This window comes from Podarcis cretensis (assembly GCF_951804945.1).
Source record: "Podarcis cretensis genome assembly, chromosome: 2".
NCBI classification, from domain to species: domain Eukaryota; kingdom Metazoa; phylum Chordata; class Lepidosauria; order Squamata; family Lacertidae; genus Podarcis; species Podarcis cretensis.
The window spans coordinates 59,813,245-59,885,333 of record NC_137171.1 but is presented as its reverse complement, the minus strand read 5'-3'; the positions used below and the strand labels follow the sequence as shown (position 1 = coordinate 59,885,333).

The window sequence follows — 72,089 nt, the reverse complement described above, 5'->3', positions numbered from 1 at the left end:
GCTCTTAACCTGAAGCACTATTTCTGGGTTAGCGGAGTCTGTAACCTGAAGCATATGTAACCTTAAGCGTATGTAACCTGAGGTACCACTGTACTGTAACAGAACTTTCGCCCATTGAAATAAATGGGTTTGAAAAGTGCTTAACTTTATATTGGTATCATTGGTATGTAATAGAATTCTAAATATTTCTTTACTAAAAATATATATATGCCTGGTTGTGTTGTTTCTTTTGGATGGCTTCATGTTCAATCTGATCTTTTTTTTTTCTCTTTCTCTAAAAAATAACTAGGCTGGGATCTTTAAAAAAAACACAATGTGGGTACTTGAAAGTGTGCCTGTGCGAGCATATGAATTCTTCTGATTAAATCTGCCTCCTGTAGTCCCTCACACCAGATCAGATATGTCAGGATGTCACTCTGGGGTCCTCTTAAAAAGAATCCTTTCCTTTGGATACAAGCAGTTATCATTTCTTGCCAAGGATATTCCTCTGGCGTGTGAGAGGTCCTATGGGGTGATTTGATCATTCAGGATGTAGGTAGCTGGGCGTGTGATGTGTGTGTAGACCAAATGATGACTTTTGGTTTTGATTTTAACGTCACAGTAAGTTTAGGATTGGGATGCGGGTGGCGCTGGCTGTGGTCTAAACCACTGAGCCTAGGGCTTGCCAATTGGAAGGTTGGCGGTTCGAATCCCCATGACGGGGTGAGCTCCCATTGCTCGGTCCCAGCTCCTGCCAACCTAACAGTTTGAAAGCACATCCAAGTGCAAGTAGATAAATAGGTACCACTCTGGCGGGAAGGTAAATGGTGTTTCCGTGCGCTGCTCTGGTTCGGCAGAAGTGGCTTAGTCATGCTGGCCACATGACCTTGAGAAACTGCGGACAAATGTCGGCTCCCTCAGCCAGTAAAGCGAGATGAGCGCTGCAACGCCAGAGTCGTTCGCGGCTGGACTTAACGGCTGGACTTAACTGTCAGCGGTCTTTTACCTTTAAGTTTAGGATCAAACCTTTTTGTGTTTCCTTTTCTTTTCCGCAAAACTACAACATACAAAATTGTGTAAGCTACAACAATTTTAGATACACTGCTCAGTTTGGGTGTGTGGTTCTTTCTTGCGTGTACATTGCTGTCTGGACAAGGGCTGCTGCGCACATGGCTGCACAGTGGTTCAGCTTGGCTGGCAGCAATCTCCATGCTCTCAGGCTCCTCCATTGCACTTTGCAGAGTAGCAATGACAGCTTGCTATTTGCAGAGCTTGTTTTACACTAACAAGACACCATAGTACATTCTGCACCTCGCGTATCCTGACACCATGACTGGCACTGTTATTACCATAGATCTCATTGCACAGTACAATGGGGTAAGCACGGACACACACATGTCTAAATGAAGAGAGGCTTGTCTCAGGCACACTCACTAAGTCAGGGCACACTATCTCCCAATTGGCCAACCCTGGCACTTAAAACAGTGTTTTTTGGCTTCCTGACATAGGGGACCCCACTTCCACCTCCTAAAGCAAGCTGGGTTGGCCTCTCTGTTTATTTTCTGGCTCTGCTGTGAAGAGAGAGGTCAAAACCTGCAGACTCCTCTCAACCTCTTCAGAGCTTTCCTGTGGCATGGTTAACTCATGGAGTTTAACCAGGCTATTAAGACACAGCAGGTGAAAAGGAGCCCTAGCATGAAGAGTGTGCTGTGCTTGGTTTCCCAGGTATCTGACTTTACAGGAAGCAGGCTATTTTGTCTCCTACAGCAGTAATCAATGAGAAGCTGACAATTTATCTCTCCCCTCCCAGCAAAGTCCCAAGATGTCATAGTTTAATGTTTTTAAACTATGGTAGGACTATGTCGAAAATCAAGGCTACAGATGCAGAGTTTGGTTGAACAAACTCTCAAAGATACATTTGCTATCAGATCCCATATTCTTCTTTTTCCACTTTGATCTTTGTACCAGAATCTCTATGGCTCCCTCTGTTTATAACAGACTCCCCATCTGTGGCTTCTAAATCACCTTTATTTTCAACATCAAGCCATCTGAAAAGACAGGATGATGAGATGGGAAAAGCAAGTTGACTGTAACAATAACTGTTATGCAAGTGCATCTTTTCATCTTTTCATGACCCAGCTATATTTGTCCAAATCCCTCTTATACCCAACTGTTGAAGTTACCAAAGACCTAACCTCCTTGGCTGTTCTTTAGGTCACCCTATCAAGTAAGCTTCTGAAAAACTCCCTTGGACCACCTTAACTTCAGCTTTCCTCAGATTTTATGAGCCAAGCTGAATTGTGTTTCTGGGTCTGCAAAATCCAGATGGGTATTATGCAGCTTTCAGGATAGGACTGGGCAACCTGCAACCTTCCTGATGTTGCTGGACTTTTGCTCTTTTCATCCTTTATCATTGACCATGTTAGCTGGGGCTGATGAGAGTTGGCATCCAAGAACATCTAGAGGCCCAAAGGTTCTACCCCTGCCTTAGGATATATTTTAGTAAAAAAGGTGGGAGGGAAGACTGATGTCAATACATGAATGACTTCATGAAGAAGGAAGTGTGGCTGAAAAGACACCTCCGCAATTGGTGTAAATCTGAGAGGAGAAACAAGACAAAATTACTAGTTTAGGAGAATGAAGCAATTACCAGTTTAAGATAATTGTCTTGGGAACAAACTGCCTACCCTCAAAACCAGCCCTGTAAACATAGATGTTAGAGGAGAAACAAACATCTCTCAGTTTCCTCAGGCAAGAGATACTGAGAAACTTTTGATGGACTGCAAGACTATAATTCAAGATGTTATTAACTTGGGAAGCAACTACATGGCATGTGTGAGATGGAACTCACACAAATGCTAGCACTACTGTGAGGAAGGCACAAGATGGCAGACAGAATGAACCCCCTACTCTCCCTCCTTTTGTGTGTTGGTGTGATGGGTGCAAATCTGTCTGTTTCATTTTCTCTCCATTTCTCATTCTCCTGTTCTCCACATTTCTCATTTTCAGATTTCCTCATCTGTTTGTGATTAAAAAAATAAAATACTCATGAACCACTTAGAGGTTCTATTTAGAGTCAGGCAGTATATACATTTTGCTAAATAATGATAAAAAATGAAGACCCGCTGGCTTTTTAGTACAAATTTCTCCTGATACACATTTTCACAAAGCTTGTTTTCTCTAATATAATGCAATTTTGTATGCCAGTTTCATGAATGTATTATTTTAATGCACTTTACCTAAGGATATGCAATTTTGTGCATGGAGAAGTCCGCTGCAAAATTCAGAGAAGTGCAAATTTCCAAGGATGGCTATGTTTCAGTTGGTGTGTTGTTTCAGAAAGTGCAAATTAGGTAGGTTTGCATTTAAATGTGAACTGAATCAAATTCCTCCCCATACCTAGAGTTTATATAGAGGTAGAATCCATGTGTGCCAGATTTGGATTTTGCCCTCTGCTTTTGCCTTCTGCAGAGAGCATATACACATACAACTTGTGCATGCATAAGCTTGCCATGCAGTCAATAAATCTGCATTTCAATGGTTTCGTGGCAGCATCTACAAATTGCACACACATGCAATCTGTGTGCATCATCCCATGGATGTTTAGAGTGGTGGTTGGGCAATGAGAATGATCCTGATTACTCTTCTCATATTTATTCTACTACTTTTCAGGACACCGGGATAAGGCTTGTGTCACTACTGGAGAGGCTAAAAAACAGAGCTAGTCTGATTGAAGTGGGTGCATCCAACTTTAGTCATAGTCAGAGCTATGGACATGAAAAATTTAGGTCCATTAATTTCAGTGGGTCTACTCTGAGTAGAACCTAGTTGGAGACATCCCAGGGTGTTTTCACATGGCAGGTTTCAACTGAGGTTTGCTTAAATTGCTCCATAATGTTGAACCCTACCTTTGCCACAAAGCATGACCGATGGGTCTCCCAAACTCTATCCAACATTAACAACCTTTTCACATGGCACAGTCAGTGGGAAGGACTTCCAAGGCCTCATTTTAACACCTCATTGTGTGAAAATGCTCTGAGCTACTCATATCTGATCTGGCTCAGCTCCCCTTGACCTTAGGCAAGAAATGCCGCTAAAGACCTAAAGATCAAAATGCTCTGGCTTAACTAGTCCAGGGAAATTTGTAGATTACTTAATTAAAACACATTTTTGACTTACTCAAAACATTTAAATCCTGAAACTTCTTTGTCGGTAAATGTAGGGTCTGAGGTTATCCCTGATTTATTTATAAATGCCCTTTTTCTGATAATAGTTGATGGTGTTTGTAAATAGGTATAATTTTCCATCACGAGTAATTTTTCCTCTATTCTCATTTGTTTGAAACTGAAGAAAGCTAAAAGCTTTCTTATCATTCAGTTTGAGTCAATGTTAATTTTTGTTCTATAAGCCACATTCCAAATGAAGGCCAGATTTCACGATGGCATCAGAGCTGAAGCAGCAATAAATCCACTGGAGACTAAACAGATTTTCCTAATGTCAGTGTGATTTTCCTATCACAGAGGAAATTTGAACAGATAGGAGGCCTTTAATAAAATGTGGCGTATTGCAAGTTGTATACTGGATGCTGAAGCCCTCTGAACACAAGACATAGAGCAAAGAGTATGGACATATTGGCAACACAGCCAGAGTGATTCCATGCGCAAAATTAACACACTTCCATTAATTTTTTCGGCCTAAGTGCTCAGGCCCTGTGAAGTCATCAACTGCCAACATTACTAGAGGATTATTCATTTAGATGTCACAGAATGCATAGAGTTATCTAATACAATATTGACAGCCCACATGGGCTAATCATCATTTCCCCTATCCCATATGAACTCAGCTCTCTCATTGAACTAATGCCTGCTGGGAAGGAGAAGGCAAAGAGCTTTATGTGGTTGTACTAGTTCCTTCCTTCAGCTCAAGGGCTATCAAGGCATTCAGCTGTGGAAGGAATATGGCACTGCTGCTGAACCAATTATAATTTCTCAGCTAGGGAGGGAAGAGCCATTACTACAAAGAAGCAAAGCATTAGATGTCTGAGGCCTACAGAAGACAAGACAACTAACGCCCCCTGCCTGAGTTGCCTTTGCACATGGATCCTTTATTACTGCTTTCATTTTCTGTGCAATTTCACTCAATAAGCTGTTGTGCGCACACAGAGGAGTACTTCAGAAACACTGCCATTTCAGTACTGAAAGGCCATGCAGAGCGATGTGGATAAATACTTGATCCAAGGAGAAATGGGACTCAACTCCCAGCTAAGCCATGGAGCTTAGTGAGTGACTTTGAGCTAATCATCCTCTTGTAACCTGACCTACCTCACAGAGTTGTTGTGAGGATAAAATGCATTAACCTAATGTGTACCACTGGTGTAGCCTGGCAGGGGCACAGGGGCGGTTGCCCTGGGTGCAAAAATTTTAGGGGTTCAACATTTCAACACCTGGTGCTGCCTCAATACAGCTGTGTGCTTTCATTGCTGGGCCTCACTGAAAACAGCTTCTCCATGTGAACCAGGAAGTGACCTCTCCTGACAACGGAACGACTCTTCTTTGCTTATCGCTGCAGCTGCAATCTCCTGGGTGACGCGGATGCCATTAGGCAGTTGAATACTCGTGCGTATCCATTTCCCTCTATCTCACCCCCACCCCACGCGACCCTAGATGCTGGCAACCCATGCTACACCACTGTTGTGCACCATTCTTGAAGGAATGGCAGAATGCAAATCTAGGACACAAATATGGTGCCTTTATTTTTGCAAAACAATCATTTTGCAAAAATAAAGGCATAAAGGCACCCAGAGTTCATGCTGGAGCTAGTCTAGAACTCAGAAAGCCTTGATTCCCAGTTCTCTCACCACACATGGCTTTCTTCCAGTGACAAAAGAAAAGAAAACGAGCTACTGGCATTTTGTGAGCTAGCTTACAGTGGAAAAATGGTTTCTCGGAACTGACTGAATGTCAAGCGACATCACTGAAACAACAGCTTCTATTTGTTTCTCGAGTAAAAATAATGGACATGGCTCCCAAAATGAAGGGGTGAGATGGAGTTGACAGCTTCTGGATGGTGGCTTTGTCAGTTTTACAACTACAGTGCTCAACTGAGTCTCTCTCTTTTTTCATTTTTCTGGCTTAATGTGAAACATTCCTTGTTGAGGAAATAACAGATCCAAGGAATAGCAACCACATTTAAAACACTCTGCAGATGGGAATTGCCTGAAAAGGAAAATCCACAAGAGAATGAAATATTTGCTTTGCAGTAAACGAGAGGAACTTATTTATGAAATTGCTAGGAGCCTCAGATCTAATCTGCCATGGGGTGGGTGGAGGAAGCAAAAAGCCACTTATAATAAATATTACAGCCAGCCAATTAACTGGTGGTTCTTGGGCTTCATACAATAAGGTATATTCTTTAAACTGAGTAATTTAAAGTTTATAGCTAGATCATATCTCTTCTTCTATGTTTAGGTAAAGGTAAAGGGACCCCTGACAATGAAGTCCAGTTGTGAACGACTCTGGGGTTGCGGCGCTCATCTAGCTGTATTGGCTGAGGGAGCCGGCGTACAGCTTCTGGGTCATGTGGCCAGCATGACTAAGCCACTTCTGGCGAACCAGAGCAGCGCACAGAAACACTGTTTACCTTCCTGCTGCAGTGGTACCTATTTATCTACCTCCACTTTGTGCTTTCGAACTGCTAGGTTGGCAGGAGCAGGGACCGAGCAACGGGAGCTCATCCTGTCGCAGAGATTCGAACTGCCGACTTTCTGATCGGCAAACCCTAGGCTCTATGTTTACAAGGTATCTAATTTAGAATACATTTAAATAAAATAATGGAAGTGCGGCAGGGGGATCAAGGCTTTCCCCTCAGGAACCTGATAGCAGTTTCAATTAGAAGCATGGTAAATGAATCATTTTAAAATAAGCAGCATTTCTGGAACAGGCCCACCATGACCCCGATCCACTCAAAAAATACATTTGTTCATACATTTATATACCACCTTTTCCTCCAAAGCACTCAAGTTGTTGCAATGGTTCTCTCCTCCTCATTTTATCATCAAAGCTACCTTTGTGACGTAGGTTAGGCTGAGAGATAGTGGCTGGTCCAAAGTGTTGGTGTGATGGGTGAGCTTCGTGGCTGAGTGGGGATCCACACCCCAGTCTCTGAAGGTCACAAGGCTTCTTTTTCAGTGGGAACTTGCTAGAACTCAGTTCTGGCACCATGCATGCGATGCTACATGGCACAGAGGGAGAGCTGAAGCCAAGAGATGGTGGCTTGTCTAAGGTCACCTACTGACTCCCTGACAGCAACAATAGTTAGTTGGGGGGGGGGGGGCTTCCCACTGTGTGACTCAGTCTCTTCAGACTCTTTTCTGAGGCAGTAGATTGGTAGAAATGGTGGACTGTGAGCAGCAGAAGAGAAAGGATGTATGAGCAGAAACATTATACTCATCTCCAAAATGGTTTCATTCTGCCAAAACCTCAGGCAGGATTCAAAATTCCTGCAGCAATCCATTATGTGCTTGAGTATTACCAATTCCTTTTGTGCATGATCCAGAAGATTTGGAGTAGGGGAGACACTGCTGCCCATCACACTGTGTGGAGAGATAAACCCACCCCCTGGTTGGCATTAGACGTGCTCTTGCCTGTCACGAGAAAGACTTCAAACAGCTCCTATCTCTTGGCTTCAACTCTCCCACTGCACCTTGCAGCATCGCATGCAGCAGCTGTCCAAGTGGATCTGCATTGTGAGAAAGGAGTAGCCTGAGATCCAGTGAAGGGATCTTGTGCCAACTGAGTGCTGCTCTGTGGAAGCCCAGTTCCCCCTTGATACTGCAGATCCATGCCGCTCATGATGCCCACTGACCCTCTGGAGAGGTTTTTTGACTGAAGAATTTAGGAGGGGAACAGAAAGATAGGTCATGAAAGTTGCAGCCACTGAGCCCTATCCATTGTTTATATTAGTGACCCTAATTCTATCCTCACAGCAAACCTGTGAATGAGTTAGGTTATAGATAGTGATTGTCCCAGGGTCACAGCAGGAGCTTCATGGCTGAGGGAGGATTTGAACCAAGGTCACACCTAACATTTTCCCTCTTGCAACACACTGACTTTCATAATACTGAGATGGCAATACTGGTATGCCTTCCAAGGCTGTTGAAAGAAACATAGTAAGTCAACCACTGTCTTGTGGGACACCTTCAGGAGAAGAAAAGGCTAAGGAGTAAACCCTACACAAATCGGAAGTGGGGTCCCTAAGACTGTTGAATGGTGTCTTGTACACCTCCTTCTGGCAGCTCCTGCAGCCAAGCTGGTGCCAAATGTATTGCTCTGCTTTCCTTTGGACCACATCAGAGAGGCCAAAAAGGGTGTCTTGCTGTCTGGGCAGCCCACGACCTCCATACACACTGTCCAGGTTTGTGCCCCAAGGAGGTCACTTTTGTGCTGCTAATGCAGCAAAAACAACACAGGAAGCAGCAGCTGCAAGTTACTGGTCTCTGCAGGCACTGTGATTCTCCAATGGTTTGACTTCACCCCTGAAGGCACACTCCATTGTCTCTCAAGACAAACGGATGCCAACAACAACCCATAAAATCAGCAAGTAGATGAATGGAAACAAAACAAGCACTGAGCATATCATGAAACAGTGGCATCCAGAAATCTGGAATGATTTTCAAAAATTCTTTTTCTGCACACTGTTACTTCAGAACAAAACTTCAGAACACCTGCCAGATTCAATCAAACGTTACCATCTAATCAAATTTTGAATGCAGCATCTAAGGCCTACGTGTTTGCCAACTTTCAAAGTAGTTTTCAGGATGTGATTGCGGCAGAGTAGGGGGTGGAGAGAGCTTGAAATTGACAGAATTTAAGTTAAGATGCAACTGCTAAAGTCTGTATATTATGCAGAAAGAGAAGCTTTGCCAAAAGAAATTGCTCAAGGCCATATTCAGAGTTTTGCCACCACCCACACCTGGTGCTAAAAGTACAATTGCTGTTTTGGTGTTCATGACTTTGAGGTTGCTAGAAAAGCATTCAGTTCAAAGAACTCATAAAGTGATTTATCAATAAGTTGGGGAGGTTAGATTTTTAAATTTAAAAAAACCCAATTCACATTGTTTTGATGGTTACAAATTTTATAACGTTAAGCTCACATGATTCTGTACAGCAGACACATGATTTGTGAAAGACATCGTCAGCATCCGGCCTGACGCAGAGATGGAATCTGCCATAAGTCATTATAAATATTGCTTGTTGCTCTTATACTAGGTATAAATCCTGGCTTCCATTCATCATGCACTCCTCATTAATAAATCACCAGGCAGCAACTAATCTGATCTGTTACTCTTCACTTCTAACCATCAAGATTCCATGCAGGAGGGTAGCAGGGTCTGTGAATAAACTTTCCACTCTGTCTTTCTGCTGCAACAATAAACTTTGCGAGGTCCCAAGTGCATCAATCATTTGAGTTTAGGAGAAATGTATTTATTTAAAATAACTCTTCCACTGTAAAAAAGAAAACAAAAAAGTGCTAACTTATAAAGGCGCAGAGCACATGAGACATAGATCAATACCCATAAGGGGGACATCAGAATTCGCTTGCCAGGCCTTTACGAATGAAGGCAATAGAATTACTCCTGTGGCTTAATTAAATGACATTATGAAAACACATAGGTGAATCTGCATGTTATGCTTAATGGTTTACCATTTTGCTCCTTCCTCAGTGTGAATAGGAGCAACATACCACAATCTCTTCCTTGGCACTGTATCCAACCTGGGGAATCGTCGCTTGTTGGACCATAGCGATTTGTACAAGGCTGTGACTCAAATGCCCTCTAAATATTGTTTCATCCTAGAAGCATATCGACACCGTTATATTGTTGTTCCTAGCTTTAAACTCCAGGGTAGTTTTCAAATGTCTAGTCTCAGGTAGATATCAAACTAACTGGATCTTTAAAAGAACATGGCAAAAGGGGGCAGCTCTTTACACAAGGCCATGCATTTTCCAGTCTGAAATGTTTCAGATTTCCCAACTGATCCTGTTTCCTGTCTTTGTCACCCATCTGAAGATACTGAGGTGATTCCTGTGCCCAGCAGTGCTGAAAGCACAGTGGTAGAGCAGTGGGTTGGATCTATCTGAGTAGACCAACTAAAATCCATGGACATGAGATTTAAATTCATTATTTTCAATGGGTCTGACTCTGTGACAGAGACACAGCTCCATGTATTTGGATCTCAGGGAATCTTGGGTAGTGACTGAAAGGTCTAAACTATTTGGCAATATAACAGTTTCAGTTAAACACTAGAGGCTATTCACATTGGGCTTTATGGATTGGGAAAGGCAGGCTCATGAAGGGACAGGCTCCCAGGAGGACAAGATGGCCTTCAGGGAAAAGACAACATCATCAGGCAATTGCTTAACAAAACAGCCATTCTGGTACTTCATCAACAGTTGGCTACTGCAAAAGAGAGGTATGCTTGGTCAGAGTGAGACAGGCCCAAGACAGGGCTGCAGTAACTTCTATAATTTGTGGAACCTTTAGCAATAACTTAAGCTTCTGTCATTTCCAAGGATCATCTTCCTGTCATATCCCCAAAGGTGAAACCCACAAATATGCTGGTGCAATTCCATATCTAAGCCATTTAACCTAGCCTTATGCCTTTAGGTGTTATTTAAACATGCCTCTGTTCCAAACAAATACATCAACCTGTTTTTTAAAGGCACTAAAAAAATTCTGTTTTATTTTTCACAGCTCTTTGTTATTAGCAATGTGTTCTTTGTTTTGGAAAATCTCCTGATCCAACTGGAGACTCATAATATTTTGCAGGCACTAAGTGTTCTGCACAATATATCTTTCAGCAACGGTGTCTTAAAGAAATGCATGTCTGTACAATAAAATGCTACTGTCCATTCTGAAAATAGATATCCAGGCAGTTGTGTAGGAGGGGTTGTTTGTAAGATGAATCCAAAGGGTACTTCTCAAATGCTTTGTCAATATATTTTGAATTTAGCCAGACTTCAAGCTATGTCCCAGGGCCAAAATATGGTTTTGCAGTGGCAAAAAGCTCATGGACCAGGAAGCTCAGAAGTAGGAGAAATGGATCCTTGTCATTGGCTAGGGCATCCCATGTGGTTCAAGCCATGCTCCAGGGCTGTGTAGAGGCACCAGCCATCCATCTATTTCCTGAAAGGGAAAAGCCAATCCTATTCCCAGGCAGGTGGGTGGGATCAGGAGTTCCTGCCAGCTGCTTTCTAAGTTGCTGAATTGTTCATCTTGGAAACATCTCACAAATCATGGAAAATGCCATTATGATAAAAGAAAATCCAAGACAATGCTAAGAGGCTCTCATTAGCGTAAGGAAATTTGAGGGAACACAACCAGTTCATCATCAGTTTACTCTGCTGCTGCCAAGGGAATATAGCACCTAATATAAATGCTGCGTGATGACTAACAATTCCAATCTATCCAGCTATAATAAAGAGAACTATAGTCACGCCAGGAACTCTGATGTTGATTTTCCATATTTGTTTCCTTTACTTCAAGTTCAGCTCACAGTGTGCTGTCAATTGTGTGCATAATTCAGCATCCTATTTCTTTCTTTTTTTATCTTAGGGTGATTTTGCAGTGAGGGAGGAAATTGGCCTGGAAAAGAGAGCTGCTTACTCTATTGCCCCTTGCAATAGCTTTAATGGGAGGTGAGGAGATGGAGGAGTCCCCCCCCCCAACACAAACCTCATACTCCGGGCCACAGAGGCACCAGCTTGTGAAGGCAGTTGGAGGGGGGGCAGTGTCGTGTGCATGATGTCACACGTGTGACGTGCAAGAAGCTGGAGTTTCATATGCCCCACCCAATGGAGAAGCTCTTGCATGGGTTCAGGCACCACTACCACCAACTTTTACTTGCAGCCGGCTATAGCACAATCCAGGAAAAGCTTTCCAGTTCTGCTGAATTTGTAACCTGAGTCTCAATGAGCAATAAAACAAGGATTGTAGCTTTGGTGTTTAAAGATATGTCTAGCCACTGAGATCAGCACCCCTAAGCACAGTGACTGTGGGAATGACCCCTTGTTACAAGCAGGGGATGAATCAACTTCTACAGAAAACCACAGAATTTATTTCACAATCTTCCCTTAGGCCCAAGCTAGATGTGACTTCGAATCCCTCTAAATGACATGGAGGGAGATTTCATCCCAACCTAAATAGCAGATTCAGACCAGCTATTGTCATTCGAAACACAGCAGGGGTGGAAATGTGCGCATTAAATGTACCGAGAAATTTAACTAGTCCTGTCTAATTTGGACTCTGGAATCTTTAATGGAACTGAACAGAACTCACCATCTTTCCACACAAAACCCCACTCCTGGTTATCCCTTCATCTCAACAGTATAATTTAAGGCCGCAGGAAGCAATTTTGTTGCAGCTATTGTAAAACAAAAATCCTTCCTGATCCAGTGCGAATCATCCAGAGACCTACCAGCACATCACCCATATCGCCCCACCCCTTGATCAAATAGCATCTTACAATATTATTTAAAACCAACACAATCTCATGCCAGTTATTTATGTCCCCTTTTTGTGTCCTGCCTTTCAACCAACAGTACTGAAAGTGACTTCATACTTATTTTCTCTCTAGGAATTTATTCTGCAAGCCATTTTCTGTGGTATGTAAAACACAAGAGCAGTCAATTACAACATTCCTAGAGTGTACATGTTTAGACATGGGGAGGGATGTTTGTCCAGCCAGCAGGTAAACTTCCTGTTTCTCTCTGGGCTGGGACAGACTTCCTCCACATGTGACTAGAGGTGGATGTGGCCACACCTGTGCAGGTAATGATAAAAGCATGGGCAGAGGCAGCCATCTCTCTCTGCCATCTTCATCTTCGAACAAGCATCATCTCTCCTGAGTGAAAGATGCCCTCTTGGCTCCCAGCCAAGAGAGGAGAAAGGGACTATCTTCTTATAAGATAGAATCCAAATGTATATTACTTCACTAAGTTTAAGTCTGCCTTCTGGGATCTGATTGTGAACAGAATGTGAGTAAACTCTTTTTATACTTTTGTAAAGGACTGTGTCGTGTCTTCTATTTTAAGAGGGAATAAGGGGAAATTACCAGAATGATTATTATAGAGGCTTAAGCGAGCCTGAGCACACGCTGCCGTTGCAAACTTAAAATAAAGGGGAATGTTTTACTCTGCTGATATTTGGGAACTTGTTAACACAAGTTGGATAAGGATATAATCAGACAATATATCCTCTCCTGCATCCCTGAAAATTCCCACATTTTCCTGTTCCCAATGGAAAATGGGACAAAGAGGCTAGCGACTCTGTGACGGCTAAACACCACAGTGCTCATTGTTTGCATGAACTGAAACACTATACGGTTGGTTCAGCCTTCATCTTAGCCTTCTCCCATTTTCACACCGCCATCCCCACTTTGCTGTCCAACCTAAAAGGTACACGCCTCCAGTCATTTATACGATGATATGATTGGTCATTTATAGCAACTACATAATAATGACTGTTGCTTGTCTGTGCATGTGATATATGTGATATAATGTTTCTCAGTACAGTGGTACCTCGGGTTACAAACACTTCAGGTTATAGACTCCTGAAATAGTACCTCGGGTTAAGAACTTTACCTCAGGATGAGAACAGAAATCGCGTGGTGGCTGCAGCGGGAGGCACCATTAACAAAAGTAGTGCTTCAGGTTAAGAATAGTTTCAGATTAAGAACGGACCTCTGGAACGAATTAAGTTCGTAACCAGAGGTACCACTGTAATAGCATGTGGGTGGTTTCACCTTTGCCTTTCTCATTGTCTGTTTGAAAGATCTCGGGAGTTGTGTCTCTGTCGTGGCCCTTCCTTTTCTTTTTCCTACTGCTGACTATTTTACCCTGGGTGGCCTCCGAATACAAATGAATGCTCCCACTGTTACACATTTAACAACAAAGTGTTGAGAAGGCTCCTAATGAGATGCACGCACATGTCAATAGTGCATCTGCTAGAGAGGTTGCTGCGCGGTTTCCTTCGGCCGACCACCCAAACATCAGCCCATGGGTCAAATCAACTGCAAGCCCTCTTTGTAAACTAGGAAAACAATGTTCCACTTTTTCCACACGGCTGAGAAAACGCACACTTTACAATCGAAGTCCCCTATGTATGGAATTTCTCTTGGAACAGGACACTGTGCTAGTTTTTTCCCCTGTAGTTAAATTCATTTGCAGAACAGCAGTGAAAAGTTTAAGGGAGGAGATCATCTGTAATAAAAAGAGTTCATTTAATGCTGTTTTAAAGATGGTTGTTTTTAGATCGGGGTTTTTTTGGGGGGGGTTGCTAAGAAAGCTCATTGTTGGAAATGTTTCCTTTTGATAGCCCTTTCAACTATCCCATTCAGTAGCCTAGAGGTCGTACATATTGCCCCCACCCCTCATCCTTACCTCTGGTAACAATATTCTGATAACTGATGATCCACCATTGGATCCTGGTGTACTGGCTGAAAATCGCGTATTAAAAGATATACATTAGATATATCAGTGGGCACATAATGTCGCTGATGGAGGAGAAATTCACTTCAGTTTGCATTTAAAGGCAAACATACCTAATTCACACCTTTCTGAAACAATATGTGAACCACAACACAGCCATTCTTCTTCAAAATTCTCACTTCTCTGAACTTATTTTAATTTTTAACACTTTGAAATAGGAACGTTCAATTTGGCATTTAAACCATGCCAATTATAATGTTTCAGAGATGATAAGGCAGCACCCCACAATCTCCTGCAATGAGTGACACTCCAGTTCCCAGGAACATCCAAATCAGGGTTGAGGAACTTAATGACCAAGGTAGCTGGGGCTGATGGGAGTTGGAGTTCAACAACATCTGAAGGGCCATTCCTGATCTAGGGTTGCTTTAAACAAGAATGATAATAATAATTTATTGAATTTTGCTTTGTTGACATTATATTAGTACCAAAGAAAAACACAAAAAATCTGAAAAAATAAAAGCTGCAATGGAGAGGAATTGTGAAAGAAAATAGGTAGGAGTGGGTCAGCATTCATGGATTTTGCTAAATTTCCATTTACAGAGCAGCAGAACCCCTGGGGATGCTGGCAGGAGGCTAATCGAAAGAGCTACAAAACAGCAAACGAGGTTATAAGAGAGTGGCATGGGGTGTGTGGAGAGAAACATGGGTGAAGCCAAGATGTTGGGGGATTATCAAGGCATCTCCTCTCTTGTTAGTTCCCTGCAGGCTTATTATCTGCATTAATAGACAGGTATTAGAATGTGTACAAGAGGCCAGTTCTGCAGAAGGGGAGGTTCAAGTGTTGATGCATCCAGCTAATGGGCTCTAAAATATGCCTTAAGCGTGATGTTGAGGTCTGAGTATCCAGCATCTCTGCCTCTGGGGCAGCTGGTCCCACTGACAGAGGCCGAGGAAGGGGGGCGGTGGGGGCGGTCCGCACCATGTGTCACCACTGAGGGAGTGACAAAATGCTGGGCGGCACTCACCGCAGGCCTGCAGTGTGCCCAAGCCATGCATCTCCCCTGGGACTGATGTGGTGGCTTGGGCACTCGCAGGCTCCTCACTGCCCCAAACGGTCCGCTTGCCACCTCTCCTTCAGCTGTAGGGCGTCTAAGTGAGAGGAGGCAGACAGACTCCTCAGAGGCCCCATGGAGCGTGCTGCCCGGCTGATCCCAGGCGCCCAATCAGCTTGCTCTGCCACTGCCTGCTGACCCCTCTTCACCTGGTTCAGAGAGTCAGGCTTGGAGCTACTGCTCAGGGTGCAAGTTATGAATGGTTCTGTCTAGGTGCAGTTAGGAGTCAGTAGCCCAGACTCACAAATGTCTCTGGACAAATCTAGTCTCTTGTTAGGAAAAAGTGGGTGGGAGATTGCTTCACTGAAGACGCTTTAGCTACAGTTGACATTTTGTGCTTCTCTTGAGAGCATAAAGGTTTCCAGCTTTTTAATTTTTTTTTTTATGGAGGAGCATGTGCCAAGAACAAAGTATTTCACAGGCATGGAGCCTAGGGTAGTGCTGAACTTGGCAAGGAATGATCCTCAATAAATCTCTGGAATCCTCTCATAGAGAACACAATAGCAGAAGCTGTTTTGATCTGAGTGAATTACATTTTTTCCCCTGTTGGTCAATGTTTTAAACAAATGGAGCTTCCTCCCGGTTTTCAACAGACGGCTTATAATGAATGTTGGTGGAGAGTCCATCACATAAAGAAAGGCGAATGCTAAACAGAGAGGAGAGGAGAGGAGGAGAAGAAGGGCAGAGCCATGGCAAAGCCAGTGCAGGGCACTGATGTGTTTGTACCACAACAATCTCACCACCACTACACCCCTGGATCCCAATATGCTGCTGTGACTCAACCAGATGGAGGTCAGAAGGGCAGTGCAGTCCTACTCTGTGGTACATTAACATATGATGAGGTGGTTCATTCTTAGGTGCCACCAGTTTTTACCATGTTTCTTTGCTCCCCTCTGCTATGTAAACAATGTCATGTGGAAGCACTCCACATGGCCAAATGATTTGCATAATTTATTTACACTTGTTTTGGTTTTTTAAAAAAAAATAAAATAAAATTGCACAATTGCACAGTTTGAGATTTTCAAAACTGTGTATCTAGGTGGACTACTAGCACCATAGATAGCATTATCTATGTGGTGGTGCTAAAAGGATATGACTGCTACTCTTACTCAGCTATGAGTGATTGCCAAAGAAGAAGAAGACTGCTACTCTACCATACAAATGATGTAACCACTCAGGTGAATGTCAGTGGATAGCATGGGTCACATGGGTCATGTCCACCCTTTAGCAAGGGAGAGGATCTGCTTCCATACTGCTGCAAATGGGAGTGGATGTGACCCCTTGTATCATCTTCCCAAGTGGTAAGATGAATACCCTCACACATCAGGGTTAAGAGGAGTGGTAAGACGTATAGTTAAAAAGGCAACAGTGCTGACCCAGAGAGTTTTGCCATATTAGGGAGCATGAATTTTATGAGCCATGAATTTGATCATAACTAATTCTACATGAACAAAAAGTGGAGATGCTATCGGCTACTGATGCCTCATAGAGTAAGGAAGCTCATAAGCATGGATACAAAAATGGAAAGTAAAAAACAGAGTTCTTCCAGTTTGCCAGATGGACACAAGTCACAAATGTGATGCTGATACAAAACTGCCAGGTCCCATAATGGATTTTGTTAATATACGTAGGCAATGAGCCACAGACATAATAGTGGCACTCTGAATAGACCCGACAGGTTAGGCTGTAATCCTATACCTTGGAGTAAGTCCTATTGAACTTAGTGGAATTTGTGGTTCGAATCCCTGCGGGGTGAGTTCCTGTTGCTTGGTCCCAGCTCCTGCCCACCTAGCAGTTCAAAAGCACGTCAAGTGCAAGTAGATAAATAGGTACCGCTCTGGTGGGAAGGTAAACGATGTTTCCGTGCGCTGCTCTGTTTCACCAGAAGTGGCTTAGTCATGCTGGCCACATGACCCAGAAGCTGTACACCGGCTCCCTCGGTCAATAAAGCGAGATGAGCGCCGCAACCCCCGAGTCATCCGTGACTGGACCTAACAGTCAGGGGTCCCTTTACCTAGACATGCATAGGATTGTCTTTTCAGTTTATTGCAGGTGAGTAAAAATGACTTTCAGATTTGTGACACATTTGCTTAGAACCAAATAGGATTTGAAATTTCACCGTAATAATTTAAGGTTGCCTTCTCCTGAGCTGGCAGTACAATAGATGTTTAAGACTAGTTTTGAAATATGTGAATAATCCTTCCTTTTTCAAAAGTTCCTCTTTCATTTCCTTGTTTGCCTTTAGAACATCTGTGAACTTGGTTTTGCTGTGCTTGATTTTTGTTTGTGAAGTCTGGCTGGACCTTGTCTCCATTCACCCCTAATCCAGAACACAGAACATTGCAGACTTTGAGAATTCTCCTTTTGGAGAGCAGCCCTCTCTGTCAAACTATGCTGTTCTGGCATAGTTCTTCTGCTCTTAAATGTATATTTCTCCTATGAGAATTTGGCCTGCTTGTTTTTCTTCGGAAGCACTCGGTTCTTATTTTAAGCCATTGAAGCATTTTCTTTCACGCCCATTGTTTATCGGAATCCCTCTAGCACTTAATAGTGCTGTGCTTCAGTGCACCATTGCTTTTTGTTCCAAACCACAGTATTGCACATGCTATTATCCCCATTCCTGGGGATATGAGGAAAAGAAGTAACTCTAAGAGGTCAGAAGTATTCTCTTGAAGGAAATGCTTCAACTTCTCCTGTGTAAACATTAGGTCTGCTTATACAGTGAGAAGAACCAAGTAGTGCCACTCAGGCTTCAGATGAGGTCATTTATATTTGAATATTCCCCTGTGGAAGAAAAACAACAGCCTGGCCTACTCTGTGACACTCCTTCCTCTCCTAGTTTATGGTAGGGGGCAAGGGTTTCCCTTCCCATTGAGTAAGACCACAATTTAAAAGTCACCTTCACCACCCCAGAAATGGAAATTCTTGGAAGGCATCACCACTTGATCCTGTTCAACTGTTGTTGATTTAAAAGAGGATCCTTTAAAAGAGGATTGGACAAATTTGTGGAGGATAAGGCTATCAAGAACTATGTTCTGCCTCTTCAGCCACAGGTAACAATGCTCCTGAATACCAGTTGCTGGAAACCACAGGAGGGGAGTGTGTTTGTGCTCAGGCCCTGCTTACAGGTTTCCCACAAGTATCTATTTGGCCGCTGTGAGAACAGGATGCTGGACTAGCAATTGCCCTGGTCCAGCATGCTGTTCTTATGCTTGTATGATTGGACAAACCTGCACCTGGTATTGAAAAATAGCATGGGAGTCCCTTGAATGGGATGCGTAATACTAAGTCAAACTGTGTCGTAGCAAAGTGTTTCGCTGGGTATGGAAAAGGGCAAGATTCCAGGGCTTAGCATGAGCAATGGCAAGGTCCATGGGAGGCATTGGGATGTGGCTTGCAGACTCCTGTTTGAAGTGCTTGGTTCTATATTGGATTCTGACAGTTTTCCTTTGATTCCGATTCTTGTGCACACCAGATGGGGTGAGGGACCTGTGGCCCTTCAGATGTTGCTGGACTTTGACTCCCATCTGCTCCAGGAGCATAGTCAGTGGAGTCGAACAGCATCTCAAAGGCCACAGGTTCTGTCAATAAATTCTACGTAGGAAGGGACATGTGTCACTGAGAAGTCCAGCGCCATCATTAAATGTGGGAATCTAAAGGTGGTACTACACCATAATGACTGATGAATTAGGCAAGGAAGAGAATCAAACTTTTGCTGAAGCATTGACTGACTGGCTGGGCAATCTTGGGTAAGCTGGTATTGATTAATAGTGCCCTACTTCTCAGGGTTATTGCAAGGATTTCTAATTGATAGTGCCCTGGCTTTGCAGGGATGTTAATAATGCCCTACTTTACAGAGTTCTTGGAAGGACTACAAATGCACAAAAGTCCTTTGAGCTAAGTGTCATTGGGAGAGGTAGGCATTTACTGGGGTACCTGGCAAATGAGCTCTTAATGGTGCTAGCTGGTAGCATTACCATAGCATGTTCATGAATATGGCACCTACGCAATCATCAGAATAGTTTGATGCACAGATAACAAAACACTGGGAACAAAATACTTGTTCTCCAACTGTGTTTCATGTTCACAAAGCTCTTGATAATTGCTGAAAGCCTGGCTTTGCCAACCATGTGCTACTTTATTTTTATTTATCTTTGAAAAAAACTTTCTTAATCACATTTTTGTAGTTGATTTGAGTTATAAATAATTAGTCCAAATAGTTCCAAATAAATAAATAGTGGGTGAAGGGTGTCTTTAAGCTATCTCCTGAATATGTCCAAAAAATTAAACAAAGAATATTGTAAAACATTTATGCAACACTTTCAATTTCTGCCCCCCCCCCGGCCCTGCCAATTCTGCCAGGCCTCTGTGCCATCCCATATCTGAATCTGAATGCTTGAAAGTGTCCACATTTGAAAATGACTGCTTTGTATCAAAACTTGCCATATCAAGGAAAGTTGCTTTTTGAACCTTCTAAAACGAGAAATGGCTGCGATTTTCAGATGGAGATACTGTCAAACAAATAAGTTACCATGTGCAAACTGAGACGGCAGTGTCCTACTTCCTCACTGCCAGAATAGTGTGAGGTAATACTCTGAGGTAAATGGCTGAAAGAAATGCTTCACAATGTGTAAAATCTGCAGAAAGACTTTGCAGTATTTTGGGGTGGTACTCATGGGATTTCTTAAAAGCTATCTGAGGTAAAACTGTCCCCCTAAACAAAGTATGCTGATGTAATATTTGTAATATTACTGACACAGTCAATTTATATTTTTAAAAGAAAACCCAAGTTTTATCACAAATGAATTGTTTATTTGAAGGTTTTGATGAGGGATTGCTCTATGACCACATTACAGAGAGGATGTATTGCCAGGCTCAGGAAGAAAAAGAGATATTAAAGTTAGAACCATATGTGTAAACAAAAGCTAATTGACAGCACTGATCAAACCATAGCTTATATCATGCAAATTCCCTAATATCATCAATGAGGCTTTAAAAAAAAAAAAAAGCTAAGACACAGAATTGTGTGGAACATTTTCAAAGCACAGGAGGGAAGAAAATAAAAACCACATGTTCTTGCTGAAGTACACAACTGGCATTGTTCAGAGAGTGCCTAGCAAAGTCTCTTAAGACTACAGGCCGCAATTCTGAGAGCTCGTGTTAGAATGTGTGATAGTTTGTCCACACACAGGCAGCTTTTTGTAAGTGTACGTTACATCGAAACTCCCCCCTTTTTAAAGAAAATCTCCTGAATTTCTGACAGATTTTGTTCTCTATCAGGGGTGGATGAATGAGAAAGCTTCCACAGCATGTAGGGAGCTAGTTCTGTAGCACCTGTATTGTGACCTAAATAGCCAGTTTTAATTGAAGGCACAAGCTGTACTTTTACATCCTTTAAAATATCCACATACAAATTTATGTCTAAGTCATGCCTAGGCTGTGTGCTCTGAAAAACGATATTAAGATTTTACGTAATTGCTATGAAGCTTGTTGCCTTCATTTTCAAAATGTAGTTGAAAGCCCCACCCAACCCCATTAACTATGAGAGACCAAATCAGTATCTGTAAGCTTGCAAGCCTCAAACCATAAAGTGTGGAAAAGTCACAAAATTGGATTATTACTCTAAAGCAAGACTCTTAAAAACTCTGTTTTTTCAAAGAAAGAAAAAGAAAAGCACCAGGGTACAGAGACCACTCACGATCCATCTGTACCTACCCCTATACATGTAGAAATGAATAATAAATGCTTCTGTGGCTATCTTCTAAAATATTTCACGACAAAACTGTGTTAAGTAGGAAAATACTACTATTAGCACCTTATAGAAAATGGACCATTCATCTCACTGACCCTCAAGAATGTGAAGGGCCAGTTTGGACAAATGAGCTTCACAAATCTTGGTTTTAGCAGTGACTGTGTGCAAAAGCGCAGGATTGGTCTACGTACCTGCACTCAAAACCATGAAGACAGACTGTAGCAATTGAAAGCCAACCTGAGTCTAATTCAGGCTGCATTTCTGAATAACTCCCTTTTCTAAAGCCAAAGCCTCAGATATTCAATAGGATTCTGAGCATAAGCCAGTGTGTGCAGTTCTTGACAGCGCATGCAAACTTTAAACATTTTTATTAAATACTAACCAGAGAGGGATCAATTTTAGCGTGTCTTGCAATCAAAGTCATTTTTAGCTCTTGCACAACTGGAGGCTGGGCCTAAATAATTTTGAAGTAGACACACATACCTGAGACTCCCTGAATTCTCAGCTACCAATTGTAACAAAATTAGGCTTATCAAACAATGGTTTAAATATATATGGCTTTTATTTTCTCTCCTTCATTTCAGTTGAAAAAAACATAATCTTTGTGTAATACATGGTGGCATGTGTGTATGTGTGGGTGGTGTTGTTGTTGTTGTTTTGTAGAAAACAAAGTCCTTCTTTTCAGCAACCCAATGGCAAAAGCTAGTTGAATCCTTGGTTGTGCTTTACATATACAGAATGGCTGTTGCTTTAGTGTTTCATTCTGGCTAACAATCTGGAATACACAGGAGCTGAAAAAGGAGACAAGGAGACGCTGTCATAAGCACAACTGCATTAATCATCTATGGCTGCATCAAAAAGATAGTCAGAGGTCTCCTCAAACTAAAATCAGTAAACCATTTACTACCACTACGTTATTCTGTTCCTCTCTAAAGCTGTTCACAGCTAAATGAAAACTGAATTGCTTGAAAGATGCTTTAGAATGTGCCTACAGTGTTTGTTTTCAACATTGACTGCAATCAGGCACACATTCCCACATACTTAATTTGACTGGATTTGCAAAGCTTCATTAAACTAGGCTGGATGCCTATGCCACAGTGCTCTGGCATGAACATGGCAATTTGCAAGAATTGGGCAATATGATATTACAGTATGCTATCCCCTTCACAGTAGGGTATAGTATGAGATGTCTAGGTGTCTCCTAGATATTTATATACACAGCATAATTTGTTGTGAATTTGGTGGCAACATCCTGAGATGGAAGAATGAAGAGTACTACTTCAAATTCCAGGTGGGGGAATTACATTTATAAAATACGTTCCTCTGTTAAAACAAAACCCCGCAAGCCCTCCCTTGTCGCAGAGCAGGGAACAGACTGAGCCAGAACCTAGTTTTTATTTAAAAGGAGGTATATTTTAAAATGTGGGGAAGTGTTCAAAAAATATAATCTGCCATCTGCAGGCTGCAATGGCATAGACCACTCTGCTGCCTCAGGATTTTATCACCTCACTCTGTTGCATGTCTAGACTAGGCAGGACAAGAGGAGAGGGATTGTTTGCCCACTATGCAAGGGAAAGGAAACCTGTCCCTCACATTGCCTAAGCAGCCAAGCAATGTTCCCTATCTCCAGGTAGGGCTGGGAAGAAACCCTGACTGAAATCCTAGAGAGTGGCTGCTGTTCTGTGTGGGCAGTACTGACCTAGATGGTAAAAGGTAAAGGGCCCCTGGACAGTTAAGCCCAGTCAAAGGTGACTGCAGTGCTCATCTCGCTTCAGGCCGAGGGAGCCACTGTTTGTCCATAGACAGCTTTCCGGGTCATGTTCCTACATGACAAAACTGCTTCTGGTGCAACAGGACACCATGATGGAAACCAGAGTGCACGGAAACACCATTTACCTTTCTGCTGCAGTGGTATCTATTTATCGACTTGCACTGGCATGGTTTCGAACTGCTAGGTTGGCAGGAGCTGGGACAGAACAACAGGAGTTCACCACCATCACACGGATTCGAACCGCCGACCTTCCAATCAACAAGTCCAAGGGGCTCAGTGGTTTAGACCACAGTGCCACCTGCATCCCTATTGATCTAGATGGACCAGTGGTCTGTCTCAGTGAAAGGAGCAGTGAGAGACAGGGAAATATGGCTGAGCATATCTCCCTATTTCCAACACATGTTTGTATTTTGACTGGGGCATTTCACATTCCTTGTTATCCCAAACATTTTTTTCATAGCTGATAGTTCAACTCAGCCTTAGCAAATTGCCCTTGAAGAGCCGACAAGAAACAAAGAGAAGGAAAGCCTCACTAAGAAAGGAGGAAATGGCATTGCTTCCCAGAAGGGTACAACAGCAGGCAAATTCAGAGGGGGTCCAGAGTATCCATGACCCCCACTGAGAGTGTGGCTAAAAATGTTTCCATTGGCAAGCACCCACACAACACTTGTAAGATATCAAGTGAAGATGCCTGGACTATATGGAGGTCCCTGTGAGTGGATTAAACATGCCCATGTTCTGAGAGAACACAAATGGTTCTCATGGGTGAGGCATGGGACGCAACTACAAATCCTGGTAGCTGCCACACCACAGAGGAACCATTTAAGTTACGTGGCATGTAAATTTTGCTTACCTAATCGAACATTCCTGTGGGAAATCTGCAAGGGGGGAAAAGAGAGAGAGAACGTTTACATTTGTACAGATGAAACAAATCAATAATATTTATATAATTTTATAGCACATTGATGTGCAATTGAAAACCCCAAACAAAAACATTCCCTTAGTAAGCATGGGTCCTGCCTGTATTAGAGCAGTGTTTTGGGGGTGGGGGCAGGGACCAGTGGGCTAATCCAAAGGGAGCTTGTATCAGAACAGCAGCTGTGTGCCCTGCGGTTCCCCCTGCACCACTTGAAATGCTGCTGTAGGTCTAATTTCAGCCCTTGGCTGCTACCACCGTAAGCCTCTGTAAAGATGGAAAGAAAACTGGGAGAAGCAGGCTGTGCCTGGGGGAGGCCATTTGCACCACAGCCATTACTTTGGAGGCCATTAAAATATGGCCAGATGAGAGATTGCATAGCATGATTTAGGGAGCTGGTACAAAATATTTCACATCTCATCCATGGATACCAGTTCCATTGGTTCTGTATGGTTCACTACATACTTAGGATTGTGATTTTAGGAGGGGGCTGCAGACAGGCAAATTTCACTGTAATCAGTGGGAGATCTTTCCAAGCAAGCACATTTTTGAATATGTTCAGAGAGTACCTCCTGTCGCAAACCTCTATGTGTGGTGACATAAAGACAGTGGGCCAAGTCCTTAACTCACATGGGCTCTCTCTCTCTCTGCCCTCTTCACAGCATGTGAATATAACTGATCTGGAAGATAGCAGCTTAAGACACATCTGTCTACCCTGGCCTTTGCAGGAGATTGATGGATTCAAGGTCTGTTGTGATTACATTGCCCTCTGCTGTGTTGATTTTTGAGAGCCTGAATATGATGATGATGATTATAAAATTAGTGGTTAAAGGTTCAGTGGTTTTATTACAGTTTCGACTAGATATTTTACAAACTGCCCCAAGATCTTAATTGAAGAGGGCAGTTTAAAAGTGGAATAAGTAAATAAATTATAATAATTTAATCTGAATGTAGGTTCCAGTGATATGATCTATGTTGTCCATGTCCAAATAAAGGGACATTAGAAATGTCTCTATATGCTGCTTGAGCATTATGCTTACCTTGGATAATGCAGAGGCTTGCTTGAAGATTTCCAGTGCCGGATCTGCAGGCTCATCGCTTCTTTCATTAGGCCTGGAAGCTAAAAGACACAAACAACGTTCAAACAACATTCAAATACAATTGTGGATGTTTTCTGCTTCCATTAATTTAGAACACCAAATTACAACGTTCTGTTGTAATGCTTTTATTTTGGGTTGGTGTTTTGTTTTTTGAGCTACCTTACGCATCAAATGAAGAGGCAGGACACAAATTTATGGAACAAACTAAATGCAATGGCAACAACTCTATACCAGTGCTTCGAACTCTGCTGTCAGTCTGTCCAAGCGACCAAACATTACTGCTCTGTGAACAAACCCAGAAAATTCCACATACTATCCAAGAAACTTCCTTAAGAGAAATGCTTTGTTGCCATATTCAGGAAAGGGAAAATACTACAGCTGGGTTGTAGATTGTATTTTTAGGAGTTGTCCACTGCTCCTGTCATTGCCCTCCATCCACCAAAACTGGTAGACTTTCGGGTAGAACACAATTAAGAACATAGGTTGGGATGTGGGGAACCTTTAGCCTTCCAGATTTTGCAGAACTACAACTCCCATCAGCCCCAGCAAGCATGGGAAATGGCTAGGGATGATAGAAGTTGTAGTTAAGAGTGTGGTGCTGATAACGCCAAGGTTGCAGGTTTGATTCCCATATGCGACAGCTGCATATTCTTGCATTGCAGGGCGTTGGACTAGATGATCCTGGGGGCTCTCTTCCAACTCTGCTGTCTTCAGCACTTCCATATTAAGTAAAGAGGCCTGGAGCTCAAATCAACACCACTGCCATCATTCTCACGGATGAGTAGGCAGGCAAACATCCTGTTTGTTCTCAAAGGAGCAAAGGAGCCCTTTGAGCTGGCTCACCAGGAGCAGCCTGCTTGTAAGCTGACCCCCACCCACCCAAAAATATCGTGTCCAGTATGTTTGCTGTTAAATTGTCAAAGGAAATTATGATTCACAGCCCTGCAAAATCACTTTCCCTTCTTCCCTCCCAATGTTTCCAATCACGTATATGGCACATGCAGTTTTCCTAACGTTTCATGTGCGCCCTGTTGAAGTGAATGAGTGCTTTGGAGACTGAAAATATAATGTTTCTCAGGAAGATGAGAATTACCCACTTGTTTCCTGCTGCACAGGAAATGTGCATTTTGCTGCTGCTCCACAGTAATAATAATGTGACCTTAACTCCTTAGGAAAGAGAAGCAAACCTGAGGGGGGGGGGGGGAGATCTCTTTTATTCCTGAACCTAACTTGACCTACCTGGTGGTTGTAAAACGGTATTCACAGCATAAATCACACCATTAGTGGCCATAATATCAGCTTCGGCCACAGGTTCCTTGTTGACGTTTACGATGTGTTTTTTCTTAAGAGAGAAAAAAGAAGCAGAGATAAGTGATCAGAAACATATGCTAGGAGAAATAATTCTAGAGGAGAAAATATGCAGAAGGTTTTTTTTAATCTTCTCCAAAAGACCCAGCAGCATATTGCACTGAAATCTGCTGCACCCAAGCAGTTTGGTTTAATAAACTAATTAATATACCTTGAGCAAAGTAAGAATGTGGATGCAGACTATGTTAAACAAATGTAAGATTGCTTTTTGTGGTTCCTCCCTTGCAGGCAGCCACAAGCAGACTCCTATTTTCCTGCAGGCTGTCCTTTGCTCTGCCAGGCCACCATAAGTCTTGAGGGGCACTAGGCTGTGCTTAATCCCCAAAACACTGCCATGGATCAAGGAATCTGCTGCATAAACTATCACAATTACGGTATCAGTAGAAGCTCATTGTGAAGCTGTTCATGCCATGATTGCTAACAGCACTGCATGTGTTTTTGACAAGTGAAAAGAAGGTTATTAAAATGAGATAATGTTATTATGTAACAGTGCAAGTGTCTAGACAGTGTGTGTATTTTGTTGGTAGTTGCTAACCACACACAACTGGACTTTCTCTTCCAGCCTCTGTTCCTCTGTGGATAGTGTCATTATGTAGCTTTGTCACAGATGGCACTGGACTTACCGTAGTTGTGTCCTGGTTTGAAGTCTGAAGGTTCCTGTTCTTGTTTAAGAGACATGATAAACATAATTGTCTAGTTTCCTCTAAACTTTCCATGACAACCCTGTACCTATTCAGATTATATGTCAGGACAAACCTTGAACTATCTCCACTACTCTATTCACTTCTAGAAGTGAATGAATGGATAGGGGATAGATTTGAACATGAGATCACTCAGTCATTGTGAGATAAAGCCTACATTTCCTCCATGGTGAGGAGAGGAGGGAGAAAGAGTATGCAAAATTGAGGCTCACTTCTAATCTTCTTTTCCCCTCCCAGCCTCCCACAAAGGAATCCCAGGGAGGTAAAGTTTTGTGTGAACATTGTTAACTGGTTAATATTAGGAGTATGTCTTTGTATTTATAACTATCCTGCATGATTTCTTATGAAAATGCAGGGAAGGAAGAATAAGAGGATATTATACAAGTACAGAAATGAGACATGCAACAATAAGACCATTGTCTGCTTTTCAGAAATTCAAGGTATTTGCAGATAAACAACTCAGTAATTTACAACAAGAGATTAGGGGGGGGGGGGAGAGTTGAACTTACAGTGCTGACTTCCAGTTTCTCACCCTGCAAGGTCTTCATTCTTACAACGGCACCAACTGCTCCACTAACCAATATTTCATCCCCGATGTGGTACTTCAGAATGCTGGCAAGTTCTTTAGCATTACCTGGGGGTGAAAGAGACCCAAGATATGTGTTATAGCTCATTTTACTTGTTTCGTGGTATTTAGGAAAGAAAACAAAGTATCACATAGTGAGGTAAACAGATGAAGGACAGTATCAGGAGTATTCCGCCTTCCACTAACAGCATGCAGCTGTTCCATGAAGTCAGACTGCAGCCATATATCTCTAGAGTGCCCATATTCAGATTCTCACATATGCTGGCAAGTATTCCTTCCAGCAAAGAAACTCTTAAGTACTGAGCAGCTGAAGTGTTTTGTGCAGCAGGACAGAGGAAGCTATACTGTATTACATAGAATGTATTGAAGTTATTTGACTTCAAATGCATGAATGTGTGATCTGAGTGATCTGCAATTTGAGAGGGAAACACAGGACTTTAAAAATACTTGGAACCACTATCCTTTAACAGCAGCTATGATTCCTGTAGTGCTCTGTGGATTTTTTAAATAGTAAAACTGCTCATTTGACATCACATCATTTCCTTGCAATATTTTTCTGCTATGCTGCCGCAGCTGGTGCCTTCATTGCTTATGATGCCTTTGTCTCTATCTGTTTCTTCCATAAGCAGAAGAGGATGCCAACATATACTGGCAATGAATCATAGCAGCTTATAAATCTGATATCTGGCAAGTGCTTCCAAAAGTGGCAGAAGACGTACTGGAAAAGAAAACCCCGATGCTGTTTTTGGAAACAGGTGAAACTGAACCAAAATGTTTGAAGCTGTTTTGATAAGCCTTTACACATTACTGATCTCTTCCTCTGTGCCTTTACCAACAAAGGCACATTTGTAAAACAGAAAATATCATGATCCCCAAAACACCCATCTAAATTTGCTCTCTATCACAACATTGATAAATCCATTCAAGAAAGGTTCAAGGCCTCACTGTGAAAAACGGATTTCGTGTTCAGTTGGTCTTCAGTGAACTTGGAATCACAGCTTGGATGAGATAAATATGTATACTTTCTGGCAAAGTTTTAGGCTAGAAAATAATCAGCAGTTCCTCATTTAAAAGATAGCGCTGGAATTTCAAAGGAAGCTTTGCAATTATATTGCTGAAAATTCACTCTCATATCTCATGCATCTCTGGACTGGTTTGGTATTGAATTCAGTACTTTTCTATATGTACTTTGCAAAGCATGTGCAAAGGCATAACACTGGAGGTAATGAATTTCAGGATTTTGTGTGTGAGCCTTAACTCTGGACAGATCGTCCAGGTTTTCTCAGCTCCAGAGTGAAACTGAAATTTCTGAGATGCAGAAATGATATGCAGTCAGACATTATACTATTTATATAATATATACTGCCATCATAGAATCATAGAGTTGGAAAAGACCACAAGAGTCATATACAACCTACTTCTATATTTGCTCCAAACAATTCAGTAGCAGGGGGCTGGACTAGAACCCCCTGCTACTGAATTGTTTGGAGCAAATATAGAAGTAGGTTGTATATTGTCCCAAATCCAGCTGCAGCTACGAGTAACACATCCAAGAGATAAAGCTGATCAAACAAGAAATTACAGCTCTTCTTCCCTTTTTCCTCTTACACAAGTTGCTCTTTGCTATATATTCCCATCAATGGTGATTCATTGCTTTCAGAGGAGTAAGCTAAATATTTTGCTTACAAAGCCTCAGAACATTTTGGCTGTTCACATCTGGGATGTTTCAGTTCCACAGCTACTTACAGTAGCTACAAATCAGTTACCAACTATTTGTGCGTTAAGCAATAGAGCAAATGTGCAGACTGCTGCTCTGCGAACTTAAAAGGATAACCAGCTCCCATCAGCAGATGTTGCATTATGATGTCACAAATGGGATGGGCATGAACTGAGAAAAGCCATTGCACTAGAACAGCTCATATTCTTTTCTAAGCCACATCAGGCAAGAGAATGTTTCAATATTTACATGAAAGATAATTGAACAAGTTCACATACCCTTTCCTTATAGGGCTTTCAAGCTGAAGCTCCCCCCCCCCCCACTGGGCCTGGGGCCTATGAAAATCTCACCCCTGTCCTTACCAGCCCAGCTAAAATTCATCAACATTTATTGATGGCCATCTGTGATTTCCATCTTCCCTGCTATGATTCGTGGCAACTATTTTAGATATACACATGACATTTTTCTTACTTAGGTCCTTCAGTAGCCCAGGCATGGTTTCCCTCTCTCTCTTGAGGAACATATTAGAAGTAGTTTTTTAGATGTTGTTTGTTAACCTCTTTGGGTGCCACTGTTAACAGAGGGTGCAGCATATAAATACCCATGCACCACAGTCCACACCACTACTATTGTTTGTCCATCTTATCAACCCTGAATCTTGACTGATACTCTTCTTTCTTTGACTTTTTTCTACTCCTTTATTACCCCTCCAATATTCCATAAAAGCACCGTATTTTTCGCGCTATAAGGCACAGTTTTTCCCTCTTAAAAAGTAAGGGGAAATGTGTGTGCATCTTATGGAGTGAATGCAGGCTGCGCATCTATCCCAAAAGCCAGAACACCGAGAGGGATCGCTGCACAGCAATCCCTCTTGCTGTTTTGGCTTCTGGGATTCAGAATATTTTTTTTCTTGTTTTCCTCCTCCAAAAACTAGGTGCGTCTTGTGCGTCTTATAGAGCGAAAAATACGGTACTAGGAAATTTTAAGGACTGAGGCATAAGGGATGTCTGGACTGTCTATGTCTTTTCCCCACACACAGACAATTGCACACATGGCAGAGAGACTGGCAGATAGACTATCATTGCCTCTCTCTCACAGACCCACTCCTTCACACAAACATAATCATACACATAGAGAGAACAGAGACTAGCTCTTTCTCTCTCACACAACTAAACTTGCAATCACACATGCTAGCATATAGAAAAACAGAACATTCCCCCCCCCCCTTCCTCATAGCAGCAGTCTGATGAGCAGGGGAGGAAAGTTCAGCACAATGGGTGGCAACTCTGCAAAATATTTCTTTTCATTATGATAAATTGTTGGGATCTAGTGCACCCACCCACCCACAAAGTTTGAAGGGCCTGAACTGTCTCACCATGGGTGTAGATAGTAAGTCACTGTCACCTCATGGACAAATCATTCCTCGTGACATCAGTGAAAACCAGAGCCACCACTTTTGTAACCTACTGTCTCCATCCCATGGATGAGCAAACAAAAGAGAAGCTGAATATGAGATTGTAATAGCACAGAATGCTGTAAAGCTCACTTATCCAAGGAACTCAGTGTAAGTAATCTCAGTATCGCACACCACAGCCAACCAGATCTATAGAAATTTACCCATAAGTTTGTTCAGCTCCCCTTGCGGCATGGCTCGGAAAGCTTCGTTTGTTGGTGCGAACACTGTGAAGGACCTTGGCCTGTTCAGCGTTTCTGTGAGGCCTGCAGACTGGATGGCAGCCACTAGAGTGCTGTCGGAAATACACAGAGAAAATACGCATTTAACGCTCAAGCATTTTCAAAGAGTAGTTTAAAATGTCACGGCTGAAATAACAAAGAGGTCCAGCATAGAGCTCCATATATGTCCCAACGTGTACATAGAGCTCCCAAGCTAGTGGGCTTCTCTGTTCCTTTCGCCGGAAGAGATTGCTGTGTTTAGGGAACCCTGATGTGCCTGCAATATATTATTGGGGAGGAGCAAGGAGCTCTTAAACAAAGACTTTCCAAAGGGAACTGGCTGGACACTGCTGGAAACAGGATGCTATAGACCTTTGTGTTGGCAGGTCACATGTCCCATTAGAGCAGCAGTGCAGGGTGAGGCGCTCAGGCCCAGGAGCCAAAGATGGCTTTCCAGGCGCCTCTCTTTGGCCCTGCCACAGGCCACACCCTCCTGAGTTCTTTTCTTTGGCTGGAATATGTCCTTGAACTCTGATAATACTTCTTGCTTGCCTGGAAGGAGGACAGAGGAATGTGTGAGGTTTGTTGAAACCTCTGACTTTTGCATTTCTGAAATATAACCTACTGTACCAAGGTGAGCACCGCACCATCGCTCTTCCCACTTTTGCATCTGGCTACTTTGCAAAAAGTTCCCCATTGCAGCATTAGAGCAAAAGCTTCCCCATGGCTTGGGTGCTATTTGCATTCAGGTGACACAGTTCAATCAGCTGAGAAACCTTGACCACTGCTGTCTTTAATCATGAGCTCTTTATCTGCAAAAAGGAATTAATACTGCCCTACTGGCCTGCTGCACTTATTATTAAAGAGGAAAAGATAAAGTACAAACACTTAGCAGAAAGAATTATAATGAAGTTAGGATCTAATTAAATTGCAGCATTGGTCTGTGTTGAATTACTTGTGGGCAATCCTAACCCTGGCTGGGTAGCGCTGAGCCTTAAAGGAGAGGCGAAACCAGGGTAGATGCAGCAAATGGGCTTGAATTGGAGTTCCTGCCACAATCCGCAGATCACTAAAGCTGCGTAGGATCTAGTAGATCCTTGGTCCCCACCAGGTCTGTCCCTCCTTGCCTCCAAAATGATGTATTTAGGAATTTTTCCCTGCCTTTCCACATTTTAGATGGGTGAAGGAAAGACCTCTGTGGAGGCAACAATCAGAAAGAGCTGCCTTCCACCTCATCCAAACCCTCTCCAAGGTGGAATGCTCTGCCCGTCCTCTGTAATCATGGAAAATAAAAATCACTGTGGCAATAATGTATTTTGATTAAATATTCAAATAAAAGTTAGGTCTACAATGCCATTGAGAAAAGCTTTCAAGCAAGAGCGTAAAATTAATTTTAAATGCTTTGCCAATGTATGTGTTAGGCTTGAACTGGAGAGACACAAATAGAATTTCCAAGTAACAGATAGAGAACTACACAACTATGTGTGCCCATCAGGACTTTTGATTCATTTATTTTTTTAAAAAACAGAATAAAATCCAGAGGAGGTATAACAGGTGCCTTCTGTTTTAACCTTTAAACACCAGCCAGAAACTTTTCTGTGTTGCCACATTTATGCTGGCCATTAATAAAATACCCTTTTTGCAATAGTTGATTTCCAATTTTAAATATTTACATGGTTATCAGTTTAATTGTGGTGAACAGCTCTGGTTTCTTTAATGAATAGTGATACATAAGTATTTTTATAAATAAAAATAATTTAAAAATCATGTACTTAATATTATAATAATGGTATCAATTTATTAATTTGTGAGTCAAAAGCCATGCTGTTAAACACTATATCTCAGTGGCATAGCACCTGCTTTGCATGCATCAATCCCCAACATCTCTAGGCAGGTCCAGGAAAGACTCCTGTCTGAAAAACCAGAGAACTTCTGCCAGCCAGTGTATATACAATACAATACAATACAATACAATACAATACAATACAATACAATACAATACACAGTGTATATACAACATTGACTTAGATGGACTAATGGTCTGAATCTGTATAGGACAGTTTCCTATGTCTGTCTTCCGTCCTTTTTTATTATAAAAAAGGTTTAAATCAGATAATTGATTTTAAAATTCAAAATGTGATTAAATATGCAGAAATAATCACCCTCAAGTTCTCACTAAAGCAAAACCACTTCTCCCACATCACTGTTCTCAAGCTAACAATACAAACTAAAAATGTCACCTGAAACGATCATCCGCTTTGAGCACATCCATAACGGTGCCAAGAGGGGGAGTCACCAACTTTTCCATACTGAACAAAGTTCCAAATCTTCCTCTTTTGTCGTGGGCAGCAATGCAGGCATTTTCGATGCAGAGAGTCTACAGGATGGATTGGGTTTTAATTAAAAGCATCGCAGAAGTTTAAAATGATTTAAGTTTCCACACTAGAGACCCTGCACATCTTGGTCTATGGCATGAGGCCTAGAAGTACTTGAACACAAACTGACTAGTAAATCGGACATTCCCACAAGGGTAACAGTCTCTCGACTGCCTGCTGATCAAGTGGTTTAAAAGGCAGAGCATTCACACAAATCAGCTCAGTGTAACACTACAGTGGAATCAATTCAGTGTTGTGTGAAAAGAACTTTCCAGTGCAGAAAAGGAAGGAACCAGTTTGTTCATCTATACAGAATCACCAGGCCTTGTTCTACTGTGAAACCCACTGAATAATCTTAAGTCAAACACAGGATCGCTGTGAGGACAGAAATGAAATAACCCCATTTAAACTGCTATGTATGAGTACCTGGAGAAAGGATTTTATTTGAACTGATTGTTGTTACTACTACTACTACTACTATTTCCCTACCCTTCCTCCCAAAGGAGCCCAGAGCAACAAACCCTGTTTTAAAAGTAAAAACTCAAACTGGGAGGAGTAATTAAACGGCAAACATACGTTGCGGTACACAAATACTCTCAGTTGCTTGCCACTCAGAGTTTCTAGTTTCTGTCCATGGAAAAGGTATTTAGAGGAAAGCTGTTCTTTAATAATGTGATCCCGGAGCACGTTCCTGCCTGGTGTAGGAGTCTGATCTGCAGAACAAAAGAAAGCCAAGAGTCATAGTTTTATAACAAGGCATCTAAAGCATGCTGTTGTGTAGAATTTTGTTGCAAAATGCAAGTTTCAAAGTCAGTCCCCTGCGCGACCCCTCCCCCACCGCAAAAAAGGGCTGGCAATTGCTTTCTTTTAAAATGTAGTCAGTGTCTGCAAAAAGAAAATTTGCATCTGCAACCCATGTGGCTGCACAGAAAACTTGCTGAGGGAACAATTGTGATTCACACCAGTGTCATCCTTGTGCATCACTCTGATAGTTCCTGAAACTAAAAATAATAAAAGTGCTTATTATTATAAAAGAGAAAATGCCGCTCGAGTCAACACTTTCAATATTTCAGTGCAGCATGCACAGTTTCCTTTGTAGCTCATGGTTCCACAGTGTGAGGACAAAGGATACTCCATTGCCTCTTTCTCCCTCCATGTTAGTGCCAATGTATTTCAATTCCAAAGAAATAGCCATTTAGCTTTTGTAACAAAAGCAACACAAAATTCTGTGGCACTTCAAAGACTTAATGTTATTGAAGCATAAACTTTTGCACCACTTTGTCATAAAGTTCTAGCAAATGTTGATCAAGCTCATTTTTTTAATCGCCTTGGGCTAGAGATAGCCTGAGGTCCACATGACAGCCTCAGAGTTCTTGAGAGGAAAAGCAGGATCTAAAGGTAACATCTAAGTAGAGAGTTACTGTCAGAGCAACTGGTACCACTGTGTAAATCTGTAGTGAGGAACCTGTGTCCTTCCATACATTGCTGGACTCCCATCAGCCCCAGCAAGCATAACAAATGGTCAGAGATGACAGGAAATGTAGTCCAATGAAATTGGGAGAGCCTTGGTTTCCCCACCTCTGCTGAACACCGCCCATTCATTCCCCAAAGCCAAAACACACAATGTGCTCCTGTGACAAGAACTGGGTGTTATGTTGACAAGGCAAAAGGCAGGATTCCCATCCCCCCATATCTATCATTTCAGAGTGGTTTCACACACACTGTAAAGTTCATTCAATCAACACCAGGTACCCCTATACTGTACATGAATTAATAGGTGACCCTGTAGAAACAATGTGAATTATTCCACTGATATGAATACATTCAGATGAATGTGGATTCTTTCGATCAGGCAGAATTGTGAGTTCCCCAGAAACTAGTCAGCGCAAATGAAGATGATCTTTGGGGAAGCAGCATGCCTTTACAGTGCCAATATCACACTGTAACCTGGGCTGGCTGGTCCTGTGTTTGATGGGCATATCCTGCATGCATTAAAGCGACTGCATTTTACATTACCTTTTACAGTCATGCATTAGAACCAGAATAACACCCCCCAAAAAGGAAAGAGATGTGACCTTAACTTGCAACCTTACAAGCTCAAATTGACTTTCAACAATAAAATGAAGCTTTAGGGACAGCTCATGCATGCAGAGGGGATTATAATCTCTCCTCGTTTTCAGTCATGGCTGTCACACACAACCAGCAGTGCCCACCAGAGTATGGATTCTGTCCTGAGTTGACTGACACTTCTGGTTCTGCCACTAAGCAGATTAGAGTGCAGATGAGTGCCAGAGTTTACCTGTGAAGAAAGAATTGATGGGGGCAAGAAGTGTCAGCCGCTCATTTCCCGTGAGATGCGAATTGAGGCCAGCTCGTCTAAAAAGGTCCATAGCCTTTGAAACGTCGGAATCCTGACCGAGCTCCAATAAAGTTTTAGCTGCAATTTAAAAAGAAAAGATGTTAACATGAGTCTCAACATTATTAATTATTACACAGAAGGGGTAACTGATGAAGGACCAGAGCAGGGGTCAACAAACTTTTTCAGCAGGGGGCCGGTCCACTGTCCCTCAGACCTTGTGGGAGACCAGACTATATTTTGAAGAAAAAAATGAACTATGCCCCACAAATAACCCAGAGATGCATTTTAAATAAAAGGACACATTCTACTCATGTAAAAACACACTGATTGGGCCAGATCCAGCCCCCGGGCCTTAGTTTGCCTACCCATGGACCAGAGCTTTAAATTAAATTAAAATATGCAACAAAAATATGTGTATTCTATGCCAGATTCATTATGTGTGTTTTAAAAATGAGACTTTATGGTTCATTTTACATCTCCATTTCAATGCTCATGCTGTGCTTCCTCTATCAAAAAAACAAACCAAGAAATATTTGGCATTTCGATTCTTAATTTTGTTGACATTAAGCTTATTTTTAATATTTTTCTTTCTGTGAAATACATTCATATATAACCTCATTTTAGAAGTGGGAAAGCTACACTGTGGAAGACAAGTGACTCAGATGGAACATCAGCTGAACTGACATGGAATTAGGCCAGTCACAACTGGGTCAGGTTGTTGTAGTGCATTCTCCATATATTCAAATAAAAGAATACAATTGATGGCAATGAGCAGGGGTGTTGCTTAAAATGTATAATTAAAAGGTACTTAAAATGGGTATAATTTATATGAAGAGATGCTTCTGGGCAAGTTGGCTGGTGTCTCATCTGCACTTTGCTCTGCAGTGTGCTCAGCCATGCTATAAGGAAAGAAAAAACCTACAAAAATGGGCAGGATGTCCAACACCGAACACAAAGGACCTGGAACTGAGGCCCTGGGGGTCATCCCCAAACAACAGCCCTGGCGGTTAAGCTGCACTGTTCACACTGGCAAGCTCACCAAGCACTTCTTGTCTGAGACAAAATCATAATGAGAAAAAGGTTTACCAGAGTCTGGGATGAGTAATTCGTTGACAAAGTGTATCACGCCATTGGTCGCGATGACATCCTTGTTAGCAATGATGGGCCTTCCATTAAGAGTCAGTTCGTCGCCATTGCAGCCTACGTCCAGCATGTTCCCCTGCAGGGTTTCCATTGATAAACCAGCAATAATGGCTTCTGCACACATAGCTGTTTTCAAGATGTGGTTGCTCAGCAGGTCTACGTGGAAACAAAATATACCAAGCAGATTTGAAAAGAGGGGAAATCTCTTTAAAAATTTTAAAAAGGAAAGATATAGTGTCTTGAAAATTGCTACCAGTGTGTCATAGGCTATGGAATGAAAATTAAACCAAACAAGGTATCACGTTTAATCTGATCATGCCCCCCACAAAAGAACAAAATGCATGTTGTATGTACATATGCACACTAATTGCAAGAAGCTGGAGACAAGGGAAGTAAATAGTACAGCTTTGAAGCCAATTAGCATCATTGTAATGTCCTAAATTAACCAGAGAATCTGTACTCTTGAGATATGTACAAAGTTTCACTGATGGTTTCCAAAAACATTTCCACTTTGCCAAGAAATGAGTTTGGGACACTCATCTGCAAAAGCAGATGCACACTTTTTAATGGAGGTATGGTTTTGATTTTTAAATTGTGTAATGGTTTTTCAAAATTAGTACATTGTGACTTTTGCTGCTTTATGCTGAACTTAAAACTGTTTGATTTCATTGTGTGAGATGCCCAGAGCAATGTTATGGGGCAGCTAGCGTGATTTAATAAATAAATTTCCAAATTTTTCTTTCCTCCACCACATTTGATCAAGACCTGCCAGTGTTGAACATTGTTCTCCATTTCAAGGAACAAAGACCTGGTTTATTTGTGCTTTAGTTTCCTGCTTAGGAGGCGAGTGGGTAGCCTTGAGTTTGGTTTGGTGTTTTTAAAACCAGCTTGCTATTGCTACGTAGAATCAGGCTAATGCTCATCTAGCACATCGCTCAAAGTGCTGACCAACTTGCTATTGCTCATCTAGTTCCCCATGGAAAGTGCTGATGAGCTTGTTATTCCTTATCTAGTTCTCCATTCATCTGAGCTCCCTGTCTGCCTTCTGGCTTCTGACTTAGTACAAATACAGCTTCTTCTTTTTTCCATGGCCTTCTCTCTACATTCCTGCCTTAAAACCAGAGGGTGGAGAATGAGCGGGTCATGAAAACAGAGCACTGGGCTATGGGGATTGAAACCCGCCTTCTCTTTAGAGGACCTTTCTGTCAGCTGTCCTAAAAAGCCGAGTGGTGGTGCTCACTTGAGCTCCTGACAGCTGAGTTGCTGGTGCTTACTGGGAAGGAGGGGGGAGATGGTGGGGAGGTTGGCACAGTGCAAGTGCACCAGCAGAGCCTATCTGGTGCTCCTGCTGGTACACATGCACCAGTTGGACTTCACCACCTTGTCCCTCCCCTCCTCCTTCCCAGTAAGCAGCAGCAATGCAGCTGTCGAGGTCACCACAATGTCCATCTGCTACTAACTTTAAGGAGAGAAATCAGAGAGAGAAAAGATTTGAGGTCAGCGGTATGTCACTTTGAACCATTACAGAAATATAAGTTTCTCCCCACCCCTTACCCCGAAAAATTAACATTTAACCTTGCCTTTCAAGATATGGCAAAGTTATAAAATCATCAGTGAATTACACACCAAGAAAAAGTATAGCAAAGTTCCAGAAATACATCTGACCCAGATTCATTACTAACATTAGACCACATATACTAGCTGGAGACTTCTGGCAAAACACATAGTCTAAGACGTTCCCCTACCTCCAGTGCCCGTCTACTCAGGATTTTTCTAAAAAATTATTTTATAAAATTTATCCAGTGGACCCTTCCAGGTTTTATCCAGTATACTTCCGGGTTTCGCCGCGCACACATGTGCAGAAACGTTCTATAGCACCGCTCACGTGCACAGAAGCAGCACCTCTAGATGTGGACTTTTTGGGGTACGTACGGATCCCCATAACGAATTAAGTTTGTATCCAGAGGGTCCACTGTTTACCACTTGACTGTAGAAAAAAAGTCAAAGTGGTTTATAAATTATATCTATGTACAATAGACATTTTCACAGCTGTTTACCTTTCAGAGCTTCTGGGTCTCCTAGGATCCTGGTTAGGGTTTCTGGTGGGATCTTCTTAAAAGCTTCATTGGTTGGAGCCAGCAATGTAAACTGGCCTTCACTTTCCAAAAGACTGTCGAGACCAGCAGCTGCCACAGCAGTCTTTGAATAAACACAAAAGAAACGGAATTAGAAAGGAAGGAATCCAGCAGGGATACAAGTTAATAGGTTTTCAAGGAAGTGATTTCGCCCTAAATGGGCATCAAAGGATATATTGGGATATATATTTGAAATGGACTTACTCTTAGGGTTTCAAGAGTATCTTCAAGCTCAACAATTTGAAGGATGCTGTTTGTTGTTGTGGAAATGACTTTGTCTATCAGGTGGACCACTCCGTTGGTGGCGTGATGGTCAGCCTCCAACAATCTAGCACAGTTCACTGTCACGATCTGGGGAACACAGGGACCAGACAAATAAAAAACTAAAGCTAGTATATGATTAACATATTATATTATGCCAGTGGAATAATATGTCAATAGCTGGTTTAAAGAATTCCATGTATCATTTTCTCTATCATTAAGTCTATGTGTACTTAAGAGGGACAGGGAGAATTCTAAAGGTTGTCTGTATGCATCTGTGAGAGCCACCTTGAAGGATCCTAGTGGTTTGAAAGTCAGTTTCATCCTTTTAATAAGTCAATAAATAAGTTACTCATTTATTCGTATTTTTAAAAGTGTCAACTGATTTCCCGGACATCTGGCCATAATGGTGGCTGGCCCCAAGCCTTTGGTTACATCATCCACCCCTTATATTGGGAAAAGCCAGTTCATATTAATACATGTGGCAGAACAATTAAGTTGGCCATCTAAAACAGAAGCAAAATAATATCCTGAGCTCTTTAAAGAATATTTGGTACATATCAATTGCCCTTGTAGTTTCAGTTTTCCTTGCAGTTTTACCAAATACTCACTCCATTTGGATAATGATGGATCTGTACATCAATATTCTGGTACATTGAAGGGAGAGTTGTTCCATGTTTCAGATCATCCGTAAGAACTTTTTTATTCACCATATGGTAGCGAAGAGCATTTAACAGCTCAATGTTAACATTGCTCACCAAAGAATCCAACATTTCCTGAGAAAAAGCAAATGAGACCAAATACTCAGTTCCACTGAGCTTATTCTCACAAAGCCATAGATGTCAATGCTTGACTAATAGTACCTGACTATTTCTACCTGCTTCTACCTCGCAAGCAGGAAGGAAATATGCTTGGACTGCAACTGTCCCCCCTATAGTTAGGGCTAACAACTGTAGCCCTGTTCCTCTGTCTTTTTTTTTAAATGATATTTATTCAAATTTTAAAGGTTACAAAGAAAAAAACAAGTCACATCAAAGAAAAAATAAAAAAGAAAAACAGATAAAAAAAGAAAAAAGAAAAGAAAAAAATACATACAATCCAAAAAAAGAACAAATCAAACCTTTACATAACTTTCTTTCTTTAGCTTATTTCCTTGACCTCCTCACACCTCCCCTCTATGTATTCTAGTTCAGTTAAATATTTCAGCAAATCCTTCATCCTTGTTTTTATCCTAATAATTTATCCTAATATACTGTAATTTTACATTCTCTTCTTTCACCAATTAACCATCCATTTTTACTTTATTTAATCTTATTTCTCATTAAAACTAATATATTTGAACTTGATCTCTTAAGACATTTCCCCATGGGTCATAAAAATTTCATTCCACGATTTTTCCATCTCTCATTAAGTTTTTTTTTAAAACATTTTAAAAATCTCCATATATACACTTCAAATTCCCAATTTTCTTCCGCCGAGCCCTGTTCCTCTGTCAGTGGAACAATATACAATTGCTGGGAAGATTTCTTGACTGCAACTTCTTGTGTACAGCTCCCCAGCTGAAAGGAGAATGCATCCTCAAGCTAGCAATTGTGTTACTTGCACTACCCAGCTCCCATCCAATGAACTGAGCCCACTGTGAATAAAATGATACAATGTCTTTTCTCAACCTTGGGTCCCCAAATGCTGTTAACTACAACTCTCAACATCCTTGACCACTCGGGTCCTGCTAGCTAGGGATGATAGGAGCTGTATTCCAGCAACATCTGGGGACCCAAGGTTGAGAAAGGTTGTTCTAGATCCTGCTTTCAGCTACTGGCAGCCTTTTGTAGTTTCTGCTTTAAGAGAAGTAATTTAATCTAATCATCCCTCTTATGAATAGCTATGGGAGGCACAGGAAAAGAAACAGGATAAAAGATAAGCAGGAGTGCTCTTGGAAGTTGCAAGGCTTAAAGAACACAGAATGCGAGCTTGAGCAACTAAGATTAGAAAGCTGCTCCACTGGTGGGGCAGTGTTGCGGGCAGGCACTCCTGCACACAGCAGGGGCAGAGCCAAGCTCCCTGGTCATTGGGGAGTCTCTAGCCGCGTCCCAGCCCTAGCCAGCTGGCGGGGTGGGTGGGCGTGACTTGGCTAATTTAAGCAGCCATACAGCCAGGGATCTTCCTGTTTTCACCTACCTCATAGCAATCATCACAACTTTTGTAAGGTTTTGCGGTTAGGCATTGGTAAAACCTGGTTTGGGGGAGGGGAGGTGTGGCCATCACCTGCCCCTCCATTTTTAAGGGTGTTCCGTTAAAGGGATCCAGGGGTGTGGATCTTGTCTGAAGCCCGGGTAGGGGCTAGGGCCATGCCATGACCCCATTGGGGACCCTGGGGTAGTTCTTAGTTGATGTACATCAACAGGACTCCCCTTATTGGTGGTTGACCCTTACTGGATTACCTGCATGGTGGGCAGGAGTCAGATGTAGTCGGTTCAATTCCAGTGTCTAAGCCAATACCACTCACATTCTGTAAGCAATAAAGTTGTGGCCTTTATCTGCCCTTTAACCCAAAATACTGTGTCCAGGTGTTCTTATTCAAGGGGGAGGCCTCGGGGTCTTGACATGCAACTAGGAGCCACACTGGATTTGGCCAAAGGCCCATGTGGAGCAGCATCCTGCTTTCACAGTGTCCAACCGGATGACTATGAGAAGCCATCAAGCAGGACCTGAGCTCCGGAAGTGTGATCCCAATAGTTCCTTTATTTAAGTAATTTGTATATTGCCTTTCATTTCAAAGAAATATCACGGTGGTTTACGGAACAACAAAACAACATATTAGAAAGGGTAACAATGAAATAATATGTAACAATGTTTAAATGTGAATATACGTATAATGATATTTAATCATGGTGTCTGAATATTCTTATTCCTTCATTTAAAATAATGATTCCAATCTTCTTACTGCGTCCTACCCACTTTGTGGATAGACCACCTCTATTTTTCATGATTTCCTCAACACATTCAAGTTTTAGAAACTGAAGTGGCACTTATTCTTACGGCAGGCAAGGATGCCCAGGCTTCATTGGTTGGGGCAAAGATTGTGTAGCTTCCAGGGCCTGTGATTTCAGCACTCAAGTTAGAGCTGGCAGAGTAGAGCTGTGTGGTTGAGGCCCCAACAGTTCCAAGTGTTTCGTACAGGTTGGAAAGAGGCAAAGCTGTTTAAAAATAATAATACAGATGACATTTCACTTTGACAAGGCAACAGCATAATCATAACATTTACTACTTCACCATAAAAATGCATATTACATGGAAATGCTTGTAAGAATTGCCCAATGACCCATTTTTTAAAACTGAAAAAGCTGCTTTGCGAGTGGAGAAATAGCAGGGGGAAAGCGAACTTCACCCTTTCTCCACCCGCTATCTTCCTATGTGAAATTGCTCTCCTAAGCACCCTTTGTAACCAATGTGTTTTCAAGGGCATGTTCGCATCTGCCCTAGAAAATGCATGTTTGAAACAATTTGGTGGCAGGGAAGTCACTAGGAGGGACAATTTGCAGCCGGCAGTCTGTGTGTGGATAAAGGGTTAAGCACCCTTATCCTCTCCTGCTGTTTCTCCGCTGCAAGTCACACCCTCCTAGGCAAAAAATAAAAAAGGGCTATCCTGTTACCGTTATGTAGTCATACCTCAGGTTAAATATGCTTCAGGTTGAGCGTTTTCAGGTTACACTCCGCGGCGACCCGGAAGTAACAGAACGCATTACTTCCGGGTTTCACGGCTCACACATGAGCAAACGCTCAAAATGATGTCATGCGCATGCGCGGAAGCAGCGAATCGTGACCCACAGACGCAGGTTGTGTTTGCTTCAGGATGCAAACAGGGCTCCGGAACGGATCCCGTTCACATCCAGAGGTACCACTGTACTAGAAAGTAGTGTGCAGCATGTTCCAGACATGACAGAAGGCATGGGAGCTGGAGGAGGCAACTGAGATAACAATAGATATGTTTGTGCAGAATACAGTGAACTTAGCAACTGCCTTGCTGCATCAAACCACGGCTCCACCTGGTCCAGCATTTTATTCCTAATAAAGGATAAAGCTGGGCTCTCTGTGGGCAGTGTCAAGGAAACATATTAGCAGCAATGACAGACTTACTCGGAGCCAGGTTATCGAGAAAAGAAAAGGGAGGTGAAGTTCAAACCTCATACTCCCTGCTCCTTATAACTGAGGCTACCCTCTAAGATTGCTTAACTTTTAATGCTAATTTGGTGCAAGGGACATTGTTTATTAGCAGCTACTGCTGCAGAGGCAGACAAACTGGACTCTACCCACCCTGAGGGTGTTTTGGGATGGGAAGGAAGATGCAGAGCATGAAAATCCTAGCTACTACGTATTTCAAATGGCTGTTTATTTGTATATATTTTAATTTTTTATATATGGATGTTTTATGATGGCCTATACTTGTATAAAGGTTCAGTGAAGTAAGTAAGTAAGATACTGTGTCTAATTTGATATTGCTGCTTAATATGTATCCATGATGCCTGTTCTATATTAGGTACCATGATATTGCTTCTTAAATAAATGTATTTATTTGGCTGTTTTATATTGTATGGATATTATATACTGACATATATTGTGCATTATGTTTTATGTTGTAAATGAAGGGAGGTATATAATTTAAAAAAAAAAAAATGATAGTGGTCAACCAGCTGCTTCTTGCAAGCCCACAAGCAGGGGCAGAATGCAACACCCCACCCCTCTTGCTTTCCCCAAGTAACTCATGTTCAGAGGCATGCTGCCCTTGATTTCAGGTAGTCATCATGCCACCCTACATTCCAGATAGCCATCATGAGTAATAGTCACTAATAAATGGGGAATAATGGATCTGGGAACTCTAGGGGGGAGGGAAAGAAATATGAGCAGAATTGCCAAGACTGCTTGCCTATGGAGGGAATAGGTTGCATGCAGACATCAACAGCAACCCCAATGGTGACAGGAATGATGGGGAAAAGGAAGGTTTGGGTTGAATATCAGGAACTCGCCTGCACCATGCTCATTTTAAGATGTTGGCCAGATATAATTTGGGCCCGGAAGAGTAGTAGCTCACCACATATTCATTAATCAGTGAACTACATCTAGAATCATTGAATCATAGAGTTGGAAGAGACCACAAGGGCCATCGAGTCCAACCCCCTGCTAAGCAGGAAACACCATCAGAGCACTCCTGACATATGGTTGTCAAGCCTCTGCTTAAAGACCTCCAAAGAAGGAGACTCCACCACACTCCTTGGCAGCAAATTCCACTGTCGAACAGCTCTTACTGTCAGGAAGTTCTTCCTAATGTTTAGGTGGAATCTTCTTTCTTGTAGTTTGGAGCCATTGCTCCGTGTCCGCTTCTCTGGAGCAGCAGAAAACAACCTTTCTCCCTCCTCTATGTGACATCCTTTTATATATTTGAACATGGCTATCATATCACCCCTTAACCTCCTCTTCTCCAGGCTAAACATGCCCAGCTCCCTTAGCCGTTCCTCATAAGGCATCGTTTCCAGGCCTTTGACCATTTTGGTTGCCCTCCTCTGGACACGTTCCAGTTTGTCAGTGTCCTTCTTGAACTGTGGTGCCCAGAACTGGACACAGTACTCCAGGTGAGGTCTGACCAGAGCAGAATACAGTGGCACTATTACTTCCCTTGATCTAGATGCTATACTCCTATTGATGCAGCCCAGAATTGCATTGGCTTTTTTAGCTGCTGCGTCACACTGTTGGCTCATGTCAAGTTTGTGGTCAACCAAGACTCCTAGATCCTTTCACATGTACTGCTCTCAAGCCAGGTGTCACCCATCTTGTATTTGTGCCTCTCATTTTTTTTTACCCAAGTGCAATACTTTACATTTCTCCCTGTTAAAATTCATCTTGTTTGTTTTGGCCCAGTTCTCTAATCTGTCAAGGTCGTTTTGAAGTGTGATCCTGTCCTCTGGGGTGTTAGCCACCCCTCCCAGTTTGGTGTCCTCTGCAAATTTGATCAGGATGCCCTTGAGTCCATCATCCAAGTCGTTGATAAAGATGTTGGATAAGACCGGGCCCAAGACAGAACCCTGTGGCACCCCACTAGTCACTCTTCTCCAGGATGAAGAGGAACCATTGATGAGCACCATTTGGGTTCGGTCAGTCAGCCAGTTACTGAGTGGTAGCATAGTCAAGACAGCATTTTACCAGCTTCTTTACAAGAATATAATGGGGCACCTTGCCAAATGCCTTGCTGAAATCAAGGTAGACTACATCCACTGCGTTCCCTTCATCTACCAGGCTTGTAATTCTGTCAAAAAACGAGATTAGGTTAGTCTGACATGACTTATTTTTCTGAAATCCATGCTGACTATTGGTGATCACAGTATTCCTTTCTAGGTGCTCACAAACTGTTTGCTTAATGATCTGCTCCAGAATCTTCCCTGGTATTGATGTCAGACTGACTGGGCGGTAATTATTTGGGTCCTCTCTTTTCCCCTTTTTGAAAATAGGGACAACATTTGCCCTCCTCCAGTCTGCCGGGACTTCGCCTGTTCTCCAGGAATTCTCAAAGATGACTGCCAGTGGTTCTGAGATCACTTCTGCCAGTTCTTTTAATACTCTTGGATGCAGTTCATCTGGCCCTGGAGACTTGAATACATCTAAACTAGCCAAGTATTCTTGTACTATCTCCTTAGTTATTCTGGGCTGTGTTTCCTCTGCTGAATCATTTGCTCCAAATTCTTCAGGTCGGGCATTGTTTTCTTTATCGGAGAAGACTGAGGCAAAGAAGGCATTGAGGAGTTCAGCCCTTTCTGTGTCCCCTGTTTGCATTTCACCATCTTCTCCTCTGAGTGACCCCACTGTTTCTTTGTTCTTCCTTTTGCTACGAACATACCCATAAAAGCCTTTTTTGTTGCTTTTAACCTCTCTAGCAAGCCTGAGTTCATTCTGTGCTTTAGCTTTTCTGACTTTGTGGTCTACACGTGCTGGCTATTTGTTTGAATTCCTCTTTGGTGGTTTCCCCCCTTTTCCATTTTTTGTACACATCCTTTTTTAATCTTAACTCAGTTAAAAGTTCTTTAGATAGCCATCCTGGCTTCTTTAGGCACCTTCCATGTTTCCGTCTCATTGGTATTGCCTGAAGTTGTGCTTTTACTATCTCCTCTTAACAAACTCCCAGCCATCCATGTGTGGATATCACATATAGAGTGATATCCAATATTAGTTGACTCATTTATATCAACAGTCCTAAGTAACTTAAGTGCATTGATTCAATGGGTCTCGTCTGCATATGACTAACACTGGATTTGCCTTGTTGGTTACTGGTTGCGTTCTGTACTCCCAAAATGTAATGAGTAAAGCAGCCTGGGGATTAAATGACCTGCTGCTACTCCCATCATAATGTCTGGAAACTATACTGGGCAAGACATCTCCTCCTCACTGAAAGCTACCTGTGAGGCCCACTGGCAGAATCAATGTATGCACTGACGCTCCCACATCATCCCAAATTTGCACAAGGTATTAGTTTGTACTTCAATTGATTTACCAGCTGGACAGCCTTTTTCCCCTGGAACTTCTTCATATCCTGGACAACATTCGTAGGTAATCATTCTGCAGCGAGAAAGAAATGGAGCATAGTCAAAGCAATGGCTAGCTGTCATGCCAATTTCAATTGGTTGCATGGTACAGAGCTCCAAAAGACCATACCACAGCATACTATAGATGGAAGATCACATTATCTGCATGAATGGTGAGCTGTTTGTCACAAGCATATCAGGTGATGAATCTGCCAATGAATATTTGCTGAAGCATTTAAGTTGACTGTTTTTCAGCCTTTTATGCTGTGTTTCATTCGCTCTGTTTTGATAGTTTCTTTACTTATTTATGGGTGTGGTTGTTTGTAATTTAAAGTAAATCATAACAAATGATGCTTAAATGATGCAGTGTGTGTGTGTGTGTGTGTGTGTGTGTGTGTGTAGAAAATTAGAAGTAGAAGGCTGGGTTGTAATCCTCCCTGACATGCTAGTTGTTCACATGAAGGCTATTTGGAGCATGGGGCAGCAATCAGACACACAACCTTAAGTAGCAGAGTTTAATCAGGCAGTACTGTGACTTTTGTGACTTTTTCAATTGTAGCACAGGTACCCCCATTCTATGCATTTGACTACCGTTCATATATAGACTTTATATTGTGGTCCAAATGCTTGCCTGCAATTATAGGGATGGCTCATACAAGTCAAGTTTCCCAGCTGGAGATGTAATCATGCTCACACCTACCTGAACTGGAATTACCTTTCTACTTGCAATTCTCATCATGACAACACCCAAAATGGGACTTCGCAATCACAGCAACAACCTATGACAGTGTTTCCCAGCCTTGGGTCTCCAGCTGCTGTTGGACTAAAATTCCCATCATCCCTGACCATTGGTCTTGCTAGCAAGGGATGATGGGAGTTGTAGTCCAAAAACAGCTGGAGACCCAAGGTTGGGAAACACTGACCTATGAGGTATGCATCTATTTTCCATTCATACACCACTTCCTCACCATAAAAACTGGTAAACACAATCCTTTCCCCCCATAAAATTTTATTAAGGCTTTTCATAATACAATACAATTTTAAAAATCTAAATAAAAACAGAAAGAGAAAGAGAAAAGAAAGTACAGAGTCATCACTTTAAGGTAGATCTTAATTCTTGTCTCACACAGAAAGAGGTGGACCCTCCCAGCTCTCATCTGGGAGCTTCCCATTCTTCCCCCAGTTTCCCACCCTGGAAGATCTTCACTTTCCTAACTCTCACACAGGGTCCTTCACCAACCATCCATCACCTTCATAGGTGTATATACACAGAAACTGAGACAATCTATATTTACATACAGATAAGCTTCATTGCGGTCCATAGACCCAAAATAAACAGTACAGCGATGGTATATATCAGCAGTTATTAAGCTGTAGGGGTAGCCTTACTGGCCAACAGAGGAACTTTAGCCCTCCAAGAGAAAATTTGCTACAGCCAGTGTAATAGTATCAGTCTTATCCTCATAGATAAGTGCATTTCAGTAGTCCAAGAGGGAGATAACCTTATGGCAGGGATATCTCTGGACTACAATTCCCATCATCCCTGACTATTGGTCATGCTGACTGGTGCTGATGGGGATTGTAGTTTAACAACATATGGAGGGCCACAGGTGCCTCACCTATGCCTTGGAGCTTCCAGCAACCCACTACTACTTCTTAAATCTTAAAAGTGTTAAGCTGCAGTTCTATACTTGCTTACCTGTGACTACGTTCTACTGCACTCAGTGTTGCTTACTTCTAAGAATCAATGTATGGGGTTGTGGCTTTCAGTTACTTCAATTACTCTGTGGTGTACAGAGCCTCTTGAAGAACAAGCAGAGTGTTTGGTAACAGTCTTTTGTGTCCACTTTAAAAGGAATGAAGTTGCAAGTGCTGTGTTTTGTTAGCAGATTAAGATATTTTGGGAACCACTGGCCTTGTACACCACATTTAATCATTGTTTGGATAACATTGTAATTCCATTATGTTTATTATCTTAACGAAGCAACCTAGTGTTTTCTCTCATGGGCCCACCAGTTCTGGAATACTACTTCTCTCCTTGAGACACACTTTTTGCTTTCTTGGATCAAATTAGAGCTCTCAGCCTTAAACATTATGAATTAATTATTCCCTTGATGTAGATGGCCTCATTTATCCTCCGTACTTATTTGGATGGGCACAGGGGACACATCAATTATGTTGTGAGCAGAAAGATAAGTAAAGCAGCAAATGCTCTTCTGCGATATAAACCAAGCAGCTAAGCCAATTAGTTGTGTTCAGAGGCTTTAGAGAAAAAACAGAAGCTGGTCAATTGCACACGCTAATGAACTGTCTGATAGATTTAATAGCTCTTGGCTTGCTCTTTCTCTGCTCTTGAATGCTATTAAATGAAGTCACCATAGTAGACCACACTTTAATTAAGCTACAATTTATGTACCAACTTTTTTTTTCACTTTACAAAAAATGCTTCCTACATTAATGCAATTTTTTAAAAAGGCAGCAACAGACCATGCTTTAATATTCATAAGGAAAGCAGGTTCATGATTTCCCCAGGGTTGTATTATTTCTAGCTTTACAACATTTAGAAGAGACTGGACAATTTAATTCCAGTGACAAAAATGCAAAGAATAATAGTGTGTTGACTGCTGACCTGAGTTGTAAAATTGGTTGAAAGGAAGTATACCCAAGAAAACACACACACACACCTCTCTCTCTATATATATTCTGGGGAGGGAGGTCAAGGGTAAAACTATTTCATATGTTATAAAAATGAACAGGGGAAACTATTGAATGAAACAAAGTTCTTCAAGGTAATTAAGATTTAGCATGTAGCAAATACCTGTACATGAGTTATAGAAGGAAATAAATTATGTGTCATAGTTTCCAAGCAAAATTGCACCAAAAAATCCAGACTGATTGTCTAGACATTATATATTCCATGTGGGAAACGGCTAAATTGCTTTCTTTGACTTCTAGAGATCTCAACACCCCACTGGTACAACTTTTCAATCTCATCTACCCTACTTTCTCTTCAGAAAAAAACCACACAAACATACTTTGTATTCCTTAATTGTTCTTTTTGGACACAAAAGAGCCAATTGTATATTCTCTCAAAGTCTAGACAGCACTTTGGTTCAAAACTGGAATAAACACAAAGAAATGATTAAAGGCAAGTCCACCCAAAGTTTAACCTAAAGAATTCTCGAGAACTGACGTCGTTTCCCAAAGGCTTATTTATAGAGAGATGGGAGGTTAATGAAGTGTGGCTAATAGGCCAGGAACCTAATGTACACAAAACTCAGGAGGGCAGTCTAAACACGGACGGATCTGCTTGGGAAGACCCTGCAGAGGGTAGGGGAAGCGGTGGAAGTGACCTCAGCTTCAAAGCAACTGGCAAGAGGCCTGAAAGAACTAAGAGCAATAATGTATAAGCCGCTACAGTTATGTCACATCTCTTTTGAATCTGGTATGTAAAGTTAAGGTGTACTATTAATGCTGTGTCTGTGAATGTGTGCTCCATATCCCGATCCACCTCTGTGCTGGCAAGCAGCTTATCATCATGCTATGAGGGCAGGCCCAGATGGTAGTGAGTTTGGGGTGGTCTGGGTACACTGGTGGGAGTGCCTGCAGCACCCCAACCTTGCTGACACCCTGCCCCATGGCAATATGCCATAAACAGACCCCTGTGTTGCAATATAGACAAGCTGAACAATGGCCAATAACAATGGCAGTAAACACTATTTATAGACTAATACAAATGAACAGAAATTGCAAAGTTTGATATATACATAATCTGTCACCAAATATCGCCGGAACAGAGTTTTCGGATAACCAATCTGTTTCATTAAATGCTTCATCAGCCAATCTTGATCACTGCTGCCAAGAGTTCTGGGGATGCCTCTCCCCCCAGTTGCTCCTGGTTGACAAGCATTTCCTTGTTGATTTAATGCAGGAGACTTCCATTTGGGTTGATCCTGTAGCCTGTCCCACCTCATTCCCTCTCTCTGCAGCTGCTCACACCCCTTCACTTCTTGCTGCTTCCAGCCCATCTCTTAAAGGAGCTTCTCCCTGACCCAATGGTCAAGCCAGTGTGTGCAGCAAAATATACGTTACTTCCAGCCTCCAAACACTTATCTGCAAACAGAGCAGCCTGTGACCATACAGATGTTGGTTATGTCTGCTGCAGCACATCATCACAGCCAAGGCAAGCACTTAGATCAGCTGTTCAGACATTCCCAGTTCAAGTTGTGGTGAGTTTGGGCTCCAATCAGCCTTTCTTGTAGATTATATTGTGCTCTCAGCTCAGCCCAACTCTGTGCTGCATTGAGTTCCCTGGGTCATAGCAAGGTTGCTTTTGAGTAATAGCTTGATGGTTTCCAGACCACTAGGGTCAGAATCTTATCTCCTGTGACTCCCTTCCCTCCTTCCTTGGGTTTAGCTCCTGCCTCCTTTCTCAGCCTGATATGCTGGTTACTGAGCACTGACCTTCTGGTTTCTGGGTTACTCCTGGCTCCCAGAAATATGTACCATTAAATAAAACATTAACAAAAACAAAGCAATATTTTTGATCTTCTCTACTCCCTATTTATTTTGAATTGGTCAGCCTGCCTCTCTCAGTCATAGGCTAAGCAACAGTAACACTCCCCCCAATTTATCATAAAATCAATCACCTTTTGCGGGTTTTGCAGTGTATAACTATAGTTGGAGCACGCTCAACATAACCAATCATGATAACAATCATATTTGGCCACTCATCACTCTTCCAAAGCCCATACACATCAGAAGTAAGTAAATCATCTCAAATGAACACTTTAAATAATACAAGAATACAAATTGTCTCCCATGATTAGACACACAATTGTTCTGTGTGTACACAAAGCAAAATGCACGTAAGGGTGATAATTACCCATAATTACTGCACACTATTTGCCTCTTTTCTTCACATTCTATAAAAACATTGTTATGTTTTATTTACCCGATTGTTCTGGGATATTCTAAACAGATTTTGCTCTCTTCTGCTTCCATACAAACTAACAGAGGCTAGAAAAGTTAGGTTTTTCTTTAAGGTTATAGAAACATCATTTTTTCCCAGCAATTAAATGAAATGAAAGCACTAAATTCAGTTCCTAGAGGACCACTGGACCCAGTGTTCAGAATCAACAAGCTGCACAAATCACTAGTATATTCTGTGAACAGTGATACATTTATATACTGTGCTTATGATGTCTGATTAGCAATGAGTGATAATTTGAATGTTTGGCTCCACTGAGATATAACTAAGTCAACAACTCCCCTATCAGTGCCTGCTTACACCATGAGTGTCTGTCCTATATACTCAAATGGCTTCTAACCACACATTTCCTGCCTTATTTGGTGGGTGGTTTTAAGGGAAATCTTTTTCCATTAGTAAATCAGACGCTGACTTCAAAATGTGTGGAAAATCCTTGCTTGTATTGGCCATTGCTTCCCCTCCCAGTTATTCTTAGCATCTCAGAGTTAATTTAAAGTGAAATTTTGAAATAATAAAAATAAGCTTAAATGTATCGGCCTGGTAAAGATGCATGAGTAATAGTTTGTTGTAACAAAATCCACATATTTTGATTTCAAAAACAGTATCATCGCCACCCACCCCAAGGCTGGAAAAATCCTTTCATGTGGCTAAAAAAGAATATAAATTCAAAAGTAACAGGAGAACAGCAATGAAGCACATTGTTTGTTTGTTTGTTTGTTTAAAAAAGGATCTAATATCATGAAACTCCAAGGGCTGGTTCCCACACAAACAAGCAACCATTGTGTTCTTCATGCAACCACATACCTGAATACATGATCACATAAAGAAGCTTTGCTGATGACACTAAGTGCTTTGCATAGAGACAGCAGCTACAATGTCTGTGGCTGCAGCAGCTGCAGGGCTGGTTCATTAGTTGCCTTGCAAGCTCACGGGGCTCCCGCTGGGCTGGGATGTGAACAATGGAGCCACATCCACAAGGATGTAAATAATGGCAGCCACTCTCGCACTCCTCCAGTGGAGGCATGGCAGTCCACACAAAAACCTGCCTTGTCTGTGAGCACAGTGGTGGCCCCATGAGCTACAGGAAACAGCAGCAGTATAAAGATGCCTAAAGCAGAAATAAAATTATGCAGATTATTTTTTGTACATGTTCAAGAACCAAAGTGCATTCCTGTAGAAGGGGAGGCAATCAGTGGTGATTGTCTGAAGTAGCCCTAATGACAGAAGGGACAAACCACCCACTTCTAGTTTTATGAAATCTCATTTCTAATTGTCAAGTGGCAAAGCTATTTTTGTTTACATTTTTGTGGGACAGGCTGTCAAATAATTCCAGGTTGGCTATGGAACGGGCAAAACAAAACATAAGGCACATATAAATCTATCAGTGGGGGCAGGGGGGGAATATCTTCCTTTTCCCTGCAGTATCCAACTCTGGAAAGTTACATAATTAACCAAACAGAGCTCTGCTTTCACTGTACAGTTAATAAAACACCATGATGTCACATAAGCTGCCTCTGCTCTAAGGCCAATTTATCCACAACTTATCCAAACATAGGCTGACAATTATACAAACCAACTTCTGTATCAGATCTACTTCCAACATAAGAGCACATTCAAAATGCTGAATATCCAAAAGAATGTCCTGCGCCTTATGAAGGCAGCAGGGTGAAGTCTTCACTTCAACTACATATTTCAAAGTAGCTGATTTTGGGGATGCCCAAGGATTTTTTTATTTTATGGCCCACATTTTTAAGCAAGTCCTTCTGATTTGCACTTCCCAGTTTAATATATGGATCAAAACACAGTTAATACTCTAGCTTTGTAGTTCTTCAAATGTTATGAAAAAAAGTACCACTCACATTCTGTAACCAATAAAGTTGTGGCCTTTTTCACCCATTAACCTAAAATACTGTTTCATGTGTCTTTATTAAATTTCCCAGGAGGGTTTGGGACCTTGCCACGCAACACATACAACTATGCATACATTTTAGAATATGATTCTAAGGGTAGTGGAACTACTAAGAAAGCCGCCTCTGCAGAACGTAACATCCAAGAAGGCTGGTAGGAATGGAGATGGTTATAATGCTTTGCGGACCATCGTGAATATCATCAAATGGACTGGCAGGGTAGGAGAATTCATGCAAGTGATATGTGGGGTGGGCTTTTAGATGTGCACAAGAATAAGACCAGTGGTATTGACCAGAGAAAGAAAGATGATGGTTGAGCATCAAACAGCTTTGCAGGAAACCTGTAGGAACAGCAATTAAACATATTTGGTTGCTCACCTTGATGGACAAGGCATGATTCAGGGAGCTTTATGTGTACCATATATGAAAGCTAGAGGGTAAATACTTTGAGGCCGGCAAGCAAGTGGCTGGAGGCTAATGTCAGCAGGACAGAAAGATAAAATGGTATCTCCCTCAATGAAAAGTTCCCCACACTGAATAAATGCAGAAGGCATGGAAAATTGTACCAATCAGGCAAGGGCAGGAGACTGGCTCTTTGGGCCACCAAGTTTCTGTTGTGTGAATGCCTGCAACCGTCCACAGTTCCAACCAACAGCCTTAGTGCCACATGGTGCCATTGCTTGGTGTGGGGTGGAGCCCCACAGCACCTAGTGACAGGAGTGAGAATTGGCTGTGTGCTACCTCACACACAGCATGTCATAATGTGCCACTTGTTTTTTTTATCTTGGCAGCTCTTCCAGATAGGCTTAACCAAAGTGGCTTTGTGGCTGAGCAGGGATCTGAACCCACATTCTATACCTCTGACTTAATATTCTCTGGGATGGCAGATGTTCCCACCCTCACGTATGAAGGAGAGAACACCTATCATCAGCAACCCTTCTTTGCAGACATTTTAAATGTCTTCCAAATTAATATTCTGCAATAGGACATCCAGAGGGAAACACAGAGAGGGCAACCCTGTTGAGGCAAATGTTTCTAATTACATTAGCTGTGTCTGTGCCAGTGATTCATAACCGCTAGACTCTATTGAGACTCCACAGTAGACAAGTGTTGAAATGAGCTTCTTGTCTGAAAATAAAAGGGGAGGGTAGAATACAGATTTTTTAAAAACAACAACAACAATAGACAGAACTCTTTATAGAGTTGAACCAAATATTCAGGAAGGGCTGTAACTAAGCAGTGGGGCATCTGCTTTACATGCAGAAGGCCCCAGGTTCAGTTTCTGTCAAGCCCTGGTAGGGCTGGGAATGCCCAGTCTAAAACCCTGGCAAGCCTCTGCCAGTCAGTGTCAGCAATACTGACCTAGATGGACTATTTGTCTGACATGGCATAGGGCAGCTTCCTATATAATGTTGAACTACGTCTTATTCCAGATATTCTTGACTTGATGGCCCAAATAACTGAGACTGAGATACAGGGGTTTGTTTGCTTTTAAAGTACATCTGAGAACATCAGCAAGCTGCAGGTGCACTATATACCTCTCAACATGCTACTGGCAATGTCTCAAGAGCATCTCTTCCCATATGAGCCCTGATATAGGAGACGGCCCCTACACTAGGGAGATCAGCTTGGCAGGGACCTAGGAAGAAGGTCTTTTCTGCCATGTAATTTTGTTGTTGGGGTTGTATTATTATTTGTTTTGTTGGGTGGGTTATTCTTTCTATCCAAGTGCAAAATATGTAAACAGCATGTCAGTACAGATGAGTACAAGAATGTACAAATCATCACAATCCTTAAAAATACACAGAAACAGAAGCCTAGTCATTTCTCAGTTGCTCCTTCCATATCTTGTAAAAAGAAAGCAGTTGCCTTTATATATGTGTAATGCTTCACAGCATATGCATTTTGTGATCATGTATCTGTACCAAAGAACACAGTTAAAGCGTGAAAGGCTGCCCTGAGAAATTTACCCAAGCCTGCTGGCACATTGAAGGTGCTTTAAGACATTCCTGTTCAGGCATGCTCTAATGCGGTCTGAATCCTGTGGGTCTATATGGATATGGATAAATGCAGGAAGCATCTTTATATGGGGTATGCAACCTAATTTGGTCCTGATGAGTGCAGGACTAGCATGCTTTGTAGCACCCCCCTGCATATCAGTATTGTGGAGAATGGAAATGCTCAACTGATCCCCCAAATTACAGCCAGCTCAATGTCCCCTAAAATGGTTTGCTCGTATCGTGGCACTCTCCTCTAAATATACTAATTCATCAAAGCTTGGACAAGTCCCTGCTAGACAGACAATTACTGCTATGATTCTAGTATCAACATTTTTGCTGAATGATCATAAAATTCCCTTTTAGCCCAATGGCTCATCACAAATACGTTTGGCTAATCCGTGCTGAAGGAGAATATGTACATGATGGGAGACACACCCTCCAGCTGCACAGTATGGACAGCCACATTCTTCTCGGATCAAAGAGTAATTGCATTATGGATTTGAATGGAAGCAAAGGGCTCATGTCAGAGCCATCCTTTTTTCTCCTCTTCTCCCATCAACAAAGAAGTGCAGTATAGAATCTCCAGTTTATTCTGCTGAAGAACAATTAAGTTCTCTATTTCTCTCTCTCTCTCTCTCTCTCTCAGACACACACACACACACACACACACACGGCAGCTGATATTAAAGTTCTGTTTACATGACTATTTGCATGCTAATGGGTATATCATATATACCCATTAGATTAGAGCCCCCCTCCCACCTCGCTCTTGCTGTAAATGGACATATGATCCCATCTGCGATCTGGCTTAATAGAGGAAGTGAGAAACCACAAACTGTGCTGACTAAAGGACCAGGGATACACCAAAAATGCAAGATAGACTGACGGTGCAGGGAACTTGGGGAAGGGCAAAGCTTGAGGGAGAAAGGAAAACATACACTCTGCACAAAAACAGATTTCTTTTGTCGTGTTTCTACCTGTTGCATTCCATAACCCTTTTTTATTAATAGTTTCAGGGCTACTTCCTAAGGCTCACTTAGTAAAAGAGTTCATGTTTTGAAGGCCATCTTCAAGAAACAGTACTGAAATCCTATCAAGCATAACATTATGCCTTTTGGATTTCCAACTCAACAGTCAACAAAGGAAAGTTCAGAGAGGGACTTCTTAATCAAGTTCCCAAACTCACTCCAATTTCTGATTTGTTTATACATGTGAGAAACAAAACAGTCCCTGGCAAGATAAGGGATGGCTGACTCACATGTTCATCATTATGGAATCAGTGGTCATGTAAACAGTAATATGGCTGCTATCTTGGCTTGATGGGAGTTCCCAGCATTGCCAGGTCATGTCCCTGAGTTCTTGCATTTGTCTCAATACAGTGGGAGATGGAACCATTGCAAGTCGCTCCATCCAGCATGTTGCCCAACCTCCTTTGCCATCTGCTGTTGCACCAACCTAGAGTCATGATTACTGCAAGACATGGATAATAGGACGGTATGGAGAACAAGAGGGGGAGCTGTTATGTATCACCCCAAAACTTTAAAAAGTGTAAACAGATTCCAACTTTCCTTTTGTAAGCAGTATAGTTCTATTTGAGCACCATAAAGATCTGGTACCTTGTACTGCTTGACAATCCCATCAAGAAATCATTTCCTACAGCCTAGACCCAACAAGAAGTTAGGTCTGCTTAAGCCCATTGAAACAGAAGAGCTTATGAAAGCCTAATGCTATGCTAGATTGAGCACTGTATCTATTCACATACTGTTTGACTGTTCTTCTATTCCTCAGTCCAGCTCTAGGTTGGTGGCTGGCCTGCTTGAAATTGCTCTACGTTTTTAATTTTAATGCCATTGGTTGAAAGTATAGCCTTCCCACTTCCGTTCACAGAGAATGTTTCCTTCTTGCTTACTCTAGTTACTGGATTCTGCTCTCCACAGTGGTTGGCTGAATTGCATATTTAATATCCACAAAGTTTGGCTGGATTGCAAGCTAAATATCCACACCAGCAATGAACTTTGGGACTGGCCCAACCACATGACAGAGTGAGGTAAGCACCTCAAGTAGAAGATTTGAAGGTTTCATGGAAGGACAGCAAATAGATAGTTTATTTAATTTATTGCTCTTGTATTTTTACTGCCAGGGAAGGAGAGAGGTGCTTGTGAGGTTTCCTGTATCAACATAATTTGATTTCAAAATAATTTTACCAGACTTGGGTACTGTGCACCTTGACTGGTGGAGGGAGCAGCCATATTTTCTGCTCCATTTTAGGCTGGCCCTGTTTCCAACTATGCAGAAATAGCAAGCACACTGTTATGGTAACATTCAAATTGGTCCTAAGTCTGCATTGGGGTAAAAATCCTAGTTAAAAAAAAGTGGGTGGGGTGGGGTGAGGGATAGAGTTTTCACCCTTTCCCTGAGAAATACTCTGTGCCTTTAATTTTCACCATATGATACTGAGTTTTTAAAATGCTGTGAGACAATGTCATTTTCCACCTCTAAGGAGATACTTGGTCACATAACTTTCACTGACCCACTTCTGTTTCCCTGGAAAATTGTTGCTCTCATTACTGCATTTGTCTAAGCATATCTAGAAAATTACACTTACTGTTACTGCTGACAAACGTAACAGTCATTCAAGTGAATTTAGCTGTCTGGAGTCTTCCTTGAACTTTAAAAAGACTGTTTCATTCCGCCCTCCGCCCACTCTCCCCAAATTTCATTTTTTCCTGGAGCTTGTGTGACCCCGTGGAGGTTACACCTTTCCTGGAAGACTAGCAGGCTTCAACTCATACCTGGCAGCCAGCCAGCACTGCACACATTCATAATTAGGTGCAGACTGCCCCTTCCAAGAGGACGTGTTGAGGCCACTTTCCTAGGGTGCTTTATGCAAGGTCTATTGAATGCTAGCATCTGCAGGGACAGGCATCGGACTGATTTGAAAGTCTTCCTCGTGCGACTGAAGGGGCTGCAAACAAAGGCCGGATAGTTTTGCATACGCTTGATCTACACAAACCCATGTAATTATGACAAAACAGGCTTGCAATGTCTTTCATACATGACAGTGTGAATCATTTTCTCTACAAGGAAATGATCTCCCCAGAAAGCACCCCTCAGTTTACCATCAATAAATTCAAAAGAAGAGAAGAGACCACTGTGCTATGCAGTAAAAGAGATAATCCCAGGAAAAGGGATTATCATGATAAATCTTGTGTCTGATTTACATGGAGGTGCTATGAATTACTAGGAAACTCAAGTTTAGTTAAGAGCAAATAGTAATCTATCCAGTCCACTAACTTGCCTCTGACAACAACCACATCCATTCCCCATTCTCACTAGCTCTTTCCAGACTCAAGAGGCTCCAGGAATTCAAAATACTACATAAAAATGGATACCTTGCACATCCAGTAGTGTAGATGCCCACACTCTGAGAAAGGCTTCTCATATGTGGCTGCATGTTTTCCCCAGAAAATATTTTTATGTCAACAGAACATTATTGAGACAACATTATCTAAGGACTGTTTATTTTAGGAGATGAATGACCAGGCGTACAAATTGATTTGCAAATTTGGAATTCTGTTATTCTGCCAGAAGGAGTCACATAATCACCATCTTTCAGGAAGATGCAGGTCAGAGCAGCAATTTAAAGACACAAAGCAGGTTTTAAGAAGGTCCCTAAAACTTGCAAAGCAATGATTTAGGGGCACCAGAGGCAGTACCAGTTGCTGGAAACCACAGGAAAATAAGAGTGCTGTTGTGCTCAATCCTGCTTTTGGATTTCTCAGAGGCATCTAGTTGTGAGAACAAGATGCAGGGCTAGATGGGACACTGGCCTGATTCAGATTATGTTCTTATATAAGGGTGGATCAGAAATGACACTGGAAGTAAACCAGTGTTAGGAAACTGACTTACTTGAAGCATGGCCACTCTAATCCAATATGGTATACATTGACAGGCTTCAATTCCCTAGACAGGGGGCTTTCTCAGTCTTAGGGGCAGATAGTTGGAATTTGAACCTGGGACCTCCTGTATGCAAAGCATGCATTTTACTACTGAGCAATGACCCTTCCCAAGGGGAAAGGGAGAATTTAGGATAATGTGCTGCCATTCGTGCGATTGACTTCCTCCGATCTTGGTTTATCCTGCAAGCAGGATAGCAAATCAAAGTCAAAATCTGGTTTGTAGACCTGAGTTGGAAATGGCACACTATGGTTTGCTGCAGATTTCTGAGAAAGGAAACCCCAAAGTGACTTGTGCTTCTCAGGGGCTTGATAGACCTCTTGCTTTTACAGCACGTCTGGTACTATGAAAACAGGGCAGCTGTGAAGCTGGCAAACTATGTTTGGCCTGGTGGTAACAAGAAACACCGGACACCTGCCGCACAGCACCCCAAAACCAACAGAGATCCATCTGCTTCACAGCACTGTATTTTCTTCAAACTACTCAAGTACTTACGTTGATTTGCCGCAGATTTTCCTATGGTACCACATTCTGCAGTTTGGCAAGTATTTCTGGTTTGTTCCCATGAGCTTCAGCACAGCACACACATTGGGACTACAGGTAAAGGAGAGAAAAATATATATATTGAGTTCCCTATACATACCCTGGCATTCAAAGACGTCTTGTAAATAATAAGTCCTAAAAGAAGCACTGTATTTATAAAGAAGGAATCATTACCCCCACAGTTTAAATTTCCATGAGATCAGAATATAAATCATAAATGAAGCTGAAATGTGAAAGACCTTTCTCTTCACTAAGCCAGGTTAGATTTCCTCCACCTCTATTGCACCCTTCCTTTGAATGCGTTCGAACTTTGTATATTTCCACTAGGGCAAGTGATCCCCTGAGTGAGTGTGTGAGTGAATGTGAGTTATAACTTAGGAAGAAATTTTCATCCAATTTAAATTAACTCTACTTCAGTTTTGATGAGGAAAAGGATATGGAGGACAGCTGATTGACAGGGGCTTGGAAGAGAGCCTGCCTGCTACCTTCCTGCATCAAAGTTCATCACTCATGGATAGAAGGACGCTCATGGGGAACAGTTTACACAGAGACAGAGACAGAGACAGACTGGGGGTGGAGAAGGCTTCTGTGCGGCTTGACACAAATGCAAAAGTGTGAAGGTTCCCAGAGAGGAGATCTTGGCCATTGTAAACTCAAAGGCAAATCCTGGCAACAGCCCATGGTTTGTGGGGAATGCGACAAACCATAAACTTTGGCTCAGATAACACACCATGGCTTTACATCACAACAGCAGGACCAGAGGAGCAAAGCAGCTCTCTATGGGATCCTGCACACACGCATTTGCACCAAGCTATGGTTTTGGCTTAGCATTGCTTGTGAATAAGCTGACTGATGATAACGATGAAAAACACCAAGTAATGTGAAAAGGGCCTTTCCTTCAAGTAACCACAGGGGGCAAAACAATAGAAGGATGAGCTACTTGCATGAGGAGTGCTTTTCTTTCCCCTTCACCCTGTGATAGGAATCTCATAGTGACGTGTGTGAGAAAGAAGGAAAGAGCAAAAATGAAGCAATGATGTGGACTGAGCTGACTGCATTGGTATTTCATATTAAAAAGTCGGCATTCAAGTGACCAGTTCCACCCATCTGTTTGGGATATTCACACACAACACCACAACATGATGGGACAACAACAAAGTGAAATGAATCTTATACTACCGAGTAAGTGTGTGGGTGACTATGAGTGAGGAAAGGTGATGATAAAACAGTGGTTAACGCAGGATCTAACCAAGATACAGAATCTAGTCCCTGTGTTAACAATGATACAGTGCTGGGATAGGATGTGGGAAGCCCATATTGAAATCTTCCCTTAGCTACAAAGCTTACTTGTTGGCTTTGGGCAATCATTATCTCTCAGCCTAGCCTGCACCACCAAACTGTTAGGAGGATAAAATGCTCCCCTAAACTCCTTGGAAGAAAGGCAGGAAACGAGCAATGTCAATTCCAAATACCTGATCTATGACATAGAAGGAGCATTTCTGGCTATCAGAACTACTTGCCCTTGATAGTTGTGTATTTAATTTCATCCAGTTGTTTCCTTGTTTTTAAGTTAATTTGTGGGTGGGTGGGTGGGTGTTGTTGTTGTTTTAAAAAATGCTAGTGGGCATTATCCTGTTGGTTTTCTGCTCTCTTCACTGTGCAGCGAAGTGCTTGTCACGAGACAGGTGTTTACATTCCACAGTCTGTGCTGTTGGGTTTTCCCACGGGAAAGGAGACTGGATGTGACGTACACTGGTTTCCTGTTTTTCACTGTTCTCACTGTGTTCTCTCTGTGCTTTAGAGGAGAGAGGATGCTTTCTCTGCTCCGGCATAGGCAAGATGTTTTTCTGTAATCTACCAGCTTTGAAGTGTAAATAAAGTAATATAGAGTATGTGGCACGTACTCCTCATCATTCCGCTGTGCTTGGGACACTGCAAAATCAACATATCCTTGATGGGTTAATAATGAACCACACTACTTAGATAGAAGTCGTCAAGATGGACTTCCGGAGGCGGCGCGAACGACAATGGCGGTCCTCCTTGCTTGCTGAGGAGGAAGCTCCGCAGAAACGGGTCGTCCGCTACGGCAAAGCGGAGACCCGCACCGAAAAACCTCAGGCAGCAAGAGCCTGAGGACGTGGGACTCGGCGGGTGCCAGAAGCGGCCCCTAAAACGGAGAGGAGACCCCGTAAGGAGCTTCTGATCGTAGAGGGGGTTGCGGCGCTGTGAGTCAATCGCTATTCTGCGGAACGAAGCCGCGCAGCTGCTGTCGGTGAGCGCTGACCTTTCTTCCTGAAAAATTTTCGAATTAGAAGGCAACAACCCGTGAGTAAGAAAGGACCTTTACAATTTGAACCTAAAATTGAGGAAATTTGGCTAAAAGCGGAGCGAGGAGAACAGGAAGTCCGTCTTCCACTGCTATTTAAACTTCAAAGCAAAAGAGCTGGAGGTGGAGTCGTTAAAGAGGCTTTTAAATAGACTGTTTTGAGCACCCATTGAAATTGTTTTTACGTAAAGAAAGGGCACAAGTTAACTACATGATTTACTCTTTATATGGACTGTGTTTATCCTCTTCTTTTGGATTACAATTTATTGACTGTGAAGCCCAGATACTTGGGCTGCCAGGAACAGAGCTGTCAGTTTGCAGACTTAGCTACTTTAAAACTGGACTTGCAACAATCTAGGGCATTTGAACTTGCTACTTTGAATCATCAGCCGGTACTTGTCAGAATCACTGTAACACTGTTAACACCAACTCTGCTAAATTTTAACTACAGAAGGTCTTTGGATAAACTGAACTTTATTAGCCTGTTTATTTTTATTTTTGTTCCGGCTTCTCTCAATAAGAAATTTGAAGCCCCCCCTAGAGGATTTTGGGCTTACAGCAGTGACACTATTTTACTTTCTCTTTCCTTTCCTCCTATTCGACGGTGCTCTGGGGCTGCTGTATTCCCATGGGAACATCTGAATTTGACCTTGACTCAGAGATAAACTTGGAATGAGCGGTACAAGAAGAAGAGGACCAAGAACTAGACAAACAACCCTAACCTCAGCTTTACAGACACGTAGATCTTCTGTACCTACTTTGCCCTCAGCAGGGGGACAAGAAAGTGTGCCTGTGCTGCCGTTGGAAGAAGGAACAGAGCAGCTACAATTGGAAGATATGGCCACAGGAGCAACTGCTGCAATTTTAGAGAAAATATATGAAAAATTGGAATCTTTGGACAAGAGAGTGGAATCTTTGGACAAGAAAGCTGATGAACAAACAGCTAAAATAGATCAAAACACAGCCTGTCTAAATAAAATAACTGGACAGGTAGCACAGAATGTACAAGCAATTGGAGAATTAACTGAGGCCACTATTGAAAATCGCAAATTAGCTGAGGCAACCAGCCAAAAAGTTGAAAATTTAGAACAAGAGGTAAAACCATTCTGCAAACAAGTCGAAGGGCACCAGACGTATCTGTCCATGCTAGAATTGCGGAATCGGGAAAGTAATTTAAGATTAAGGTCAATACCAGAGGTTGAAGAAGGTAACTTAGCTGAGTTCCTGACCAAAGAATTTACCAAGTTCTGGCCTATCCAAGAGGAAAAGGACTTTAGAATTATATCGGCTTTTAGACTTGGAAAATTTGCAAGAAAAGACAAGCCCAGAGACTGCTTGATAATTTTGAGATCAAAGGAGGAAAGGGACAAGATATTAGGCTTACACTACGAAAAGTCACTGGACATTTTGGATAAAAGGGCTGAAATTTACAAAGATATCCCGAAACAACTGTTGGATCTTAGATCCGCCTACCTTGAACTGGTTGGATTGTTAAGGAGTAATTCAATCATCTTTAGGTGGGAATTTCCCCAGGGATTATCTTTCACTTTCAGAGGGAAGAAGGTTAAAATCAAAACACTTGAGGACAGAGACAAATTATTGATTGTTCACGGAGAGGACCTTCAGAAAGGAATTGAAACACCCTTTGGGCCTGGAGCATCGGCTGTACCTTCACCCCCAGAACCTGGAGACCCAGAAAAAAAGACACCACCACCAGAACAATAACAGATTTATCCAGGATGTCTCTGCAACTTTTGAGCTGGAATATTCATGGTTGTAACTCCCCGGAAAAAAGGAGGAAGATATTTCATATATTAAAAAAGGAACAATTGGACATTATCTATTTGCAAGATACACATGTGACCAGGCTCCATAGGAAAGTGTTAATTAACAAAAGATTAGGCCAAGAATTTATCTCTTCGGACAAAGTAAAGAAGAGAGGAGTGGTGATTTATGCAAAGGAGAGCCTGGCACCTAAACTCTTATTCAAAGATGAACAAGGAAGAATTGTGGCAATTGAGATACAACATCAAGGAGAGAAATTTTTGATATTAGGAATTTATGCACCGAATGAGGGGAAATCAGAATTTTACAAGAAGTTGCATGAGAGCGTCCTGGACTATCTGGACTATGATAACATCATCATGATGGGAGATATGAATGGAGTGGTATCAACCAACATGGATAAGTCACAAAATCAAAATATATCAAAAGATGGCAGACTACCTAAGACTTTTTTTCAACTGACTGACAATATGGACTTGATTGACATTTGGAGGACAAAAAACCCCTTGGGAAGAGAAGGAACGTTCTTTTCTGAAGCCCAGCTGACATGGACAAGAATAGACCAAATATGGATATCTAGAGGCCTGGCACCGAAGACCAGAAAGGTGGAAATCTGCCCAAAAACCCTCTTCCGACCACAATGCTGTAAAGATGGATATGACACTACTACCATCCGGCTCCTTTAGGTGGAAGATGAATGACAATTTGTTCAGAGATCAGGAGATTGTTAAAAAAGCCCAAAAAGTTTTGAAGCACTATTTTGAGATAAATTTGAACACTTCAGTGGAAAAAAACAACTATCTGGGACGCAAGTAAAGCAGTGATGAGGGGGTTCTTGATACAACAGAATGCTGTAAAGAAAAGGGCACAAAATGAGAAAAAAGACAAGATTTTGGAGAAAATTAAAGAACTGGAGAAGAAATTAAGATCAAACCCGAAGTCACAGCCGATTCTGAGAGAAATTAAATTATACCAAGCACAATATTCTAAATTGATGAACCAGGAAATAGAATGGAGAATTAAATTAATGAAACAAAAAACATTTGAATCGGCAAATAAATGTGGGAAACTGCTAGCATGGCAGTTGAAAAGGAGACAGAAAATGAATACAGTTACCAATTTAGAGATTGAAGGGAAAAATGTTCAGAACCCCATGGAGATCAGAAAGTGCTTTCAGAGGTATTTTAAACAACTATATACTCAAGGTCCGCAAAATGAGGCACAGATAGAACAATTTCTGATAAAGAATGGGCTGCCAAAAGTGTCACAAGAAAATAGATCAATCCTGAATAGCAGAATAACACGACAAGAGATGGAACAAGCCATTCAGAACATGCAATTGGGCAAATCTCCAGGGCCAGATGGGCTGACCTCCAAGTACTATAAGACATTGAAAGATTACTTGATACAACCACTGATGGAGGTCAGCAATGAAATTATGGAGGGGAAGAAGGCGCCGGAAACGTGGAAAGAAGCTTTTATCACATTGATACCAAAATCAGAAACTGAAAAGACACAACTTAAAAACTACCGCCCCATCTCCCGTTTAAATGTGGATTATAAAATATTTGCAGACATATTAGCAACTAGATTTAAGAAAGTGTTAAATGAAGTAATTCATAAGGACCAAGCTGGCTTTCTCCCTGGCAGACATTTGTTTGCTAATACAAGGAATATTATTGACATTTTGGAACTTTTACAAACAAATATTAATACAAAAGCAGTCTTAATTTTTATAGATGCGGAGAAGGCCTTTGATAACATTTCTTGGAAATTTATGAAGAAAAATCTGGAAGGAATGGGAGTGGGACGGGGCTTTGAAAATGGGATAGAGGCAATCTATTCAGAACAAAAGGCTAAACTGATAGTTAACAATGTGATTACGGAAGAGTTTAAAATTGAAAAGGGAACACGACAAGGCTGTCCTATCTCCCCATTGTTATTCATTTCGGTCTTGGAGGTGCTCTTGAACATGATTAGGGGGGACCGGATGGTTGAAGGAATTCAGGTCGGAGAGAAACAATACAAATTGAAAGCGTTCGCAGATGACCTAGTTTTGACCCTACAGGAGCCAGAGCCAAGTACAAAAAAAGCATTACAATTGATCCAAGAATTTGGCCGGGTGGCGGGATTTAAATTAAACAAACAGAAAACTAAAGTATTGGGAAAGAACTTGACAGATACAGAGTCAGAATGGTTTCAGAAAGAGACAGAGTTAAATGTGGTTAAAAAAGTGAAATACCTAGGGGTAAATATAACATCAAAAAATCTAAATCTGTTTAAGGATAATTATGAGAAATGCTGGTCAGAAATTAAGAGAGATCTAGAAAGTTGGACAAGATTGAAACTTTCTTTGTTAGGCCGAATCGCCGCTGTAAAGATGAATGTATTGCCAAAAATGTTGTTTTTGTTTCAAACATTACAGATTGTGGATAAAACAGAATGCTTCCAGAAGTGGCAGAGAGATATTTCCAAATTTGTCTGGCAGGGCAAAAAGCCCAGAATCAAGTTTAAGATACTAACTGATGTGAAAGAAAGAGGGGGCTTTGCCCTGCCAGACTTAAGGCTGTATTATGAAGCAGCAGCTTTCTGCTGGCTAAAAGACTGGCTACTTCTGGAGGACACTGATGTATTGGATTTGGAAGGTTTCAACAATGCGTTTGGTTGGCATGCATATCTATGGTACGATAAGGCTAAGATTCATAAGGCTTTTAAGAACCATATTGTCAGAAAGGCAGTGTTTAATGTTTGGACAAAATATAAAGACTTATTGGAAAATAAAACTCCAAGGTGGCTTTCACCATTGGAAGCTAAGGCCCGAAAAAGACTCAATATGGAGGCCAAATGGCCAAAGTATTGGGAAATATTAGAAAAAGAAGGAGACAATTGGAAATTGCAGAGTCAGGAGAAAATGAAAGATAAAGTGAGAGATTGGTTACACTACGCCCAGATTAAAGAAGTTTTTAAACTTGATAAAAAATTAGGATTCCAGGTGGAAAAATTGAAATTAGAAACGGAATTGCTAGAGCCTAAGACCAAGGTACTTTCAAGAATGTACAACTTGCTGTTAAAATGGAACACACAAGATGAAATGGTTAAATCGGCTATAATAAAGTGGGCACAGGACATAGGGTATAATATTATGTTTGAGGACTGGGAAAAGTTGTGGACTACTGGGTTGAATTTCACTGCATGTAATGCTCTGAAAGAAAATGTAATGAAAATGATATATAGATGGTACATGACCCCAGTCAAACTTGCAAAAATATACCACTTGTCTGATAATAAGTGTTGGAAATGTAAGGAAAATGAAGGAACGTTCTTTCACCTTTGGTGGACCTGTCCTAGGGTGAAGGTCTTCTGGGAAATGATATATAATGAGCTGAAAAAGGTATTTAAGTATACCTTCCTTAAGAAACCAGAGGCCTTCCTTTTGGGTATTGTCGGCCAAGGGGTGTTAAAGAAAGACCGAACTTTTTTCATGTATGCAACAACAGCAGCAAGGATACTTACTGCTAAACACTGGAAAACCCAAGATCTACCCACACTGGAAGAATGGCAGATGCAACTGATGAACTACATGGAACTGGCTGAGATGACTGGCAGAATCCGAGACCTGGGAGAAGAAATCGTTGAAGAGGACTGGAAAAAATTTAAGCTTTACCTGCAAAAATATTGTAAACTGTATGAATGTTAAGCAGGATGCTTGATTTTAGACAAATTGGCACCATCAAAATAGATGAAGTAAATCATGAAGATAATTTAAATATAAGATGAAAAACCTATTTTTTTTTTTTTAGATAATTATTAGGCTAAATTAAATTTTCTTTTGTAAGGATTGGAATAAACGTATCTAAAATTTGAAATATATTCGAAATTTGACAGTAAGGATGGAGATAAGGGAATAAATTGTTGTTTTAAGTGTATTAAACTAGAACGTAGGAGCAGGAGATGTGAGGAAGTCCAGAAGTGATAAGAAAATATGTGATATGCAATGTTATGTTCATTTTTTTTTTACTGTAAATGAAAAATTCTTAATAAATATTAAAAAAAAAAAGAAGTCGTCAAGATGACTTAGTCTTACTGTAGTAAGTGAAGTGTCTTGTGTGAGGGACAGGATAAGTATTACGATCTATATAAAGGTCCCTGAGAGAAGGAGCCCCAGAGCCCATTCACAGCTAAGCCTGTGCTTGCCTGTTGCTTCCCAACTTGCACCAGAATCCTCCGAATTGAATGCCCCTAAAAAGACCACACTTGTGACTGTTTACACACCAATGAAAAGAGCATCTAGAGAACTGCATTCTATCAACACTCGGATCCCTCTGACTTATCAGCTCCTATTGTAGTACTGCCTTTCTCAATCTGTCCCTCCAAACATCTTGAACTTCAGCCTCCATCAACCACAGCTAGCATAGCCAACCGTCATGGAGGATGGGATCTGTAGTGCAGCAAAAGCTATATAAATACTTTAAAAGGGACCCCTGACTGTTAGGTCCAGTCGTGGACGACTCTGGGGTTGTGACGCTCATCTCGCTTTACTGGTCGAGGGAGCCGCCGTACAGCTTCCGGGTCATAACTAAGCCGCTTCTGGCTAACCAAAGCATGGAAATGCCATTTACCTTCCCGCTGGAGTGGTACCTATTTATCTACTTGCACTTTGACATGCTTTCGAACTGCTAGGTTAACAGGAGCAGGGACCGAACAACGGGAGCTCACCCCATCACGTAGATTCAAACCGCCAACCTTCTGATCGGCAAGCCCTAGGCTCTGTGGTTTAGACCACAGCGCCACCCGCGTCCCCAAATAGGCCTTTTAGAATTTGCCCCCAAATGACTAAAGTGATTTGTTTCCTTCATACTCAAAGCCTTCCAGGAGGTTTTCCATTCCTGCATGTATCAGCTTGGCTTGATTCACATTTCTTTGGTTTCAGTACGCCTGAAGTTCCCCTTAATGCCATCAGCCTTATTAAATTCACTAGTGGCATGAGCCTAAAATGTGCTATTTCAACAGCTGTGCTTAAAGAGCTTACACGTGTTCATGCCATTTAGGACAGAAATGTTAACCAGCTCTACTGTTAGTAGAATGAGATGACTACCTCAGGTAGTTGATTTTGAGTGTCATTTAATTTATTATTGCTTGCATTTTTACTGCTAGGAAGGGGAAAGAGTCATTAGTGGGGTTTTCTGCCTCAGGTGCCAAACTAACATAGCTGGCCTGGATACTGAGCACCTTAATTTTAATTTTTTTTGGTGGGGACGGGAGAAGCAACCACATTTATGGTTCTGCCTTATTTCACTTTGTCTGTAGAATTGGCTTGGCAGGGGTAAATTTGGAAAGGTGAGCACAAATGAACAGTTTGACAAACACTTGGCTAACTGAACCTTTGTCCATTTAAATGTAAGGCAAATGTTGGCAAGAACTGGATTGACTTTCAGTCATCTGAACACAATATTGGATGCATTCCTTAAAGAGAGAGTGAGATGTGCAGCCAGTCCATAAAAGGTGGGTGTAGGGTTAGTGCCAGTATGCTGTGCCTCAAGGGTAGCCAACCTTCAATTCCTACAGCAGTCTTCTCTAAGCAGGAAGAGTTCTATGTAACTTGAAAACAGACTACCTGAACCATCCCGTGCAGTAAATGGAAAAACAAAAAGATACAATCTTGCCTCCTATTCTTTCAGACCTACCTAATAGAGAATAAATAACTGGCAGGAGAAAGAGCCTCACTCTTTTGGGAAACACAGCTCATCTCCACAAGCCATTTGATCCCCATTGACCATAATCCAAGTGGATCCCCCAGCTGTTTAAAACTTGCTTTTTAATCCATGGATTGGGATTTTCTCTTCGTTTTCCAAATGCTTGCCCCTCCGACCATCCCTTAAACGAATTACACCGGAACAGGAGACGCGTTTTTGGACCAAGAGACATTTCTGTGGAACCCAAAATCTAAACTGAAATCTAAAAAATTAATCTAAACTCGAGAGGCAGCAGGGCGGCAGCGAAACACCTTCCGCCCATCATGCGGCCGCTGCTTCGCGTTCCCCAAACCATCGCACATCCGTTCGGAGGCGAACGTGTGGAAACCGTCTCCCGCCTTTTGCACGAGCCAGGCACACGCGCGTCGCCGCCAGTCTGCAAGAGACACCGGATCCCGCGGGCTGGGTGGATCACCAGATCGCTCCCTCCTCCCCCCCCCCCCAATTTAAGCTCAGAGACTTACCCTTGATGCCTGCCCCGGAGCCGGCTGTGATGCAAGATCTGCTGGTAAGGGGTCCGAGTGGCAGCCCAAGAGACGCTGGCCCACAGAGCCAGGGCCAAAGGCAGCAGCAGCAGTCCCGAGCGCATCGTGACGGAGGGGGAAGACCCGAGCGGCCGGACGGCGAAGTGAGCCGCTCCCCCTGTTGCGCGGCGGAGTTAAATAAGGGCGTGAGGAGCGAGGGGGCGGAGACAGGCCCCTCCGGCGGGACGGCGCTCGGGGGTGGGGCGGCGGCAGGCCAGGGGGCGGAAAGGCGGGTGGGGTCACCTGAAGTTGCTCTCGCGGCTCTCTCGGCCGGCCCCTCCAGCCTGCCTTCAAACTCCAGAGCATTTTTTCCGCTCGGCCTGCCGGGGTCTGGTAGAAATCTCCGGTCCCTTGCACACCCGCTACCTGCCGCCACCATTTCTTCCGCTTCGGGTTAACGGCACCCGTTTGCGGATAAGAAGCGGACCCTGAACACTTTTGCTTTGCTTTTGGGCTTTTTTTTTTTTTAAATAAAATTTTTTATTAATTTTCCAATTTTTAACAAACACAACAAAAACAACATGGAAACAAACACAAGAAATCATAATTTCTTAACCTTATTTCCATAAGCCTCTTTTCTCGGACTTCCCCATACCTTCCTCTTTTTGCATCCTTTTTTTTTACAATTATTCAGCAACCCTTTTAGCCAATTAAATATAAATTCATTCTCCTTTTCAATTTTACCCTAAATCAAACACAATTTTCCGCTGCAATTCTACGTCTTCTTTTCCCTCAGCATTTTAGCACTCCTCAATTTTATAATAGTTCTTAAGATACATCTTAAATTTCTTCCAATCTTCTTCCACAGTCTCTTTCTCTTGGTCGCGGATTCTGCCCGTCATTTCTGCCAGTCCCATAAAGTCGATCACTTTCGCCTGCCATTCCTCCAGCGTGGGTAGCTCTTGTGTCTTCCAATACTTTGCTAGAAGAATCCTTGCTGCCGTAGTAGCGTACAAAAAGAAGTTTTTATCCTTCCTCAGCACCAGCTGGCCGACCATACCCAAGAGAAATGCCTCTGGTTTCTTATGAAAGGTGCATTTAAGTACTTGGGCTTTTGAATGACTGCCCCACGGGAAGCCCTCCGCAGGGAGGAGGCGTCGGAACCGCGCCGTCGTTTGTCCCCCTGGCATGAAAGACGGAGGAGACCCCTCCCATTCAGCCGAGGGCTTGTGCGGGAACAGTAGGGGCAGGCTGAAGAGGGTGTGTGTGCTTTAAAAGGTGTCCCGCCCCCCTAAAACAAACAAAACCGAAGTCTTACTTTTAGGAATTCTAGGTTCCGAAACCCCAAGGGAGCAGAAAAGAC

At 42.1% G+C, this 72,089-nt stretch overlaps 1 protein-coding gene across 1 annotated transcript; it reads right to left on the bottom strand.

Moving 5' to 3' along the window:
* Positions 1 to 21,234: 21,234 nt before the first annotated feature.
* On the bottom strand, positions 21,235 to 70,891 carry TGFBI (transforming growth factor beta induced). The gene is made up of 17 exons (XM_079968118.1): positions 70,727 to 70,891; positions 60,351 to 60,449; positions 46,971 to 47,035; positions 42,473 to 42,630; positions 40,045 to 40,209; positions 39,377 to 39,523; positions 39,095 to 39,236; positions 36,981 to 37,193; positions 35,835 to 35,972; positions 34,112 to 34,248; positions 33,401 to 33,537; positions 31,104 to 31,234; positions 27,693 to 27,817; positions 26,354 to 26,456; positions 25,055 to 25,134; positions 23,952 to 23,976; positions 21,235 to 22,118 (listed from the first exon to the last, which is right to left on the bottom strand). The coding sequence occupies exons 1-17, from the start codon at positions 70,849 to 70,851 to the stop codon at positions 22,078 to 22,080; spliced, it is 2,031 nt and encodes a 676-aa protein (XP_079824244.1). The 5' UTR covers positions 70,852 to 70,891; the 3' UTR covers positions 21,235 to 22,077.
* Positions 70,892 to 72,089: the final 1,198 nt, after the last annotated feature.

Excerpts from the sequence above, each read along its gene's own strand:
- TGFBI (XM_079968118.1), bottom strand. The coding sequence starts at position 70,851 with ATGCGCTCGGGACTGCTGCTGCTGCCTTTGGCCCTGGCTCTGTGGGCC. Across the intron at positions 37,194-39,094 it reads AGACCCAGAAGCTCTGAAAG|ACCTGCTGAGCAACCACATC; the intron begins GTAAACAGCTGT and ends GTTTCCACGTAG. Across the intron at positions 27,818-31,103 it reads GGAGCTGAACAAACTTATGG|GTAATGCTAAAGAACTTGCC; the intron begins GTAAATTTCTAT and ends TTTCACCCCCAG.